This window comes from Stegostoma tigrinum, chromosome 8 (assembly GCF_030684315.1).
Source record: "Stegostoma tigrinum isolate sSteTig4 chromosome 8, sSteTig4.hap1, whole genome shotgun sequence".
In the NCBI taxonomy this organism is placed as follows: Eukaryota; Metazoa; Chordata; class Chondrichthyes; order Orectolobiformes; family Stegostomatidae; genus Stegostoma; species Stegostoma tigrinum.
In genome coordinates this window covers 5469051-5541139 of record NC_081361.1, presented here as the reverse complement: position 1 = coordinate 5541139, position 72089 = coordinate 5469051, and positions in this window count along the sequence as shown.

Below are 72089 nucleotides of genomic sequence, written 5' to 3'. Positions count from 1 at the left end.
TGAGCCTTTCCAACAACTTTGTTTTTGTTCCTGGTTTACGACATCCGCAGGCCTTTTGTTATTTTTTTAATAAGTCGCGTTTGAAAAGGCTTCCTGCAGCTCAAAGCTACATATAGCTCTTGATACCACTCTCTCAGTGAGTAGAGAAATGGCAGTGAAATACGTGTAATAAATACAGGTATAGCAGTCCTCAGCTAAGATGTAAAGAGAATAATTATAAGAACATCACGTGGTTAAATTAGGTGAGGGTTGTTCAAATGAACTGTGATTGGGCAGAGAGGGTGATTAATCAAAAAAGAACAAGCATAAAAGAGATTCTCAAGAAAGGTCTGTGCAATGGAAAGCAATGAGAATCAGAAGATAAAAGCCCAAGACAGAGGAAAAAGTTTGAAGACTGAGGCTGCAAAAACTCCAATAAGTTGTTTCATTGCTCTATTGCCTAGTTATTGACATAAGCAGTATAACCCACATTCAATTGGAAATAGCTGTCTGAGTTTGTCAGTGTAGTTTACTTCATAACAGATAAACTTCTCCACACTTTGTCTCAATAAAGCTGACAGTTGGCTCACAAATTAGTTCTGATGCCAAGTCCGTTTCTGTTTGAAAAGGGGTATAGATCACATTTAAATAGACAATGCTCAATCCAGGCTGGCAGCCAAAATCTACTCCCTTACCACTGACTCCATCCCTGCCCCTGGTAACTGGCTGGTAACACACTGCTCACAGTCATGGTGCAATATTTCACCCCAAGATGAGCTTTCAACCACATTACTCACCCCCACACCCATTATCACAAAGACCACATACAATTTCAACCTCAACAGCACCTCAGTTCATCTGCTGCTGAAACTTTCATCCTTTCCTTTGGTACCTCTCGACTTAACTCCCCAAAAAACACTCCTGGCCAGCTTCTTAATTCTACTTCCCTGAAATCTTGAGATGATCCAAAAATCTGCTGCCAATATGTTTACTCTCACCCATTTCAACATCTTCAAGTTTTGCCATCCTGTGCTCATTAACATGGACATTTTCTGGGTGGCAAAGCACCAAGGTATTGAAATTCATATCCTTATTTTGAAATTTTGTCATCACACTTCCTTCTTTTGATAGTCTCTCCAGTTGCAAAACCCTCTGAGATATATCTGAAGAAGGGTCACTGGACACAAAACAAAATTCTGTTTTCTCTCCGCAGGCACTGCCAGATATGCTGAGTTTTTCATCAATTTCTGCTTGTGTTACTACATTCAAGCATCTACAGTTCTTTTAGTTTTTCCTTTGAGATATTTGTTCTCCTTGATTTGCAACCTCCTGTGGATTTCTGGTTTTAACTCCCACCTTTTTCATGTTTTCAGTTTCCAAGGCCATAGGCTCTTGAATTTACTCCCTAAACATCCCTGGTTTTCAAAGTCCCATTGTTTGTTCAGGATATTCCTTAAAACCTACTTCTTTGGCCAGTTTTTGGTCATTTGTCCTAAGAAGTGCCTGGTATCAAATATTGTTTTATGACAACCTTGTGTAATATGTCTGATCATTGGACTGAATCAAAAATGTGAAAACATTTAAATTGTTCTTTTGGAAAACAACACTAATCCTTCATGATCATTTGGTAACTCCTTACCTAATATCATTGCAAGTGCAACTTCACCACATGGCCTGCAATAGCTCAGAAAGGTCAAACATCAAATTTTCCAGAGGTAACTGAGGATTGGCAATCTGTGGCAAGTGATCCAAAGTTAAAGTATCAGAATATGTTGAATGAATGACATAGTGCAGAACTTGTTGGGTAATATAAGCTCAGAAACAGAACAGATAAGGACTGCATTAAGAATAATTCCTGACTATGAATCGTACTGTGGGAAGACAAAGCTTCTAAATCCATAGGGTTCGATCAAAGAAATGTGGTGGAAACCTCATCTGGACGTAATGTGATAGAGTAACAAAAGCATTAAACAGACAGGTACTCACATTATTAGAGACAGAGGGAAGGCAGAAGTGAAATGGAGCAATATACTGAAATGGATTCAGATCCATACTAAAGGAGACACACCAGCCTGAGAGCTACAGAACCTGTCACAGGTAACAGGCACAACACTAAAATGCAACATTGTTGACGAATGGTCAAAAATACTCAACCACGTCACTGTTGACAATTTGAGATTCTCCTGTTGCACCTGCAGCTGGAAAGATATCAAAAGTACTGGAAGTTGAGAAAAATCTCTCAGTTGAGGAAATCCCTAAGGAACAGGTGATGTCACTGTGCTACTGTTGCTGCATGATAACATCACACACAGGAACACAGGGCATCTGGGTTTGTGCAAACCAGAGATCACCCACACATTGGGAAGGATGGAGGGCCGCTGAGAGGAAGCAGACCTGTTCCTTTGCCAGAAAGGTTAAAAATTGAAAGATTTATGATGTCAGGGATTAACTGAAGCTGAAGGGAAATTTGTTAGAGCTGTACTGTTTACTGTTGGTTTTGGCAATGTGGACAAAATAAGGGATTCACATTAACTGAAAAGAAATGGATCATAGGATACAAAAGTCAGATTTAGATCAACATGGAGGTTATAATAGAAAAATTACATGCAGTGAGTGGTAATGACAGGGACCTCAATTCTTACACTCAAAAGGCTAATAATATCCAGTTTCTGATGAATCGAGTGATCATGCCACATTTTGATTTGATATTTGTTAAGTTTCTTGTCTGTGAATCTTTTCTATATATTCTGCAAAAAAAGTTTAGTAAAGACAGTGTCAGTCCAGGTTAGATATCAGACATACAATACCTATGTCGGTGAATGTGAACCCCCTTGGTCCAGGAACTCCCTATCTACGTCCGTGAACCCCCTTGGCCCAGGAACTCCCTGCCTACGTCCGTGAAACCCCTTGGTCCAGGAACTCCCTACCTATGTCCGTGAACCCCCTTGGTGCAGGAACTTCCTACCTACATTCGTGAACCCCCTTGGTCCAGGAACTCCCTACCTACATCCATGAACCCTCTTGGTCCAGGAACTCCCTACCTACGTCCGTGAACGCCCTTGGTGCAGGAACTCCATACCTCTTTCTTTGAACCCTTTCGGTCTAGGAACTCTCTACTATGTCCATGAACCCCCTTGATCCAGGGACTCCCTACCTACATCCATGAACCATTATCTCCCCAACCATCCATGTCCGTGAACCCCCTTGGTCCAGGAACTCCCTACCTATGTCCATGAACCCCCTTGGTGCAGGAACTCCATACCTCTGTCCGTGAACCCCCTCGGTCTAGGAACTCTCTGCTATGTCCGTGAACCCCCTTGGTCCAGGAACTCCCTACCTACATCCATGAACCATTATCTCCCAAACCATCCACAACCTCATCACCTCAGGTGACCTCCCACCCACAGCCTCTAACCTCATTGTTTCCCCAACCCCGCACCACCCGCTTCTAACTCCTTCCCAAAATCCACAAACCCACCTGCCCTGGTCGACCCATTATCTCCACCTGCTCCTGCCCCACCGAACTCATCTCCACCTATCTGGATTCCATTTTCTCCCCCTTGGTCCAGGAACTCCCTACCTATGTTCATGACATGCTCTCCACCTCCTGCAGAACTTCCAATTCCCCGGTCCCCAACACCTCATTTTCACTCTGGACATCCAGTCCCTATACACCTGCATTCCCCATGCAGATGACCTAAAGTCCCTCAGCTTCTTCCTGTCCCGCATGCCCAACCAGTCCCCCTCCACTGACACCCTCATCAAATTATCCAAACTCGTCCTCACCCTCAGCAACTTCTCCTTTAATTCCTCCCACTTCCTACAGACAAAGGAGGTGGCCACGGGTGCCTGCATGGGCGTAAGCTATGCCTCCGTCTTTGTAGGGTATGTGGAACAATCCCTCTTCCAAAGCTACGCTGGCCCTATCCCCCATCTCTTCCTCCTTACATTGATGAATGTATCAGCGCCACCTCATGTTCCCACGAGGAGCTCGAACAGTTCATCCACTTCTTTACATCTTCTACCCCAACCTTAAGTTTACCTGGACCATCTCTGACACCACTCTCTCCTTCCTAGACCTCTCTTCTCCATCTCTGGCATCCACCTGGAAACCAAAATCCATTTTAAGCCGACTGACTGCCACAACTATCTAGAATATTCCTCCTCTCACCCACCTTCCTAGAAAAAGGCCATCCCCTATTACCAATTCCTTTGCCTCCGCTGCATCTGCTCCTGAAATGAGGCATTCCACTCCTGAACATCCCAGATGTCCTTTTTAAAAAAAAAATCCACAATTCCCCCTCCACGGTGATCAGAAATGTCCTAGACCATGTCTCCCACATTTCCGCAACTCATCCCTCACACCCCCTATTCACAATAATAACCAAAACAGAATCCCCCTCGTCCTCACGTACCACCCAACCAACCTCCAAATCCACCGCATCATCTTCCGACATTTCCGCCATCTACATTCCGACCCTACCACCAAAGACATTTTTTCCCTCCCCACCCTAATGTGCTTACTGGAGGGACCACTCTCTCTATGACTCCCTTGTCCACTCCACACTCCCCTCCAGCCCCACCACCCCCAGCACAGTTCCCAGCAACAGAAGCAAGTGCTACACCTGCCTCTATACCGCGCCCCTCACCCCGATCCCAGGACTAGGAAGACTTTTCACATCAACCAGATGTTCACCTGCACGTCTGTCAATGTTATATAATATATCCATTGTACCCGTTGTGGCTACCTCTACATTGGGGAAACCAAATGGAGGCTTGGGGATCACTTTGTAGAACACCTATGCTCAGTTCACAACAAATAACTGCACCTCCCAGTTGCAAACCATTTCAACTCCACCCCCCCGCCATGAACTCCCTGGACGACATGCCCATCCTGGGCCTCCTGCATTGCCACATTGATGCCATCCGAACGATGCAGGAACAGCATCTTATATTTTCCTTGGGAACCCTTCAACCCAAGGATATCAATGTGGACTTCACAAGTTTCAAAATCTCCCTTCCTCCGACCACATGCCAAAACCATCCCAGCTAGCCCCCGCCTCTCTAGCCATTCCTCCCACCTCAAGCCCCACCCCATGCCAGACCCACTAACCTCATCCCACCCCCTGACCTGTCCCCTCCCTAATTCCCCACCAACATTCAACTTCACTGGCTCTAACCCCGCCTCTTTGACCTGCCTGTCTCCTCTCACCATATCTTCTCCTTTATCCATCTTCTATCCACCTCCCCCATCTCCCTATTTATTTCAGAATCCCCTTCCCCTCCCCCATTTCTGAAGAAGGGTCCCCCGCAGAAATGTCAAGCTTTTGCTCCTCTGATGCTGCTTGACCTGCTGTGCTCATCTCAGTTTCTCCAGCATCGGCAGTTCCTACCATCACTGAAGAAAGCGAGTCAGGTTTGTTTGAAACCAAGAACATTGTGTTTCTTATAATGCAAGTACAGGAATACAGTCAATTACTTGTTTTTTTTCGTTTCCTCACAAGAACACTTTTGGAAAATGCCTGAGCATATCTGTATTGGACCCTATCCCCAATCCCATCCCACAGCCAAATCGATTATTTCTTGTTGTGCCTGATGAAATTTTGAGAGTAATTCCTGGATCCACTTTGTGATACACTGGAATCAACCTCCCCAGTTCAGATCAGAATGTATCAGTGAGAAAGTTAAATGGCAAGAAGAGAGATGCTGAAAGAATGAAGTGGTAAAGGACAGGATGAGGGAGAAAAAGGGACAGACAAACGAGTGGAGAGTGAAATAAAAAACAATTGGAGACACGCAGAGAGACTGGGGAGAAACAATGCAGAATGTGCGCAACCTTTGTGCCTCCGTTTTTCATAATAATGTCTCATTGGGGTATGATCATTTAATTCTGCACAGGAGTTACCTTATCAACTGTGGGCTTGTGGTGCAGTGGTAGTGTGTCTGATTCCAGATCAGAAGATTGTACGTTCACAATCCCATTGGCCTCTGAGCCTCTTGGCTCAATAAAGTGCTTTGCTTTTGTATCAAAGCAGAGCTGGTTGTTTGCAGGTGTTGCTTGAGAGCATTTTGGCCGTGCACAATACGTTCCTCTTTTATATTGGGAACATTGTTGCAGGGATGTTGTTTGCCCAAACACAAAGTGTTCATCGTGGGGTTTAAGCACATAACTGTCTCCCTCTGGGCAGCTGCTTCGTTCAGTCAGTAACAATACTGTGCTGCTAACATTATACAGATATTTTCTCACAATTTGTAAACACACAACTTTACGTTTCAAACTATCAGGAGATTTCAGCTCCTCTTGTTAAAGCAGATGGCAGTGAGTTTAGGAAGAAATGTTTGCAATAAACAACAATTCCTTTTTCAGTTGGAATGATCCTTCTTGAACTGCAGGAGAGGAAACTGCAGCCCCACAGCCCCTCTTCACATTAACAGTGAGGCTGAATTTTATATCGGTATCGGTAAAATCCAATGTCAGGCAATGAGTTCAGTTCCAATGCAGGCTGGTGCTGTCCGCAACCTGATTGTTGTGTGAGTTACAGGCAAAGTCTCCAGGAAATATATATCATGTGGATGTATCGCCAGGACAACAGAACAATGTGTCTAAAGTTACGAACCTGAAAATTGCCTAATTTTTAAATTCAAGAAATAGGACGTTCTGAAAATCTTCACACCCTCCCTGCACTCTCTGTGACAAACAGAATCCAAGTGAGGATGATCTTTTTGCCAGGATTACAGCAGAGAACTGAAAGGACTCCTGCTGAATGTTTTCCAAGACACTGAAGATTTCTTCTTCCGGTGTGACATGTTTTACTTGGATTAAAGAAATGCTTATTCGTGGGTGGGGAGGGACAGGATTGTGCGTATTCCCAGCATTTTCTAAGTGTAAAGGCATGCCTCTGTAAAAACAACAAAAGTGAAAGCCTGTGACAGACTGAGAGACACATTTAATTCACTGACACAAGGAATAAGGAACAAGGCAGAAGAAATGTTGATGAACCAACTTTCACTGTTAAGTTGTAGATTCTTTAATGTTCTCATCATTAGGAAAGAGCTTTCCCCACTTCCCCATTTGGTTTAAAATTCAGACAGAGAATGACTTTGTGTTGCTGTTGTGTGAGTAGTCATAGTGGACAGGGCTTCTTAACAAAACTAAACCAGGCTGTTGAGTGTTTGTGGGGTGTTGGTGGCAGTCAGTTTTACTTAGAATGACTTTCAAAGCAGTTGGAAGAATTCAAAATGCCATCGGTGGAAAAAAAATGCAGAGGGATCGGAGTGAAAGGGCTGTGATTAGCTACAAGGTGTGTGACAGTGTGAAACCAAGACTATAATTTTATCCAAGTCCACCACCCAAACAAGTTTGGGCCTGTTGATTAAATAAGACCATGGACAAAATGATGGAGGAGCAGTAGGAATAAATTAGGAGCAGAAATATTCGACCCAACGAGTCTGCTGCACGTTTCAATGATAATCTTCAACTCCATCCTGCTGCCTGACCTGAATAGCTCTTGACCATCTTACTGATTAGACGTCTGTCTAGCTCAGTTTGACAATACCCAACAATTCAGCCTCAACAGCTGTCTGCAGGAAAGATTTCCACAAGTTCACTGGCCCCTGAGTGAAGAAATTCCTTCTCATTTCCGAATTAAATAGGCTAAACCTTATTCGGATATGATGTCCTATAGTCCTTCTGTCTTGTGCTCGGGGAAACCATTTGTCCATATCTACGCTGTCAAGGCCCCTAAGAATATTGAATGTTAATAAATGCTGTTACATGATTATAAACTCCAATCAGTCTCCTGTGTTTCAAGGAGAACAGTCCTAGCCTCACGAAACATTCTGCAAAGTTTCATCTTATCCAGTCCTGGCAACATTCTCGTAAATCTCTGCTGCAACCTGCAGAGTTCTTGAATATTTTTAAGGCAGATAGAGAGATATTGTGCAAATCAAAGGTGATCAAGTTTTTCAGGAATTGACTGGAATAGGGATTTAGGGTTAGATTCCGATTGACCCTGCATATATAGAATGTTAGGGCACTGAATTTCTCTGATTCCAGGGCTGGGAACTGGGGTTAAAGGGTCTTCTGCAGCAGCGGTTACTTCCTTGTGTGAGGAAATTGCTGACACAGCCGTTGTAAAATTCGATTTCCATTTGAGAAATACACACAAGACCGCAGGCCAGAAGAATTACTTCATTTCCACCCCAATATTAATTACATTTGCCAAGTGAAAAAAAGAAAGCAATGTTTTTATTTTGAAACATAACAAATACAATACTCAGCCCATTGAACCTGCCTCGCTGATCAATGAAATTATGCACGTACTCCTGCTTCACTGCCCTTTTTCTGCACTATCCCACGATTTCTTAACATGTTTAATCTATCAAAATCTATCAATCTCAGTTTTGTATCCTCTGAATGCTGGGCATTGACATCCTGCATGGCCCTTAATTTGATAGATTTTGTCCACTCAATTTCAGTATGCTATTTGATAATTATTTTTGTTTGAAAACAAACGTATAAAAACAGATATTGTGTGTGACAGATAGAGGGACGGCAATAATCATAGAACATAGAACATAGAACAGTACAGCACAGAACAGGCCCTTCAGCCCACAATGTTGTGCCGACCATTGATCCTCATGTATGCACCCTCGATGGATCAAATGGCCTAATTCTACTCTTATGTATTTTCTTTGGATGGGCAGTAGTAGTGCATACAAGCTTAATATAATCATGAAAATAACAAAGAAACTACCAGATTGTCCTAAAGCTGGTGACCAGAAGGTTACCTGGAAGTCTAAAAAAAGGGAAGGTGAGAGTAGGGCTTAAGCCTTAAAATTAATCCGAGTTGAAATTACAAAATGCATTTTTCCCCATGGTGTATTCCATTTCAGGCAGGCTATACTTCAGACATACGCTAAGGAAATTTTACCACATTATCTTTAGCACTGTAGATATTATACAATGCAAACTGCAAACAAAATACAGAGTTTAAATTTTACAATCTAATTGCAATCTTTACTGTTTCAACATACCATTCCTGTTATGAGCATTCCAATAATTTGCTGCTCTACTACAAAAATGATATCACACTTGGATTCACACCAGCTTTGTAAAGCACTAAGAGATGCAATGTCAGATCTGTTTATATATGACCAACTGTATTTAACCTCCTCTTAGCATGGTTCTGAAGATACAGAAGTTAAAACACAAGCTGTCCACCCAAACCTACAGACCAATACTCACTACAGAGTAATGTGACCTTTAAAGGACAAAAACTTGGTCAGCAGTTTTAACATTACTTTCTGTTGTAATGTTTAGTACTAATAAAAAAGTTAAAATCTAGCTTTGTTACCGTTAGTTAAGTTGCAATCAATTACATAGGTTTTGAAAAGATTTTCAGTTTTTGATTAGAAGTGTTTTCACTGGTGATGTTCAGAGTTGACCTTGGACAAAACTGAATACAATTTAGTAATTTCTGCAATGGCTTTTACCTGTTGCAGTGTGTGATGTAAGATGCATGATTTCATATATTGTAATATCATTTTTGAGGCCGGATTTTGAATGAGTAGTATGAAGCTTTTTGGTCTGTATATGAGGGTGTTTAAAAATTAACTTGTCAGTATTTCTGCAGCCTTTTTTAAAAGAAGCAAAAACAGTACGAGAGAAACTTCTTGAAGTGGCCATGGTAAATTGTTTATTTTGGGAGAGTTGTTCAAGCAGACAGGGTAAATACTGAAGAGTATGAGCCTGCTTTCAATTAGAAGAATCTGGATTTTTTTTTGTCAGGAGAAACACCCACAGCTTGTAAAGCTTTTAGTTTCAATTCATAGAATATCTAGTTGAAGTTGGTTTATGCAAGTTTCTTCTAGAGAAAGGAGTTAATTTTGAAAAGTTAGGCAATAGGTTAATGCATTGTAACAATTTTAGTTTCAAAATTCCATATGAGAAGCATTTGTTACAACCCTAAAGGGTTATTCAAAGCTGCGAAAGTCTAAGCTCAGTTGTATGGCTATTCTCAAGGATCATGGTGACCTTAATTTCCCCCTGTCCCACTCCCAGCTCCATTGCAAACAAAATTTACAGAACCGTAAACAATATATCAAATATGTCCCATAGAACAGCACCAGATATATCCTGGCTTTCGATTAATTTACACGTACTGAGTTTCTGTCTTTTCCTCCAAAACCATCTTTTTCATTGTGAGCTTCAGGAAAGGAGGCCGTTTTTTTTGCCAGAAAAAAATAAATATGTCATTCAACTTTGCTTCATGCACAGGAACACTCAGGTTCCTTTGTACCCTATTTTTTGGAAATTTCTCTCAATTGTAATAGTAGCCTACCTTTTGATTCTTCCTACCAAAGTATAAGAACACACACTGCCGACATGAAATTGCATGAGCCAAGTTTTTGTCCACTTTACTCAACCTATTATATCCCTTTACAGATTTGCATGTCCTTACCACAACATGCCCTCCGCCTATTTTCGTATCTTCAGCAAAACTGAACACATTACACTCTGGCACTTCCTCCAAGCCATTAATACAGAGATAAATTATTGCAGCCCTTTGACTGACCATTCTGACACTCCACAAATCATATCTTTCCATCTTGAAAAATACCCATTAATCCTGGTTTTGTATGTTATGTTAATTAAACAATGGGCAGCCCATGTTCATTTATACCTAACAGCATAAATCTCTACCTTGTGTAATGACCTGAGATATGGCTCCTTATCGAATGCTCTTCATCTGCCATTTGCGGTTGTCAACTGTGCGTGTAATATTACCAAAGAAGTCTGGCACAATTATCAAGTGTGATTTGTCTTTTAGCAAACGATGTTGATTGTGTTTGACTGCAATAACCTTTCATAAACGCCCTTTATTTCTTCCTTTACAATTGTCTTGCATTTTTCAAATGACAGATCAGACATTGGGACAGATGGAAGTCTTCTGGCCCATCAGGTCAATTACATGTTTAAATAAGATCATGGTGAATCCTCAACTCCTCTTTTCTGCCTTATCACAGTTGCCCTTGAATCCCTAAATGACTATTTCTCCCAGCCTTGAATACACCCAGCCTTATCAGAACCCTGCTGGAAGAATTCCAAAGATTTGTTACCCTCTGAATGGGAGAACATCCCCTTCATCTCTGTATTAAATGGACAACGCCTTCCCCTGAGATTATGCACCCGGGTGTAAATCAGAGCATAGCAAATCCCCAAAGTCAGTTATGAACTCATTGGCACATCCAGCGGCAATTGTGAGTATTTGAAACAGTTTCATTTTTGACCGATGGTTAAACAAACTGCCCTGGTTTGCATAATTAGATTAGCCAATTAAAAATCTGTTTTACAAATACTTAATTGGTTGTGATTTCGATGGTGGTGGAAGGTGCTTGGAAAATACAAATACATCTTTCTTTCTCAATCCATTGATCTGACTATTAAACTCTCTGCTCATGGAAATGGGTTCTTCCCATTCACTCTATTTCTCAATAATGTAGTTCGATTCAATCTCTGTTCTGATCAAATACAGGATGACAAGAAGTATAAGGAATGTGGCACGGACAAGACAAGCCTGTTGAAACCATTCCATGAGAAGTGTTAAAGCATAGCATGCCCACCAGAGTTGTGGCCGAGTGGTTAAGACAATGGATTAGAATTTCCCTGCGCAAGTTTGGAATCTGCCGACTACGTTTCCTGAACACCTAACTTTTTTTTTCAAATAACTTTCTGAGTTATGAATGAATTATTGCTCAAACTCGAGAAAAACCGTCTCACCAACCCACACGAGAGTCTGGTCATTTATTGACATTCAGGAAATACGACTCCATATTTAATCCACATAAATGGTTTTGCATTAAATACCTTGAATTGCAGTCATCTGGTAACTGACCCTGGTCAGTGGCTACAGTTTCTCCCCACCATCACCCTGCCTATTCCAGCCATTCCCTCCCCCACTGCTGCGAACAGCAATAGGAAATCTCTGGTTCAATCTTTTTGCTCCAAAGGAAACATTTCTGATCTCGGGAATAACTCCACTAAATGGGATTTCTGCATCCCTGGATATGTTGCAAGGCAGAGGATTGTGAAGAGATTTTAGGAAAATATTGACAGTTGGAAGTTTAGGGGTGGGGAGGTGGTGTTGCAGCATTGTTTAGGAAGCAAAACAGAAAACTCAGTCTCCAGCTTTTTGAATCTTTAGAAACTCTTGGAGACTGGAATCACAGGAGAACGAAGAATGAAATTTCCAACTGAGCACAGTCAAGACACCTGTCCCTTCTTTTAAAAGCTGGGACATTGACTCTGATGTTCCTGAGACATGACCTGACTTTAGACATGGAAATTATTCACGTTCCTGAACATCAGGAATTCAAGTCCCATCTCGGCTACAGGAGAATGGGACAAACAAAAACTGCTGAAGAAACTCATCAGGTTTGGCAGTACCTGTGGGATAAAACAAAGTTTTAAAATGCTGACTCTGATTCTCTGCCAGATCTGCTGAGCTTTTCCTGAAATTTATGTTTTTGTTTCTTAATGAATGTTTATCCCATCTGTTGGGATGAAACAACTGGATCTACCATGTACTGAATTTAACCCTTTAGAAATCTGCGAAGTGATTGGATTCAAACAAGTTTCAGGATTTTCATTCAGTGGTGATAAGGTAGTGCTGATATCTGCGTTTGTTACAATCACTTTGTTTTAAGGTCTCACTTTTAACAGAATAGAAACATGGAAAATAGGAACAGAAGTAGGCCATTGTGGCGTTTGATCTACTTCACTATTCTGAATGATCATTGCTGATTTTCAACTAGCAGCCTGTTCCCACTTTAGATACATATCCTTTGATCACTTTAGCCCTCAGAACTATAACAGTTCTTCCTGGAAACATTCAATGTTTTGGCTTGAACTGCTTTCTGCAGCAGCACATTCCATAAGCTCGCTAGTCTCTGAGAAAAGTAATCTTCCCTCATCTCGGTCCGAAACAACAAACCATATATCCTTAAACCATGACCCCCTGGTTCTGGACGTCCTCATCATTGTCAGCCTCCTTCCTGTATTTAACTTCCTAGTCCAGCTGGAATTTTACTGGTTTCTGTGAGATCTTCAGCATTCTTCTAAACCCCAGTGAATTTCATCCTTTCTGATCCTTTCTGTCCTAATACATAAGCCCTGCCATGCCAGAAATCAGTCTGGTAAACCTTAAATGGACAGCCTCCATAGCCAGAACATCCTTAGTCACATATGTATTCCAAAACTGCACACAATGCTCTGAGTATGGTCTAGCAAAGACCCTATACAATTTGAACAAGACATGCCTGTTCCTGTTCTCGAATCCTCTCGCTGTGAAGGCCAACCTATCATTTGCTGCCTTAATTTCTAGCCTCTACCTGCATATTTACTTTGAATGACTTGTGTACAAGGACAAACAGGCCTCCTTTCTCATTTCTCATTTCCCTCTTGTAAATCCATGTTGACTGGCTTTGTCCAATCCTGCCACTGTTTTCCCTTTTTGGCCTAACTGGTCTATAAGCCCACGTTTTCTCTCTAGCTCCTTTTTGTTTTACATCCTAGGCTTAGGTTAGCTCTCCTGTAATCCATGGGAACCATTCCAGAGTCTACAGCATTATGAAATATGACGATTAATTCCCTCAATTTTGATTCAAGCCTCTAGCTTCACAATGCATCCCTTATCTCTCAGGTTACATTGTTAAGTACTCTGGGGTATATGTGACCATGTGCTTGGATTTGTTGGCTTTTAATCCCATCAATTTCCCCAACACCATTTCTGTATTAGTGTTAATTTCCTTTACTTCCTCACTCTCATGTGTTCCCCAGCATTTTAGGGATATTATTTACATCGTCATTATGGCAGAACCAACTCCTCCTGATTGTAAGGGACTTGTTTTCATTTTTATTCCTCTCTTTATCTCCCTTTAGTAACTTTTACAATTAGTCTGTATGCTCCCCATGAACTTACCCTTAGACTTCAACTTCCATTTCTCAACCAATCCCTTAGTCCTCTTTTGCTGAAATCTGAACTGTTCCGAGACTTCATGTCTGCTGTTCTTAGCCAATTTGTATGCCTCTTCCTTGGATCCAGTTCTATCCCTAATATCCCTTGTTAACCATGGCAAGGCCACCCTTCTTGTTTTATTTTGTGCCAGGTTGGAATGCATTACAGTTACATTTCCTCCAAGTGTTCTTTAAATGTTTAACATCTCTTTTTAAGTTGATATTCCCCAAGTTATTGTAGCCTGCGTAACTTCATACCATTGTAATTTCCTCTATTTAGATTTTGACCCCTAGTCACAGAATCAACTCTGTCACTCCCCATCTTAATGACGAGTTCTATCATGAAGAGCTCTTCACATTTCCAGATGGGGCCTTTCACAGCTAGACTGATAATTAATCCATGCTCATTACACAATTAAAATTTTGGAATAAATTGCAGTAGCCCCAGAAGGCCATAGGATTGTTCTCTCACTTCAGAGTCAGAGACCACTAATGGTGCTTAACCTTGGGGTTACCACACCTCAGGCAATGGACAAAGTTAAGATGGTGGGACGTTCATGGTGACCTTAGCTGGTACAGGAAGTGAGTGCGTGCTGCTGGTGCCACTCTGCATCACAAACCAGGTGTCCAGCCAACTGAGCTAACCCAGCCTTGACCATTACACAATACACCACCAAGGATGGCCTGGCCTCTCTTTGGCTACTCAAAATATCAATCTAGAAAACCATCTCATACACACTCCAGGAATTTCCCATGTACAGTACTTTTACTGATTTGATTTGCTCAACCTATGTGCAGATTGAAGTCGCCCATAATAACCATAGGGGCACAAGATTTCAGAGCAGAATTAGGCTATTCGGCCCTTCAAGACTGCTCCACAATTTGATTGTGGATGTTATGTTTCTCAACCCCATTCTCCTGTCTTCTCCCATAAACGTTGATCCCCTTATTAATCAAGAACCTATTTATCTCCATCATAAATACACTCAATGACTTGGTCTCAATAGCACTCTCTGACAATGAGTTCCACAGAATCCCCACCCACTGGCTGAAGAAATCCCTCTTCATCTCAGTTCTAAAGGGTCAGCCTTTCACTCTGATGGTATGCCCTCATGTTCTAGTCTTTCTTGTTAGTTGAAATATCTTCTCCATATCCATCTATACAGGCTTCTCAATATTCTGTAAGTTTCAATCTCACAGAGTCTTACAGCACAGAAGCAGACCCATCAGTCCAACTAGTCCATGCTGACCGTGTTCCAAAACTAATGTAGTCCCATTTGCCTGCACGTGGCTCATGTCTCTCCAAATATTTCTTTCTTACATATTACCTAAGCTTCTTTTAAATGTTGTAAACTCTACCTGTATCCACCACTTTCTCTGGAAGTTCATCCCACACACGAACCACACTCTAGGGGGAGAAATAGTTGCCCCTTATGTCTTTTCTCAATCTTTCACCTTTCACCTTTAAAAATATGCTCCTCGTCTCGAAATCCCCCACTCAGGGTTCATCTTATTTGTACTCATCAAGGGCAGGACTTGAACAATTAATGTTAAGGCCCTATGTAGTGTTGTACCTCTGTACCTTTGTACCTAGGATGGCGCCACAAGTGGTAACTTGTGAACTTTTCACTGGACTCATGTGAGTACATGTGACAATAAAGCTAATTCCAGGTGACTAAAAATATGCTCACTTGTTTTGAATTCCCCACCCCAGGGAAAGAACACCTGCCATTCAACTTATCTATCCCCATCAGGATTTCACAAACCTCTATAAGGTCAACCTCAATGTGCTACACTCCTGTGAAAGGAGTCCTAGCCTGTCCTTATGACTCAATCCTTCCATTCTCAGGAACATTCTGGTAAGTTTCTTCTGAACTCTCTCCAGCTTAATAATATTCTTGCTATAACAAGATGACAAGAACTGGACAAAGTACTCCAGAAGCGGCCTCACCAACCTCCTGTACAACACCAACATGATGTCCCAACTTCTATACACAATAGTCTAGGTAGATTTGTCATGATTAGGGGGGTTATAGGGGGATGTTCGGAGGGTTGGACCAAAGGGCCTATTTCCACACTGTAGGCATTCTATGATTCTGAGCAGATATGGCCCTCAGGGAAGGGGAATGGGCCAAGGCCAAGCTCAGGAGGTGGATTTAAGTCACTGTATCCTTGCTTTTACCTCTGGGTCACCCACTCCAACCTGGCCTCAACAGAAAATTCATCAATCTTCCCAGAAACACAGGCTCAAAGACTCTCAGGAATATAGAGGCACACACCAATTCCTACACTAATCTACATTACCAGACATGTTAACAGCCACAAACACACAGATAATTTGCCAGGAGATCGACATGCACACAGACACAGAGATGCATACTCACACACACACACACACATGTATGCACAGACAGACATAGAAAGACAAATACATTACTCCTTAATACTTCCCCCCACCATCTTCTGCATATAAACTGATATCTTCCTAACTATCATTTATTCTGAGGAAGGGTCACTGGACCTGAAATGTTATCTCTGACAGATGCTGAGCTTTTCCAGCAACTTGTGTTTTTGTGCCCTGTTTTTTCTTGCCTTTCCCCATTTGTCAAGTCAATGTCGGTGCTGTGCTAACATGAAATGGCTGCATTGAACAAACCCAGAATGGTCTCCCTTTGACGTGCTGAAGCCAGAAGCTCCACACCTCCATCAACCAGTCCAAAATGTTCCATCATTTTAAACCATCAAAGCTGCAATGTGACTGGCCAGGTTTACAAAATGACAGAAGTGACAAAATTTCAGAGACAAATGTTTAAATCAGAGAGAATGTGAGAAACACATAGGTGAAGAGAGCGAGGGAAAAGGTTGAAAGGGCAGGGATGGGAGTAGGTTTGGAGAGCTGTAGGGCTGGGGACGGAGGGATGTCAGGGCAGGGAATAGATACAAGGCTGCTGTGGGGGTGGGGAGTGGGTCTCCAGTCATTGAACATTGAAATTGCAGGAGAAATAGTTCACAGCATGAGTGAAGATGACTGCCTGGGGTGGAGAGAATGAGAGAGAGACAAGGCGGAGAGATACACGGACATGAGCAGAGTGGGTGACAGTACCTCAACCTTTACAGCATCTGGCTTCTGACTGTGTGTGCGATGTGCTTCTCTTGGAATTCATTGAGACTGCATGTAGGATTTACTATGTGGTTGTTCTTTCTTTCCCAATGTATCCCCTTCTGAGTGTTGTGTCTGTGTTGAGGGTTGGGTGAAGGTGTGGGCAGGAGGTGATCAGGAGTCCTGAGCCTTTGTGAAGCTTTGTGAATCATCATGCGAGAGTCGTATCTGTATTTCAGACAGGGCCATGAAGCAGCAAGATCTTCAAATCCCTACAGTGTGGAAACAAGCCCTTCTGCCCAGCAAGTTCACACTGACCCTCAAAGCATCCAACCCAGACCAATCCCCCTATAACCAGCCTAATCTTACACAACCCTGAATACCGTGGGCAATTTAGCATTGCCAATCCACCTAAATGGCACATCTTTGCACAGTGGGAGGAAACTGGAGCACCTGGAGGAGAGTTAAATGGAAGGTGCAGGTGCCACTTGAATGTACCTTATTGGCAAGTTGAGGGCAATGGGGCAGAAGAGGGGTAGGGCTGGACTTCCCTGTCTGTACATCCAGCTTTTTTCTTTTCCATATTTTACCTCAGAATATCTGGGTGCTGGGATTTGTCATTTTAATGGTGAGGTTTGTGGGTAGGAGTTGTCAGGATGCAGAAAGGGAGTGAGATCCCACCCTCCCCCATGTTGTACACCCTTCTCTCAACTCCTGTTGCTCTGTCTGCGAGGTTTGGGGGTGAATGGAGGGAATTGTTTGCATTGACTGGGACCTTGTTCTTATCTCTGTGCGGGGAGTGGGGGCGAGGGAATTGGGGGTTAGTACAGGCTCTAGGACTGGGATTCTTACTGGGGTCAGTGGCTCAGCATTTCAAAGGGGAGAAACTGCTGGGTCTGACACCCCCAGTTCCTTTCTGCCAATGTTCAGGATTAGATTAACCCCCCCTCTATCAACGAGTGGACATTTTCATATTTACTGCTTGTGGGATCTGCACAGTGGGAGGTGTGTGTTGGGTGAAGGGGCTCTAGATAGAGGGGCGATGAAGACAGCTGAAAGAGAGAGAGGGGGTGATGGGGGTAGGTACAGGATCGAAGGATGATGGTTCGGGAATAGCTCCAGTGTTCAGTCTGAGACCATTTCCAAGTTGACATGAGGAAATTTTGTATTTGTTGGCAGACTTAGTGAGGTTTGTGCACCATCTCCCAGATGTTTTCACCACCAGCAGCCAAAATTTGCATCCCACACTTTTCCACAGCCAAAAACCTTCAACCCCAACATCACACAATTCTCCTGACAAAGACCAGTGAGCATACACCCACTTTATTCCCCTCCCACCAGCACCACCGCTGCACTCTTACCAAAACAATAGGATTTGTCCGCACCCACACTATGGACCCTCGCGATATCTTGTGGCCCCACACCAAACTCTAACAATAGAAGATGAGAAAGGATTAGATGAAGAGAGGCATATACGGTGTGACAAAACTGAAAGGAGAGAGAGATTGCGCATCAGGGCATGTGTGAAGGAGAATGCAGGAGAAGGGGCAGGGAAAAAGAGGGAGAAGAAAGGATGAAGAGAGAAAAGGCGAAATGGTGAGATTTGGAGGGCGATATGGTGGGAGAGGTAACAAGGGAGAGAGTCGAATTCTGTTGTTGCCAGGCCAGAGTGGGTGACCCCATAGGCGAAAGCAAAGACAGAGCGACTAAAATCCAAAACTTGAGTTTAAGCTGGTCACCTCTCCTTCCCCAAGGACCAGGGCTTGGGGTTGAGTCTGTCTCTGTCCACCTCAGCTTTTCAACACAAAGACAAACCACAATTTACTTCACTCTACTGCTTGACATTTTTTTAAATGAACATTTTTATTGTTTGTAAATTGGAGTTTTAGGTACAGTCAATGGAACAGTGCTTTTTCTCATTATCCTCTGAGTTGAGAGAAACGTTGAAATGTGTTCCTATTACCCTATTGGGAATAAGGATGGTCAAGCCAGCATCACCCTCAGTCTATTACCATAGTGACAGGCTGTTTCATTGCTGAAACATTGAACTGAAATGAGAAAATCCTGGATGGATTGATTAATGAGTGAATTTGATTGATTGATGAATTTGGGTAAAGGGATATTCCAGCACATTCTTCAGCTGCTGCCTGAACTTAGTTTGGGTCACGGTGTAAATCGCGGTGTTTGTGCAGCAACTGAGGAGCTGCAGCATGAAGCCCAATTCCTGCACAAAGGGATCTAGATGCACAAGGGTATACACATAAAACAGCATTCGGTTCCAGATAGAAAACACCATTAACGCTGACCATAACAGGATGAAATTGGCTGAGATCACAAACAGTAAAATGATGGATTTTTTTCGATTTTCCATTTCTGTGTCACCCTGACCATCCCCATTGGTGTGAACCCGGAGTCTCCTGCGGGCTCTGCTGTTCAATAAAATGTGCCTGACGGTGAAAACATTGAGCAGCAGAATCAGGAGAAATGGGAGATTCGGGGTTCCAATGTGGTGGAGGAACTCAATTGTGACCCAGACACGAGAGAAATAAACATTGATTTTTACTTCACAAAACCAGGGGAGATTCATCAGCCGATAGTGAGCCGTGAGCATAAAATACCAGAAAATGTTCTTTAAGCAGCTCAGGACAGTTACTGTTCCCAGAACCATAGCCGCCGTTTTCTCACTGCAATATTTACTTTTCAGCTTCTGGCAACAAATGGCCACAAATCGATCAAAGGTGAAAGTGACGGTGAACCAGACAGAACAGTCAGTGGCTGCGTAAAGAAGGGCAGCGTGGATATTACACACAGGGATGTAGAACAGGAAATAAAACTGCTCCCGATAAACAATGGGAATGTGTCTCAATATCAGGTCGAGGATAATGACCAGTAGATCCGCCACTGCCATGGCCCCCAGGTAACGTCTGACACATGGAGACAATCCACAATCTTTATAAAGCAGGACATAGATCGTCACCATGTTAACTGTGAGGAAGGAAAACAAACAAATTATACACCAGCCTGGCGGCATAGTTACCAGTTTGATTGAGACAGAGAGAGATTTTCAAATGTACCACTGACTTATTTTAAAAAAAATTGAAGCTGAAATAACAAACAGTATTTTTTTTACAAAAATGTAATGTAAAACACAAAAAGCACTCCCTCCTCAAACACACAGGCACACATCCATAAGAACAGATGGCTTTTAGAACATTCCCACAGACTCGAACGCTCGAGATTCGGGCACAGGTCACTTCTTTGCAGTCCCTAATACAGAGGGTGAAGATGTTGCTGTTCTGAAGGATTTTCTTCCAGTTCCTTGAAGACAAACAGAGGTTGGAAGTTTCTGTCTTTTAACCTAAATTGTGTTCGATCCTCTGTCTTGAGGAAATGTAAACACAAGGGAAATGTATTCACCCCTTTACCTGCCTGGCGGGTCTTCAAAACATTCTCCCCTTCTCCCTGGAATGGGTATCTTTTCCCTCAGGATCTTATCTTTTGTTCAATTAACTGAAATGCTTCTGTACACAAAGAATCTCAGTGCTAGAATGTTCCAGGGAATGTCAGTTATAGAATGCTGTACGGAATGTCAGTGATAGATTGTATCAGTTTTGGTGAGCTCCACTCAGCATCGTGATGGAAATCTCTCCCCAAACTCAACTCAACTAGCACTTTGCACACGAGAACACTAAGATTAAGACAACATCTTAAATCACTTGATGTAAGGTCCTCTTTTATGATCGTACTTATATGGAGATCTGCTCCACTTCCTTTCCATTTTTGCAAAAAAGCCCCAAATGAATTTTTTTTCTGGATATTCAGTTCCCAATATTGACCGGTCTGTAGTCATGTTTCTCTAATGTCATTAAATCATTTTAATTTACCTCAATGGATGCAGAGAATTCCTCAATATTTCCTGAGAATACAACACACATTCAGAGAGAGTGCCTTTCATTCAGCTTTTTAAGCCATTATTTCTTGTTCCATCGTAGCCTTAATTCCTCATTTTGACTGGTCAGGAAACAGTCTGACATCATCATACTCACAGAATCAGACCTGATGGATAATGTTACATGCAGTTCAATCTCCATCCTTGGGTATATCCTGTCCTACTGGCAGGACAGACCCATCAGGGGTGGTGATACCATAGTATAGGGCCAGGAAAAGAGTTATCCTGCAATTCCCCAACATTGATTCCAGAACCCAAGAACATGGTAACAGTTCAAATATGGTCAAGGAAATTACCTGATGATGGCCGTCTGCTGGCTTCCACACCATACCTCATTGATAAAACAGTTCTCCTCGATATTCTCCACAAATCAGAGAAAACACTGAGAGTGACAAGGCCACAGAACATACTCTGAGTGTGGTACTTCAATGTCCGTCACCAAGAATGTCTCCGCAGGCCCTCCACCGACTGAGCAGGGTGAGGCCTAAAATACACAGCAGTTACTCTGTGGGAAGTGGTGGATGAACCAACAAGGGGGAAACATTCTCACCACGCAACTTGTCACAGATGTATCTGTCACTAACAGTATCTGTAGGAACACCCAGCACACAGTCCTGCGGAGGGAAAGTGTCAGTCTCCTACTGAAGATACCATTCACTGTGCTATGTGGCAGTACTTCCTGCGAAGTCAGGCATACTTCTGAAGGACTCGGCAAATTGAAACTGGGCATCCATGAGGCACAGTGGGCCATCAGCAAATGCGGCATCAATGGCCTTCCCTCCATCATAAAGTCAGAAATGAGCTGTTCACTGATGATTCTAAAATGGTCAGCACAATTTCACAACTGCACTGATACTGAAGCAGTCTATTCACCCCATCAAGCATTTTAAACAAGAACAGAATGAAGCCATACATCCATTCAATCTTGTTACTCAGCAATTAGAGCATATCTTTTACTTTTCAATGCCTTTCAAAGCTGCTCTGAGGAGTGTGGGAAGGATCAGTTAATGAGCCGGAATCAGGGATCAATTAGGGATAAGTCAATCTTTATCAGTTTGAAAGATAAATGACCGCTTTGACACAGTACATGTTGGTCCTTGGCTATTTGCAACCTGTGTCAACGATATGGATAAATGGATCAAATGTATACTAACTAAATTTGTCAATGACTTCAAGATGGACAGGAAATGAAGTTAGAAAAAGGAGGTAGAGAATTTCTAAATGGATACTTAATGTACAACAATACGGCAATGGAATACAATTGTGAATAACTGTGAACCTGTGAATTTTTCAGGAAGAATAAAGGCTGTGTATTACATAAATGGAGATAGATTACAGGGCATAGCGGTACAGTGTGTACTGGAGGTTTTACCATGATCAGTTCAAACATCAGACGTGTTGTTCCATCTCCCTGATGGAAATTCTTTATACGCTTCTCTCACCCTCCAACTCCTCCAAGACTTCCAGATTCCCTGGCCCCAAAAACCTCACCTTCATTATGGACATCCAATCCCTGTACATTTGTGCCCCTGATGCAGATGGCCTAAAAGCCTTCCATTTCTCCCTCTTTTGCAGGCCCAACTAGTCCCCCTCCACTGACACTATCATCCACTTATCTGAACTTTTCCTTACCCTTAACTTGTCCTTTAAGTCGTCCCACTTCCTGAAGACCATGAGCACCCACATGGGCCCAAGCTATGCCTGCCTCTTTGTAGGATAAGTGGAACAGTCTCTCATCCGCTGCTACACTGGCACTATCCGCCACCTCATCCTCCATTACATTGATGACTGCATCAACGCTGCCTCGTCCTCCTTAGATGAGCTTCATCAGTTCATCAACTTTACTAACACCTTCCGGCCCAACCTCAAGTTCACCTGGACCATCTCTGATACCTCTCTCTCCTTCCTGGTCCTCTCCATCTCCGCCTCTGGTGACCACATCAAAATTGATGTCTATTTCAAGCCCACTGACTCCCACAGGTACCTGGACTACACCTCGTCTCACCTACCTTCCTGCAAGAATGCAATCCCATACTTCTAATTCCTCCATCTCTGTCATTTCTGCTCCCAAGGTGGTGTGTTCTACTCTTGTACATCCCAGAAGTCCTCCTAGTTCAAAGACCATAACTACCCCTTCTGGTAAATGAAAATGCACTCAACCACATCTCTTGCATTTCCCGCCTTTCTTCGCTCACATGCCATCCCTGCAACAAAAATAAAGACAGAATCACCCTTATCATTACATATCACCCCACCAACCTCTGCATCCAATTTATCATTCTCCACCACTTCCACCACCTACAATCTGACCCCCAAAAGCAACGATATATTTCCATACAACCCCTATCTGCCTTTTGTATGGACCGTGCTCTTCCTCATCTTCTCCACACTCCTCACTAACCCCACCACCCCTGACACCTTTCCCTGCAACCACAGGGAGTACGACACTTTCCCCTAGACACCCACCTTCACCTCCATTCAAGGCACCAAACAAACCTTCCACATTAGATGGAGGTTTACCTATACATTTGACAACGTAGTCTAGTGTATCCACTGCTCCCGATGTGGCCTCCTCTACATCGGTGAGACCAAGCGTAGACTCAGAGACCACTTTGTAGCGTGCCTGTGATCTGTACACAAAAAACGACAACACCTTCTGGTCGCCAACCATTTTAGCTCTCCCTGCAAACCCCCTCCTACCCCCGCTCATCCCCACTTCCGGTGTGATATGTCCATCCTGGGCCTCCTGTATGTTACAATGACCACCCGCAAACTAGAGGAGCCTACAGCCAGATGGCCAAAGCATGGCATTCACCAGTTTTAAAATCTTCCCACCCCCAGCCTCATCCCATGTCCAACCCTGCCTGTCATCCCCTCCCCCTTGATCTGACACAACCTGTCTGTCTTCCCTCCCACCTCTCCGCTCTCCCCATCTCACTGACCAATGCCATCACTGTCTACCTGTCCTCACCTATTACAATCCACCTACATTACCCAGCCCCACCCTCCGCTATCTATTTATTTCTGAGCTCCCTTCCCCATCCCCATTTCTGAAGAAGGGTCCCAACCCAAAAAGTCAACTTTCCTGCTCCTCTAATGCTGCCTGGCCTGCCATGTTCCTCCAGCTCCATTTTGTGTGATCACAGATACAGATGCACATGCATGTGACCATAAACAATAGACATGTGCACACACGTACACAGTCACACAGGGTCTGCAGTGTCTTTAACCTAAAGATATATGTTGCTTTCTAAGCAGGGTCAAGGGCTATGGGAAGAAGACCGGAAAATGGTGTTGAAAAACAGATTAGTTATGATTGAACAGCAAAGCAGACCTGATGGGCCAAATGGTGGAATTCTGCCCCAAGGTTTAAAACTCTTGTGGTGTTATGGTATTTTTAAATGTGTCCCGTGAGTCCAATGTGGGCTGAGGTTGATGAATATTTGATTAGTGAGTACATGGTAATGTGGAATAGGTTTGAGGGCCTGAATGGTTCTGTTCCTGATTGTTTTGTCCTTGAGTTTAAAATGAGGTGGTGACTTGGTACGAACACTTCAAAAGTTAAACACTTCAAAAATAATGAATCCTGCATTGCGATGAAGATGTCCCTTTCTCATTTATATGGGTTGTGCGATCTGTGCTGTTCTCATTTCCAGGGAGCAGTGAAGACTCAGTTATGGAAGATATTCAAGGCTGAACTCGAATGAGCTTTGATGGACAACAGATTCAATGATTATTTGGAATAGATGGGAAGGTGTGTTCAGCCACAGTCACATCAACAATGAGCATTCTGAATGGTACAGCAGGCTCCAGGGGCCGGATGGCAAACTGTTTATCTAAATCGACATATTCTTCACTAACACAACCCCTCAACACTTTTACAGAGATAGAGGAAAATTCCATTCATTCAGTCAGGACCATTACAATGTGACAGGAGGAGGCCATTCCACCAGTCTAAGGATTTATACAGGTTTGGAAATAAGTCATTTAGCCCACAATACACAGTAGAGGAAAACGCCATGTAACCTGACTTGGCTGCCACCCAAGAACAGGGGAGCCCTGGTTAGCTAACAAGAAATAGTGAATACAGGTGAATATTGAGACTATAAAGTTGGAACTAATGGAGTACTTCTGGAGTGTGAGGTCATCAATGATTTACAATTGATGTTAATAATTTAGAAGAGGGAATTGGATTTGATTAGAGCTTAGATAACTCATACACCAAGACAGATATTCAATACATTATCAAGAGGAGGCAGAGAGTCTGCAATGGGATTTAGACAGGGGAGGTTAGTGTTCATCCATAATTGTAGAATGTGGGTTATGGGTAGTTTGTGCTTTGACAGAATGGCAAAATAACAGCAAACTTGAAGAGTGATTGCAGAATTTGGAGGTACAGAGGGATTTGAGTGTCCTGGCAAATGACTCAAATAAAGTTAGTCTGCAGTTGCAGCAGGTCATTCCGAAGATACATGGAGATTGTTTTTGGTTTATCAGTTGTAACAATGGAAACACATTCATACAACTATGCAGGGTATTACTGAGACCTCACCTAATGAACTGTGTTCAGTTTTGACTCCTAAATTGAACAATGAAAGATACAATTGTTTTCAAACCTTTTCAAAGTTGCTTCACTTTATTTGTTGCAAACATCAAGGACATAAATTATGAAGGATTAACAGTTTCAATCTGAGAATGAGAGATGCTCCTATTGAGCCATATAAGATCTTGAGGAAAGTGTATCAGGAGCATACCTGCTAGTGTGAAGGGCAAGGCTGGCATGGATAAAGAACACTGGATTGCTGAAGATATTGGGGCTCTAGTCAAGAAAAGAGTAAGGAGGCATGTATCAGGTATAGGCAGTAGGACCAGTCAACCCCTCAAGGAGTACGGGGTGTATGGGAGTTTACTTATGGGGGAAATCAGGCAGGCAAAAATGAAACATGAGATAGCTTTGGCAAATAAAAGAGAATCCAATGAGTTTCTACAAGTGTATTAAGGACAAGAGAGTAACTCTGGAGAGAATAGGCCCCCTTAATCTATCTATGTCTGTGGAGATATTGAGATCATAAATCAATTTATAGCATCAGTATTTACTGTGGAAAAAGGCATGGAAGCTCGGCAACTTTGGCAAATAGACAATGATGTCTTGAAAAGACTCCATACCAGACATATTTGCATCATTGACAGCCACAGGTGAGGTGATAGAATACTAGGGTGCGGTTAATGTTGTGCCATTATTTACAAAAGGCTGCAAGTGAAAACGAGTAAAACTACAGACTGATGAGTGTGACATCAGTGATGGGTAAGTTATCAGAAGGATTTCTAGATGGATAGGAAATAGATGCAAATCAAATGGGAAGGATTGATTTTGGATAGTCAGCGTGACGTTGTGTGGGAGATCAATTTTTGCAAACCTGATTGAGGTTTTGACGAGGTGATCAAGATACAAATGAAGGCAGAGTGGTATACATTGTCGACATGGACTTTAGCAAAGCACCACACCATAGACTGGTTAGTAAGTATAGATCATACAGGATCAGGAAGAGCTAATCAATTGGATTCAAATTTTCTTGACATTAGGAGACAGAAGATAGTGGTAGAGGATTGTTGTTCCAACTGGAGACCTGTCACAAGCAGTGTGCCACAAGGACCTGTGCTGGGTCCACTTGTTTGCTATTGCTATAAATGATTTGGATGCGAATATGGGAAGCATGGATCATCAGATATCAACAACATTGGTAGTATAGTTGACAGTGAAGAATGTTATTTTAGAGTACAACAAGGTCTTGACCAACTGGGCCAATGGGTTGAAGAATGGCAAATGGAGTTTGATGTAGATAAATGTGAGGTGCTGCAATTTGTTAGACAAACTAGGGCAGCTTTAAACCACTTGTAGTAGGGAACTGGGGAGTTTTGTCAAACAGAGATACCCAGGAGCGCAGGTATATACTTCCTTGAAAGTAGGATCACAGGTAGACAGGACAATGCAGAAGGTGTGTTTGACATGCTTATCTTCACCGGTCAAAGCATTAAATGCAGGGATTGAGGCATTGTGTTACAACTGTAAAAGACAATGGTAATGCCACATTTGGAGTATTGTGTCATCCTGTTTTGGGAAGGATGTTATTCAATTGGAAATGGTGCAAAAATATTGAAAACAATATTACTAAATTAGATGGAGATTTTAAGTTACAGGAACCAAAAGAATGCGGATGCTGCAAATCAGAAACAAAAACAAAGTTGCTGGAAGAGCTCAGCAGGTCTTGCAGCATCTGTGGAGGAGAAAACAGAGTTAACGTTTCGGGTCTGGTGACCCTTCCTCAGGAGTTATAAATTATAAGGATAGGATGGGATTTTATTCTCTCTTGCATTGGAGGCCGATGGATGACCTTACAAAGGTTTCTGAAACCCTGAGGAGCATGGATAAGATGAATAGCCAAAATCTTTTTCCCCCAGATAGGGGAATTCAAAACAAGAGTCCATAGTTTTAAGGTGAGAGGGGAAATATTTCAAAAAGATCTGGGCAGCAAGTCGTTCACAATGAGGCTGTGTAGAACAAGCTGCCAGCAGAAGTAGTTGAGGTGAGTACAATTACAACATTTAAAAGACATTTGGACAGATATGTGGGTAAGAAGAGTTGAGAGGGGCATGGATCAAAACCAGACACATGGGACTAGTTCACTTTATAAACCTGTTTGGCATGGGCCATAAGGTAAGTTTCTATAGGGTCTGTCTCTAAGACTCTATGACCTTCTCTCTTCTTTTATGGCCAATTATTTATAGCTCTCAACTCATTTCCAAATCAAACATTTTCTTTAAATACTTGCAGTGAACTAGTTGTCTGAACTTTCTTGAAAAGAGAATTCCTGATTTTGGTGTGGTGCTGCAGTCAAAGGCAGCAGCAGAAGCAGATTTGTTTTCAGCCACAATGCTTAACTGTTTGCCCGATATAATCCCTCAGTCTCCCATTACCGTCAAACCAATCTATGGTTCGGTGAAGAATGCAGGTGGACATGCCAGGGTCAGAACTACGTGCACCTAAAATTGATGACATTCTCTTAGAGCTACTGCACCAGACTGCTCGCATTCCAAACGGCAGAACTAATATCTGATAGAGAGGGCAAAATGGACCCAAGACTAATAGACCAGATTTAACCGCTGCAGTCCTGCCACATCCAGCCATAAATGGTGATGGACTGTTAAGCAACTCACTGGAGGAGAAGGATCCACAAATATCCCCATCCTAAATAATGGAACAACCCTGCACACCTGTGCAAAAGACAAGGCTGTAGTATCTGCACCGCCCTCAGCCAGAAGTGTTGAGTTGATGATCCACTTCACCCTCATCATGATGTCCACAGAATCACAGATACCAGTTTTCAACCAACTTGATTTGCTGCACTGGAAATCAACAAATAGCTGAACACAGTAGACATGACAAAGACAATGGACCCTGACACCATTCTTGCAATAGGCCTGAAGGCTTGGACTGCACAATAAGTTGGGCCCCTTGGGAAGTTTTTTCATTCCAACTTCACCTCTGACATTTACCTGGCAATCTGGTAAAATACTCAGCTATGTCCAGTTCTCTAAAAAGAAAATAATTATAACCTGACCAATTGCCATGCCCTCAGTCTTATCACAATTGTCAAACTGCTGGAAGTTGTTATCAACAGAGCTGTCAAACAGCACAGAAATAACCTGCTCAGTGTGGTTTCTGATGGGCCGCCATGTGGAAGTGGTGTTGTTGTAGATATGTTGTAGATAGTAATAATCCAGACAGGGCTAAAGCTCTGACAGCTGGGGGAAGTTAAAATAATTGATAAAACATCAAGATCTATACTCTGGTGTAAGTATTAGAAACCTTGAAGCCAATGTCATTTGTAAACACAAATTTGTTTCACCAATGTACTTTCAGATAGCAAACGTATCGAGCATTCCTGGTCTGGCCTAAAAGTGACTCCAGACACACAGACATGTGATGCACTCTTCAATGGTGTCTAAAACGCCCAAGGAAGACACTCAATTGTATCAAAATGGCCCCAGGTCTTAAGGGATGAAACTGGAGAAAATGTCAAATCCCATCCTTGGTGTTGAAAGGGAGGTGTATACCAGTCCTGTCAAAACTGCAGGGGCTTCCTTCCTAACATCTGAGAGATTGTGATAATATTTACAGACCTTTCCCACAGACTGCATAGAAATATTGGGAAAGGAGCAGTCCATTCAACACATTGAGCCTCCAGCCATTCTAGTTCATGGGGGAATATCACTTTAGTGCACTTTTTCCACATAATGTATATGTCCCTTAATGTGATTAACCATCAGAACAATATAAAAGAGGAATTGCAGCAGTCTCTTCAGTCCATCAATTTTTCCTCCATTCAATATAATGATAGCTGATCATCCCACCTGTAGACATTACTCCTGTCCTGTCCCCATCCCTTAGTGTCTAGAAATCCATATTTATTTTTAAGGTCTTGGCGTCCACAACTTTATGTGGCAGCGTATTCGCCGGATTCACCATCCTTGAATGCAAACATTTTTTCTAGTATCAATGTTGAATTGCCAGCCTGTACCAAATACTGTGGTCCTTTGTTATAGACATACCAGCCAGTTGCATTGTTATCCCTGCTTCCAATCTGTCTCGCCCTGTCAGAGTTTTATGTGCTTCACAGAGATCTCCACTCATTTTCCTCAACCTCTTGGAATACAGGCCCAATCAAATCAAACTCTGCTCACACAACAAGCTTGTCATGCCAGAGATCATTCTGGTCAACCATCGCTGCACTCCCCCAATGTCAGTTTTGTCCTTTATTAGACAAGTAGACCAAAACTGCACACAATACTGCACAATTCTCGAGTTGAAGTCACACCAAGGCCCTCTACAGCTTACATCTGTCCTCAAACTCACTTGACATGAAGGCTAACAGAACATTTATATTCCGACCTGCCTTCTGCTCCTGCAATATTGCTTTCAGTGACTCATGTAGAAAGAGATCCAGATCCTTTTCAATGTTATCACTACTCAATCGGTGGGGTCTACATCCCAGCATGCCAAAGCCATTTCCAGGAATGGCTTCTGGCTTCAGAATGCCTTGCCCTGCATATACATTGGAGGTCTGCGCAGGAGAAAAATAAATAAAAGGAGTATAAGTCCCTTTTTAGATAAACATTTTTCGATCAATCCATGTTTAAATAGTAAGATGCCGTTCTATTTTTCCCACCAAAGTGTACAATGTAACATCTATCCACATTGATCTTCATCTCGCACATATTTGCCCATTTGCTCCATTTGCCTCAATCACCTTGGGGCATTTTTACCTGACCACTCACAATCCGATATAGTTTAGTGCACTTGGAGAGCTTGTAAATATGACATTCAATTCCCTCAGTCAATTTTTTAACGTGTTGTGAACAACTGATGCCCAAGAACCAGTCCTTCCCACATCCCACAAACCTTTCACTCCAAAAATAAATTCATTCCTACTCACTGTTTCCTGTCCCTTTCTAAAACCATGTCCATATAACAGCCATAAATCCCGTAGGTTGATTTTGCACACTAGGCTTGGAACTTTATCAAACATCTTTCTCAAAATACAAATGTATTGCACCCATGCCTTCTACATAACTTTTCTGCCAGTTAGTTTCTCAAATATGATTCCCATTTCGTAAATCTAAGTTGACTTTGTCTGTGCCCATTACGTTCAGTGCCAATAATTCTTCCAAAACCATTTCTTTACTAATTTCATTCTATCACCCTTTCCTCACCAGCATTAGTTGTCCTGGTACTTCTGGGAAGATTTTGATTGGTTTTGCTTTTTTCTGTGAAGAAAGAACTTAAGTAGTTGCATAATAATTCTACTTTTTCCCCATTCTCCATTCTCCATTCTCTAGTTTCAGGCCATAAGGATGTTGCACTGTTTTTTTCTCTAACTCAGCCCATTGGCATAATTTTAGAAGCTATTGCAGTTTACTCTTATAACCTATGTAATGTACTACTGGAAACCCATCATTTCTTCTCTTAAGCTGCTCAATGATTGATCATATAACAACAGAAGCATGGCCTAGAAATCATGTGTGAATTGTTTGCTCAAGTTCTTCAAAAATGGAACAAGTACAGTAGATAGTGAGGGTTCTGGAGATGTAATATGTCTGGACTTGCAGAAGGTGGAGAAAAAGGTGCTGTACAAAAAATCAATCTGTAAAATAAGAGCACATGCAGTTAGGAGTAATTTGTTAGGTTGGCTAACCAAAACAAGTTGCAGCAAGGTGGAGTAAATGCCTTGTTTTCTGGTTGCCATTATGCAACATTTGGGGTGCCACAGAGTTCGTTTACCATGACCCAAATATTTACAAGCTACATTAATATTTGGATGAGGAAACAGAAAATACTATAGCCAAATTGTTAATTGACACTAAAATGAAGATGTAAGATATTTACAAATGGATGTGAGAGGCTAGGTGAATGGACCACCATTTGGTAGTAAAATTTAACGTGGATAATTATAAGGTTATTCATTTGGTCAGAGGAATAGGAAGGTAACTTATTATCTAAATGGAGAGAAACTTCAGAGCACTTAAGTGCAGAGGGATCTGGGTATCCTTGTGTATATCATAGAAAACACATACAGATACAACAAATAATCAGAAAGGCAACTGAAATTTTGGCATCAATTTCTAAAATATAAAAGTGTAAAGGTAGGGAAAATTTTGTGCTACTGGGCAAGGCATGAAGGAGTCCACAACTGGAGTTCTATGTACAGATTTTGTGACCTGGCTGGAGAAAGAATGGAGCTGTATTGGAAACAGTCCCAAAGAGTTTCTCGAGATTGATTCCACAGATGAAGAGTTTGTCTTATGGAGACAGATTGAGCAATTCAAGCCTATATTCCTTGACATTTTGAATAATGAGAGGAAATCTCATTGAGGTATGAAGCTGCTGAAGGTGATTGATAATTTATTTTCAAACTTTTCACTGTACTCAATTGAGTTCATTTCACAATAAAGTTAATTCAGTTCAATTATCTTTACCTTTTAGACTGCAGCATTCAGCTCATAATGCTATTTTGGGAAACTGCAAGATTCCCAGTTACCCAACAATGCAATCCTTGCAAACTGGAAAAGCTCCCAATTTTGATTGTAGACTTCAATATTAAAATTCTTGATGGTTTCCCTCTCACTGTCATTTCCTACAGCCATTATAATTATTACACAGCCCTCCATCCACACCAACCTTTCTATCACAGAATTTTACATTTCCCCAGGGCTTTGACATTTTGTAGATAATTAACTTCAGTACTTGGGCAACTACTTGCCACTTACATTTACTTTAAAGCACCCTTTAACTTTTTATATTACCCTCCTAATGTTTGACTGGGTGAGATTTTGTTTTGCAGAAATAAAGGCTATATACAAATGCAAGTAATTAAGATATACCAATTGAAATAACCGGTGAATCATAGTCAAAACATTTCTTATAACATTTTAAGTGATTGTTAAAATAAGAATGCTTTGGTTGTCCCACAACCATCCAGGAGAAAGACAGTAGATACATGCAACACCATTTGATATTTCACCTGGGGAGCTGGGCAGCATGGCAGCTCACTGGTTAGCCCTACTACCTCACAGTGCTAGGGAACCTGGCTCAATTCCACCATCATGTCACTGTCTGTATGGAGATTGCACATTTTCCCCCATGTCTGAGTGGGTTTCCTCCATGTACTCAGGTTTTCTCCCATGGTCCAAGGATGTGTAGGCTAGGTGGATTGGCCATGCTAAATTGCCCATCGTGTTCAGAGAATGTATGGATTAGGTGGGTCTGGGTGGGATGCTCTGAGGGTTACTGTGAACTTGTTGGATCAAAGGGCTTGTTTCCACACTGTAGGGATTCAATGAATTCTTACAACCTGATGGCCTGAATGTTTTCTTCAATAATGTAAATGCAAAGTGGATATATGCTCATGTGGGCCAATCAAGAACAAGAGGTATTAGTTTTAGCGTAAATTGGAGTAGATTAAAACTGGGGTGAGGAGAAATTACTTCTCTCAAGGGGTTGTGAATCTGTGTTCATCACCCCAGAGTGCAGTGGATGCTGGGACATTAAGTAAATGAAGGGTTATGGACCTCGGGCAGGAAAGTGGTACTGAGGCTCAGATGACATTAGCTATGATTGTACTAAATGGCGGAGCAGGCTCAAGGGGCTGAATTGCTGTCTGATGCTCCTTATTCTTACTCAGCCCTTCAAATGTGCTACACAGGAATGGGGAAAGACTGGTTATCACATAGGGAGCAGACACTCGGGATAAATCAGTCAATCATTTTGACAGAACGTAACCAGTGGACTCATACAGTGACCAATGCTGGGTCCTCAACGATTTACAAGGTATGTCAATGAAACGGAGGTGTGGAAAAGATGTACTCTAAGTTTGGTGATGACACCAATGTTAAATTTAGCAGAAAATTAAACTATCAAGAGAAAGTGGAGAGACTGCAAACACATATACTCAGGAAAAGACAATGGATAATACTTGGAAGGTGGTATATCTTTTCTGACATATCACATGTCATTTTGCTTACCAGAAGAATGAAAGGTAGTACGTTAGTGAAGTGGAGACAGATTCCAGGAATTAATGGTGCAGTGTGTACTGGACGATTCACTCTGACCTGTTCAGACATCGGAATTTTTGCTACATTTCCCTGATGGTCTTCTTTCTGAGGTTCCAGTTGGCCCCACTACTCTTGGTATACATTGATGTGGTTGGCTGGCAGTGGGGAGGGGGATGGTGTTTTGAATTATGTATCGAGGATACAGCCTTTATCTGAGATGCCATCCTTTCGTTCCATGTGGAGGCATGAAGACAAAAGGAATGGCTGCCTGCTTCTGTATGCAGAGACTGTGGCTGCTGCCAGTACAGGGGGCATTCACCACCATGATGTACTGTGCATGGTCACACTGTAACATTAATGGAATAAGAGTTCCTTCAGTTCCTCTACCTCTTCCCATTGACAAGGAGGCCTGGCAGTGTGATGTACACCATCAGGAACACTGCTATACTGGGAAAACAAGGATACTCCCAGCAGCTCCCTGCTGAGGAAAGAACACAGTATTCACATCATCCACCATGTATACCCTTCATCGGCGAATGTTGACACTGATGTTGACATACGGGAAGATGAGGGATATGTCACCAACACCTGACTGGAAAGTTTTGGATCATAGAAGCTGAATGAAACTGACCCTAATAGTCATTCATAGCACCATGCTCCCCCTGGTATGAAGCTGTAGGCCATGTTGAAGGAGGTAACACTGCTCTGTGACCAGTTCCTTGCTCAAACAGGTTCCCCTCACACTCTGCCCCTGCATTAGATGTTGCTTGGGAAGCTGTTCTTGGAAAACCCAAGGTAGATACAGCTGATCCGTTTCCCCACCCACTCCTCACATACACTCACCCCGTGGTTTCAGAGCTTCTCTGCAACCCCTACTCCATTGGTTGTTAATGCTGCAGATCCAAATGCTGTAAGTACAGTCTCCATGCTCCGTCCAGAGTTGGGTCACCAATCTTCAGGTGTTCGTGAATGTCTGAGGCAGCTAATAGTACAACTTCCAGCAAACCATCCCCAGCACCTCCACTATCTTTTCAATAACAGGACTCAGTCAGAAACCCCTCAAATACAAGTTATAAGCCTGGTCTTTTTAAAAAATATTTGAGGGGCTTCCTCCTGATTGCATGATTATCTGAGAGAGACACACAGAGGGTTTCAGTGGTCAGGCAAATACCAAGTTTCAAATATGTCAGCCAAAACTGCTGAAACCTCCTGTCCCACATGGAGCACCAGATGGGACACACCGAGAAGCAAACAACAACACAACACACATCATTTCGTCGTTTCCAAGCTTTATGGTGCTAGCACTTGGCAAAAAGCAAGGTCAGCGAAAGACACTGGGTTACAGAAAGATTCACTCTAAAATTTGAAGTAGAAAATTCATTAGCTGGGAACATGTGGAAATATGGACATGAAGACAGGGGAATGTGAATAACTGAAAGAGCGAAACTTTGGAAGTTCTAATAACAAACATAGAAAATAGGTGCAGGACTAAGCTATTTCCTTCTCAGACCTGTGCCACCATTTGACATGACCATGGCTGATCATGAAATCTCAGTATTCCATTCCCATTTTCTCTCCATACCCCTTGATCCCCAAGGGCCATGTCCAGGCCCCTCTTCAATATATATAACGCACTGACACCAACAACTTCCTTTGGAAGAGAATTCCACAGGTTCACAACTCTCTGTAGGAAGAAATTCTTCCGGATCTCAGTCTTGAATGGCTTACCCCTTATTTTTAGACTGCCACACCTTGTTCTGGACTTCTTCACTAAGAAAGCTCTTCCCGCATCTAGCCTGTCCAGACGCATCAGAATTTTATATGTTTCTGTGAGATTCTTCTTCATTCTTCTAAATTCCAGTGAGTACCAGCTCAGTTGATCCAGTATTTCTTCATATGTCAGTCCTGCCATCCCTGGAATCAGTCTGGTGAACCTATGCCAGGCATCTCCAATAGCAAGAGTGTCCTTTCTCAGACTTGGAGACTGAAGCTGGGCACAATACTCAAGGTGTGGCCTCACTAAGGTCCTGTATAATTGCAGCAGATGTCTTTACTCGATGCTCAAATCTTCTTGCTATGAAGGCCAGCATGCCATGAACTTTCCTCACTATCTGCTGCATCTGTGTGCCAGCCTTCAGCAACATTCCCACCATGACACCCAGATCTTTTTACGCCTCACATTTTCATAACCTGCCCTCATTCAGATGATAATCTGCCTTCCTGTTTTTGTGAGCAAAGTGGATCATCTCACATTATTCCACATTATATTGCATTTGCCAAGTTTTGTCCACTCAGCAAATCTATCCAAGTCATCCTGCAACCTCTTAGCATTCTTCTCATAACACACACTGTTACCCAGCTTAGTGTCATCTGCAAATGTGGACATATTGCAGTCAATTCCTTCATACAACCTATTAAGATATTATAGGAACAGTTAAGATCCCAGCACCAAACCCTGTGGTACTATACTCGTCACTGCCTGTAATTCTGAAAAGGACCCATTTATTCCAATTCTCTGCTCCCTGTCTGCCAACTAGTTCTCTATCCACATTAATATATTACCTCTTATACCATGAGCTTTAATTTTCCTTACTAGTCTCTTGTGTGTAACCTTGTCAAAAACCTCTTTGAAGTCCAGATGCACAACATCTACTTGTCCACTCTACTGATCACATCCTCAAAAACACACAGAAGATTTGTCAAGCATGATCTCCCCTTAGTGAATCCAAGTTTACTAGGCCTGATTCTGTCACAGCTTTCAAATGTTCTGTTATTACATCCTTAGTGACTGACTCCAGTGTTTCTGCATCCCCCTCCCCCAACCGACTGATACCAGGTTAATCAGCCTATAATTCCCATTTTCTCTCTTGCTGCTTTTTTAAAGTGTGGGATTATATTAGCCACCCTCATGCCATTGAAACTCTTCTAGAGTCTGTAGAATGCTAGAAAATGATCACCAATGCATCCAATATTTTGAGGGCCTCTGCCTTAAGTACTCTGGAATGCAGTGCATCAGGTCTTGGGACTTATTGGGTTTTAATCCCATCAATTTCCCCAAACCACTTCCTGATGAATAAGGATTTCCTTCAGTTCCTCCTTCATGCTTGACTGTATGTCTCCTAACATTTCCAGCAGGCTATTTGTGTCCTCCTTGGTGAAAACAGAAACAAACTATTTGCTCAACTGATCTACCATGTCTCTGCTGTCCATTACGAATTCATGTGATTCTAACCCTAAGGAACCAACATTTGTCTTCACCAGCCATTTTCTCTTTGCATAACCAGAATAGCTTTTGCAGTCAGTTTTTATGTTTTCCACAAGCTTACTTTCATGTTCTGTTGTCCCCTTCCAAAAAAAAACCTTTTGTCTTCCTCTGCTGAATTTAAAATTTTGTCCAGTCTTCAGGTTTTCTGCCTTCTCTGGCCGATTTATGTGCCTCCTCTTTGGCTTCAAAACTATTTCAGATTTCCCTTGTTAGTGATGGTTGAGCCATCTTCACTGTGCCGAACAGGAATGTACAGTTGTTGAATTTCCTTCATGCGTTCTTCAAATGTCTGTCATTGCCTAACTCCTGTCAATGCCTTCAGTACCCATGGCCAGCTTATTCTAGTCATAGTATGCCTCACACTCTCACAGTTAGCTTTAAGTTCATGACCCTAGTGTCAGATTTAACTGTTGACTTGTTATGGACCAGATCAGACACCAAAAAAAAATTAAGAAGGTAGAATTGACACTAACTTTTCTTATTTTAAAGACAAATGTAAAATGTCTCAGATGCAATATGACTGGTTAACCTCGACGTTACGCAAAGTACAATCCATATAAACACTGTAGATAAAATACAAGCAAATAAAGACAAATTTAAAATAACTTAACCAAAAAATATCGACAGTATCTATTAATAATTAACTGTGCCAATAGAGTAACATACTGTGTCCAATTGTGGGCCCCACACCTCAGGAAGATCATACTGGCGCTGGGGCGTGTCCAGCGGAGATTCACACAGATGATCCCTGGAATGGTAGGTTTAATGTATGATGAATGGCTAAGGAACCTGGGATTGTATTGATTAGAGTTTAGAAGGTTGAGGGGAGATCTAATAGAAACTTACAAGATAATGTATGGCTTAGAAAGAGTGGATGCTAGGAAGTTGTTTCCGTTAGGCGGGGAGTCTAGGGCCCATGGGCACAGCCTTAGAATTAGAGGGGGTAAATTTGAAATGGAAATGAGATGACATTTCTTCAGCTAGAGAGTGGTGGGCCTGTGGAATTCATTGGCACAGAGTGTGGTGGAGGCTGGGATGTTAAATGCCTTCAAGGCAGAGATCAATAAATTGTTGATCTCACAAGGAATCAAGGGCTACGCGGAGAGTGCAGGCAAGTGGTGTTGAAATGCCCATCAGCCATGATTTAAATGGCAGAGTGGTATCGATGGGCCAAATGGCCTTACTTCCACTCGTATGTCTTATGGTCTTATCGTCTTATATCACAAATAGGCCTCTTGGTAAAAAGGAAGGTTCAGACACAGATTCTCATATGCAATTCTCCAATCTAGGAGAAAAAAGGTAAAATAAAAGAAAATTCAGAGAGATTAGCAGCCAAGAGAAATTCACCAAAGCATCAACTCTTTTGAGGCCCCAATATCTTTTGATGTCACTAAAAAAAACAAAAGCACAAAAATCTGTATCTCTGAGAGATGGCTGCATCCATTCAGCTGGTTTAAAAAAGCCAAGGCCTCCGAAGCTTTTTATGCACGTCATCTTTAGAACCCAGTTCTTCACCTCTGCCTTACAAAGTCTCTTCAAGAAAGAAGACAGAGCAAAATAATACCTTAAAGTGACAACATTGTCACACACTCTCCACCTTAATGAAGAATTCTGCCGTATTATGGTCATTCTTCCCCAAAGGATGTCACACTACAAAATTGCTAATAAATCCTCTCTCATTACAAAATACCTAGTCTAGCATGGCTTGTTCCTTGACACACTGTTCGAGGAAACCATCACCCATATATTCCTGGAAATCGTCCTCCATCATATTGTTTCCAATTTGGTTAGTCCAATGAATATGCAGGTTGAAGTCACCCACAATAACTGCTGTACCATTACTGCTTGCGTCTCTAATTTCCTGTTTGATACAGTTCCCAACATCACAACTACTGTTTCATGATCTGTACACAGTTTTCACAACTCCACCCATACAGACTCCAATCATCCAGGCTAACATCCCCCCTCAGTATTGTGTTAATCTCCTCCTTAAACAGCAACAGTATGCTAATATGCTAACTCTCTTTCATTTCAGTCTATCTTTCCTGAAAATTGAAAATCCTTGGACATTGAGTTCCTAGCCTTGGCCTCCCTGGAGACAGGTTTCCATGATTCTAATTATACCATATACATTAATAACTGTCTGTGCATTTAATTCATCCACCTGATTACAAATGCTCCTTGAATTGAGAAACAGACACTTCAGGATCATTTTTTGACATTTATTTCCCTTTTTGAATTTTGATATCCTACACCACTTTTTAGTTTTTGTCTTAAGTTTTTCTGCTGTTTGGCTATTACCAAAATGTTCCCCTCTAGCTAGCCTCCTTTTTAATCATTGTTAAGTGGTTGATGGTGACTGCGCTGACTCCTCCCAGAATCCATGTCAGTCACAACTCAACAGTGCCCTCTGAGAATGAAGGCATTGCCAAATCAACTGAAATAGTTCATTACATTGAATTATGAATCTGCCTCACAGAGCCAGCCAAGACCAATAAACTGGGACAAGAAGACAGCCCAAGCAGTAAGAGCTATGCCGACCATGCCAGTGTATTGCACAGTAAACTGAACTACCTGCCCAGCATTGGGAGCATTGTAAGCCTTTGCCAGTATAATGCTGCTATACTTGCGCTAGATAATGGACTAGCACAGGGAAATTTGCAGCATATGCTGTAAATTGTGTTTCCATAACTTTGTTTCCATTGCACCAGAACAAGTCTACAAGACTTGTGTGTGTGTGTGTGTGTGTGTGTGTGTGTGTGTGTGTGTGTGTGTTGGCAGGGATGTTGGGGATGGTTACATGCGAAAATTATTGCTTGAGAGAGAACACACATGGAGGAAATCACTTTAAATATGAACAAGTTGCGGATATATGGGTAATCGATAGAGAGACTGAGGGACATTTCGTGGATAGACATGATGATACACTTGAGAATATTAAAATAAGGCATTACCAGACCCAACATAACATAAATCAGTGCACATAGAAACAATGGGGATGGGATTTTGATCTGAATTTGGATACAAGCCATGGAGTATTGACTCACATTTGCTTCTGCAGGTTTGAAGATGGGATTGTCAGCAGCAGATTACTGGCATCAATAAGAAAATATTTCATATCTCAAGGTTCAAATAGTGGATAGGATGAGCCAGTGAAGCATATTCTGGAAGTTGCAGTAGTTAAAAATGGGAACGGTCAGGGCACAGTGATAGGAATCAGCTTGTGGCCAATGAGATGACCATTGTTGCAACTTGTCTGTTTAAGCCTCGGATGTTGGCCAGGGATGGGATGCAATCGGAGGAAGGAAGTGAAGTTTGCAAACAGAACATAATTTAATGGCTTTTATGCTCCCAATATTAAGATAACAATGCAGTGATACAAAAAATCATGATTCACAACTGAAACTGAGTCAGTCAACATAAATTTACGAGAGGGACACCACTAGAGATAAAGAAGGAAAGAGTGAATGAACAAGTTCACTAACACAGCTCATATTATCCTGAAGAGTGGTTATCTGGAATTTGATTCTTAGCAGGAACAAAAACAGTTGGAAGGAATATAGGGTAAATGGAAAGAATTGCAATACAATTACACATAGTTTGTAGAAATAATAACAGGAGAGTGAGACTTACCAGGAACACCAACAAAAGCCAGTATAGGATAATAAAAGTATTGAATGATGTAAAGTACATAACGTATCCACAATGATAATGACAATTGATTATAATAAGTAGAGAGATGCCAGACAACTGAAGATAAAGTCCTGTCAATTGCTGGAACATTCCAATCCGTTGTTCTCAGATACTGATATGTTGTTGGAACATTCCAATCCATTGTTCTCAGATTCTGATCCATTATTGGAACATTCCAGTCTAACGTTCTCAGTTTCTGATCTCTTATCCCAATTTTCTTTCTGGAGCTGCGGATCCCTATTAGCGTTATAGGTGACCCTCCTGCTCATACTGTGGGATAACACATTGAATGGAGCCTATTTATTATTAAAAGATGGAAAACTTTCACTGGGATAATTAGAATCCACAGAGACTGAAATTAATCACAGTCACTGAACAAACAGATTCAGTTAACACCTTCCTGATATCACTTTTCATATCACAATAGAAGGAAACGTTTACTCAGTCTGGATGGAATACATAATGGTCGCTGAGGCATGGACAGTTAATCTTTCAATCTTTTTAATCTTTCTTCCTTGTGCTTGGGAACAGTGCCAGAACACTGCAAGGTCGTGTATGTCCCACTCTGTTTATAAAAGGAGGCAAGGTTAACTTATTTGACTAGCTACATACAATGACTGGTGGGGAAATTTCTAGAGACCATAAACCAGGATGACACTGTTTAATGCTCATTGACTTTGTGCAAAGTTTTATAAGTTATCTTTCATAAAACTTCTTTCATAACCTTGGGACATCAGTCAGAGCATTGAGACTGCTGCTCAGCAACAGGGGGAAGTAATTCTGTCTACAAGTGCCTGTTACAGAGGGTTAAGTGGGGCCATTCAACCCACAAGAACCTATTACCTCATAGTGAAGTTCAAACACACAGAAGTGTTACTAGGTGTTCCTGCAAGGATACCTGGAGTACATTGTGTTGTTTGTATTTCTGTAACTGAGAAGGAAGAGTCATCCATCAGATACAGGCAAACATTTGCTCATCATCCATGAGTTGCTGTGTTGTTTACTGTTTTGTTCCTGTTACAGCAGGACAGGAAGATTTCATTCAGCCTCTCAAGTTTTTTCATTGGAACAGAAGGAGGCCTTTCTGTTGTTATAATGGGACAGAATGAGGCCATTCCACCTCTCAAGTCTGTTATACAGAAACAGGATGAGGCCATTCAGCCTGTCAATTCTGTTACATATGAACAGGAAGAGTCTTTTTGTCCCCTCTAGTCTGTAACACAGGAACAGTAGGAGACTATTTAGCCTCTCAAGTCTGTTACATAGGAACAGGAGGAGGCCTTTCAGCCTGAACTTGCTAGAGAGGAGCATGGGGAAGACAATTCAAAATCTCGAGCCTGTTATGGAGAACAGGATGATGAGGCTATTCAGTCTCAAAATCCAAAAATAGGAACATGCGAATAACAGGCACGAGTACATCATTCCACTCATTGGATTTGATCTGCTGCTCAATAAGATAATAGGGAATCCAACTGTGGTTTCAGTTCGACTTTTCTCCACTATCACACAGATCATCTGGTGTTTGTCATGAAACTCTCTGCCTCTGCCTCAGGAGTATTCTGTTTAAACTGCTCTCTAGGAGAAGTGTTCTGAACAATCATGATCTTCTGAGAGGAGAAGAAATCCTCAACTCCAACCTAAATGGAAATGCCATAGTTTTTTTTTAAAGTGCCACATAGTTCCAGTCTCAATATTGGTAAAATTGCAAGTGGGATCAAGACCATAAGACCATAAGACATAGGAGTGGAAGTAAGGACACTTGGCCCATTCGGCATTTCAACTCCACTTCCCTGCACACTCCCTGTAGTCCTTGATTCCTTGTGAGATCAAGAATTTATCAATCTCTGCCTTGAAGACATTTAATGTCCCGGGCTCCACTGCGCTCCGTGGCAATGAATTCCACAGGCCCACTACTCTCTGGTTGAAGAAATGTCTCCTCATTTCTGTTTCAAATTTAGCCCCTCTAATTCTAAGGCTGTGCCCATGGGTCCTAGTCTGCCTGCCTAACAGAAACAACTTCCCAGTGCCCACCCTTTCTAAGCCATACATTAACTTGTCATTTTCTATTAGATCTCCCCTCAGCCTTCTAAACTCTAATGAATACAATCCCAGGATTCTTAGCCATTCATCGTACACGAAACCCACTATTCCAGGGAACATCCGTGTGAATCTCTGCTGGGCACGCTCCAGCGCTGGTATGCCCTTCCTGAAGTGTGGGGCCAAAATTGGACACAGTATTCTAAATGGGGCCTAACTAGAGCGTTATAAATTCTCAGAAGCACATCACTGCTTTTATATTCCAACCCTCTTAAGATAAACAACAACGTTACATTCGCTTTCTTAATCACGGACTCTACCTGCAAGTTAACCTTTAAAGAATCCTGGACCAACACTCCCTGATCCCTTTGCACTTCAGCTTTACGAACTTTTTCACCATTTAGAAAATAGCCCATGCCTGTATTCTTTTGTCCAAAGTGCAAACCTCACATTTGCTCACGTTGAATTCCATCAGCCAATTTCCGGACCACTCTCCTAAACTGTCTAAATCTTTCTGCAGCTTCCCCATCTCCTCAGTACTACCTGCCTGTCCACCCATCTTCGTGTCATCAGCAAACTTCGCCAGAATGCCCCCAATCCTTTCAATCAGATCATTAATATATAAGGTGAACAGCTGTGGCCCCAACACTGAACCCTGCAGGACACCACTTGTCACTGGTTGCCATTCCAGAAAAGAGCCTTTTATCCCAACTCTCTGCCTTTTGTCAGACAGTCAATCCTCAATCCAAGCCAGTAGCTCACCTCGAACACCATGGACCCTCACCTTGCTGAGCAGCCTCCCGTGAGGCACCTTATCAAAGGCCTTTTGGAAGACTAGATAGATAACATCCACTGGGTTTCCCTGGTCTAACATACTTGTTACGTCTTCAAAGAATTCTAACAGGTTTGTCAGGCATGCCCTCCCCTTACTAAATCTATGCGGGCTTGTTCTAACCCGACCCTGCACTGCCAAGAATTTAGAAATCTCACCTTAATGATGGATTCTAGAATTTTACCAAGAACCGAGGTTAGGCCAAACGGCCCATAATTTTCCATCTTTTGTCTTGATCCTTTCTTAAACAACGGGGTTACAACAACAATTTTCCAATCACCTGGGACTTTCCTTGACTCCAGTGACTTTTGAAAGATCACAGCCAAAGCGTCCGCTATTTTCTCAGCCACCTCCTTCAGATCTCGAGGATGTAGCCCATCGGGGCCAGGAGATTTATCAATTTTTAGAACTTGTAGCTTTTCTCGCACTTTCACTTTTGTAATGCATACCATACTCAACTCTGCCCCCTGACTCTCCTTAATTGTTGGGACACTACTCATGTCTTCCACTGTGAAGACTGACGGAAAATACTTATTAAGTTCTTCAGCTATTTCCTTATCTCCCATCACTAGCCTTCTAGCATCAATTTGGAGTGGCCCAATGTCTACTTTTGCCTCTCACTTGCTTCTTATGTATTGAAAGAAACTTTTACTATCATTTCTAATATTACTAGCTAGCCTACATTCACATTTGATCCTCTCCTTCCTTATTTCTATCTTTGTTATCATCTGTTTTTGTAGCCTTCCCAATCTTCTGATTTCCCAGTGCTCTTGGCCACTTTATAGGCTGTCTCTTTTTCTTTGATACATTTCCTGACTTCCTTTGTCAGCCACGGCTGTCTAATCCCACCCCGGATAATCTTTCTTTTCTTTGGGGTGAACCTCTGTACTGTGTCCTCAATTTCACCCAGAAACTCCTGCCATTGTTGCTCTAATGTCTTCCCTGCTAAGCTCTGCTTCCAGTCAATTTTCGTCGATTCCTCTCTCATGCCCCTGTAATTACTCTCAACCCTCAAGCATCTTACACAGCAACGGGAAGACGGTATTCGGATTTTTGAGCCTCTTACTCAGGAACAAGAGCAAGACATTCAGGTGCTAGAGCCTATGACCGAGGAAAATGAGGAGGGCATTCAGCCCATCAAGTTTGTAAAACAGGAAAAGAATGAGGCCGTTCATACAGAACAACGCTGTTACACGGCAATCAGAGCAGAACCTTTAACCTTTTGTGTCTGTTACACAGGAATTGGAAATTAATCTAGAGGTTATAGAAAGGGAGTAAATAAAACTATTCATGATCATTAGGGAATGAAACACAAATGACAAACTACTGGGATTGAAGGCAAATTGTTAGAATCTATTTCTAAGGAATTAACGACAGGACATTTGCAAATCAAACTGCAATCCTTCAGTGTTAGCAAGGTATTTTTTGAAGGGTAAATCATGTTTGAGTAAGTTGCTTGAGCTCTTTAGGGATGTGCCCATCAAGCTGGGTAATGGGGATCCTGTATGTGCATTATATCTGGACTTCCAGAAAGCATTGGGTGAGATGCTACACTAAAGGCCAACATGCAAGATAAGATCACATGGCTTCATGAGTAATTTATTAGCTTGAAAAGAGGATTGGCTAATCAACAAAATGCAGAGAGACAGGATAAATAGGTCTTCAGCTTGGCAAGATGTAACTGGTGGGGTGCCAGAGGGATTGGCTCTCGGGCCCCAACTATTTTTAGTCTATTTTAATGAATTGGATGAGGGTCGAGAAAATGACACTAAAATAGCTGGGAAAGTAAGTTGTGAGGAAGCAATAAGAAAATCACAAATGGACATCGATAATTTAGGAGAAGGGGATAATATGTCCCAGATAAAAAAGGTGGATAGGTATGCGCATATGCATTTTGGTCAGAGGAGTAGAAAGGCAAGTTATTAAATAGAGAAACTTCAGTGTGCTTTGGTGCAGAGGAGCTGGAGCCTTCCTCTTTGAATTGTAGAAAGCTAGCATGCATATACAACAGGTGATAAGGAAGGCAAATAGAATTTCCAAATTTATACTAAAAGGAAAATAACATAACTGGGGAAGTGGCTGTACTCATGCAAGGCATTAGTCAGACTGCAACTGGAGCAATACGTATAGTTTGGTAATGGGAGATGTAGTTTCATTGTAAGCAGTTCAGAAGAGGTTCACCAGACTGATTTTAGAGATAAGGGGTTTATGTATGAAGAGAGATGGAACATTTTAGTCCTATAATCTTTGAAATTTAGAAGAATGAAAGAAGATCTAATTGAGGTATTTAAAATGTGAAAGGCGACTGATTATGTAGATTAAGAGAGGTGTTCCTTCAAGAGGAGCCATCTAGAACAAGAGGTCATCTGCAGCAGAGTTAATATGGAGCGTGTACAAATTGTGTCTGTCAAGTGGTTATGAATCTGTGGAATTCACTACCTGAGGGATCAGGGGATGCTGGGACAATAAATAAATGAAGGTTCTGGATAACTAGCAGGAATATGGAAAAACAAAGACAAAGAAACAAAGAAACCTACAGCACAGGAACAGTTCCTTTGGCCCTCCAAGCCTGCGCCGATCAAGATCCTCTGTCTAACCTGTCATCTATTTTCTAACGGTCTGTGTCCATTTGCTCCCTGCCCATCCATGTACCTGTCCAAATATATCTTAAAAGACGCTATCGTGTCTGCGTCTACCACCTCAGCTGGCAACGCGTTCCAGGCGCCCACCACCCTCTGTGTAAAGAACTTTCCACGCATATCTCCCTTAAACTTTCCTCCTCTCACTTTGAACTCATGACCCCTAGTAATTGAGTCCCCCACTCTGGGAAAAAGCTTTTTGCTATCCACCCTGTCTATACCCCTCATGATTTTGTAGACCTCAATCAGGTCCCCCCTCAATCTCCGTCTTTCTAATGAAAATAATCCTAATCTACTCAACCTCTCTTCATAGCTAGCACCCTCCATATCAGGCAACATCCTGGTGAACCTCCTCTGCACTCTCTCCAAAGCATCCACATCCTTTTGGTAATGTGGCGCCAGAACTGTACACAGTACTCCAAATGTGGCTGAATGGAGACAAGACGAGAGCAGGCTTGAGGTGCCGAATTGCTACTTGCGAATTGAAGGGGGTGCGAGGGCTGAGGGGCAGGGAATGTGGAGGGGAAATTGTGGTTGTTGAAAAATGAAGACATCTGGGATGTCCGGGAATGGAACACCTCATTTTGGGAGCAGATGCGGCGGAGGTGAAGGAATTGGGATTTTGGGAGGGCACTCTTGCAGGAAGGTGTATTCTAGGTAGCTGTGGGAGTCAATGGGCTTAAAATAGATCTCAGTTTCTAGCTTGTGCTCACATATCACCCCATCAATGCCCTTGTCCTCACATATCACCCCATCAACCTCCAAATTCAACGCATCATTCTCCGCCATTTCCGTCACCTGCAATCTGACCCTGCTACCAACCATACATTTCCTGCCCCACCCTTATCTGCTTTCCGGAGGGAAAACTCTCTCAGTGACTCCCTTGTCTGCTCCACACTCCCCTCCAGCCCCACCACCCTGGCACTTTTCCCTGCAACCACAGGAAGTGCTGAACCTGCCCTTACACCTCTCCCCTCACCCCCATCCCAGGCCCCAAGAAAACCTTCCACAATAAACAGATGTTCGCCTGCTCATCTGCTAACGTGGTCTATTGTATCCGCTGTTCCCAATGTGGCCTCCTCTGCATCGGGGAAACCAAGCAGAGGCTGGAGACTGCTTTGTGGAACACCTATGCTTGGTTCGTGGCAAACGACAACATGCCTCAGTCGTGAACCACTTCAACTCTCTCTCCCATTCCTTGGATGACATGCCCATCCTGGGCCTTCTCTGGTGCTACAACGATGCCACCCGAAGGCTGGAGAAACAGCACCTCATATTCCACTTGGGAACACTTCAGCCTAATGGCCTCTACAAGCTTCAAAACCTCCCCACATCCAACCTCATTCCAAAACCAGCCCACCTCATCCCTGTCTCTTTGACCTGTTTGACTTTTCTCCCATATATTCGATCCTCCAACCTCACTTACCCACCCCCAGATGCACTTCTTACCTAATAGCCTCATCCCTAAATCAGATCATAGGAAGGGCTGACTACTTCTGTATGCAAAGACTGTGTCTGCTGCCAGGACAGGGGGGCATTCACCACCATGATGTACTGTATATGGTCACACTGCAATATTAATGGAATGAGAGGTCCTCCAGTTCCTCTGCCTCTGCACATTGACGGGGGACATTGCATAGCCTGGTACACAAGAAAAAAGAAATGGAAAAGAAACAGTGTGAATTCTGATTAAAAGCAGTGGAAATAAAAGGTGAGAGGGGTTTTTTTCAGAATTGAAAGAGAAAGAGAAAGAAGAAATGGAAAAAGAGAGAGAAAAATAAAACAGAAAGAGGGAGAGTTTGAACTTCAGATGTTGGCAATTAGAGATGGAAGTCGACTTAAAAGGACGGAGTTGAACGGTAAAGGTCGGCTTAGTGAGGAAGATAGTGATGACAGGCAAAATCACTGTAGCCAAAGGCCTGATGGGAATTTGTTTAAACATGTTCAATATGCAAAGTACTGGGCTAATGGGAAGATTCTCGGCAGTGTAGATGAGCAGAGAGATCTCAGTGTCCATGTACACAGATCCTTGAAAGTTGCCACCCAGGTTGACAGGGCTGTTAAGAAGGCAGACAGTGTTTTAGCTTTTATTAATAGAGGGATCGAGTTCTGGAACCAAGAGGTTATGCTGCAGCTGTACAAAACTCTGGTGCGGCCGCACTTGGAGTATTGTGTACAGTTCTGGTCACTGCATTATAAGAAGGGTGTGGAAGCTTTGGAAAGGGTGCAGAGGAGATTTACTAGGATGTTGCCTGGTATGGAGGGAAGGTCTTACGAGGAAAGGCTGAGGGACTTGAGGTTGTTTTCGTTGGAGAGAAGAAGGTTGAGAGGTGACTTAATTGAAACATACAAAATAATCAGAGGGTTAGATAGGATGGATAGGGAGAGCGTTTTTCCTAGGATGGTGATGGCGAGCACGAGGGTGCAAGCTTTAAATTGAGGGGTGAAAGATATAGGAGAGATGTCAGAGGTAGTTTCTTTACTCAGAGTGTAGTAAGGAAATGGAATGTTTTACCTGCAATGGTGGTAGATTCGCCAACTTTAGTTACATTTAAGTCATCATTGGACAAGCATATGGACGTACATGGAACAGTGTAGGTTAGATAGGCTTCAGATTGGTGTGACAGGTTGGCACAACATTGAGGGCTGAAGGGCCTGTACTGTGCTGTAATGTTCTATGTTCGATGTTTTGCCTGAGTTCGATGAGAAAGATGCTAAAGCCTTTTTCATTTAATGTCAGAAAGTGGCTAATGACATGTTATCGCCAGTGTCCATGTGGGTATTGTTGATCCAAACAAAGTTGACAGGTAGAGCTGGTGAGGTATTTGCATCATTATCAGCGGAGTTATCTGGAGAGTATGAAGAGGTGAAGGAAACTATGTTAAGCATATGAACTAGTGCCAGAAGCCTGCAGACATTTCAGGAATCTATTGAGGGAACCTGTTCAAATGTATATTGTGTGTGAAAGGATCAAACAAAGTCATTTTGATCAGTGCATAAGATCACTGAAAACACATCAAACACATGAGGCTTTTAGAGGGATGATTATGTTGGAGGAGTTCAAAAATTCACTTCCTGAGTTAGAGAGAAATGTGTAGAAAACCAGAGATTTAAAACAGCAAGATTAGCAGCTGAAATGGCTGATGATTATGAGTTGGGTTAAAAAAGAAGTCGGAAGGCTGGGTGTTTAGGAAAAGCACTGGGAAAATGGATTTGGGAAAACAGGATGAGTCAACGATCTTTGTTGATGTGGTAATGAAAAGCACCGTAGAAGCTAAAAAAGCTGCACCAGAATGCATCACGTGGCTAGGGGATGGTTGAGAAGAAAGAGCCAGAACTCTTTAAAAAATTTACTTGAGCGTAAGATTTACTCATTCTGAGGAAGAGTCACCGGGCCCAAAAAGTTAACTCCGATTGTGTTCTTCTGCTGCCAGACCTGCTGAGCTTTTCTAGCAACTTCTGTTTTGTTCCGCATTTACAGCATCCACAGACCTTTCGGTTTTTAACAGGGTTACTCACATATGCCAGGAAGAGCTACATTTTTAAAAAATACTATTTTAAGAGATACAGGAGCACGTCAATCTTTGATGGTGCGAGATGAGGAGATGTAATTCAGAAGGACTATTGCCAGAAAAACGAAACTGGTAACATGGTAAACTTATGGTGAGAAGAGCAGTGTTGCATTATGTAAAGTGAGATTGGAGTTTCCAGTGAAATTTGGAGAAGTGATGGTCAGAGTACGAGAGGGACTTTGAGCTCCAGGAATAAAATTTGTCCTTGGGAGCAGTATAGCTGGATCACAGGTAGGAATTCTACTTCTTTGCTTGAAAAGCCAGTGGAAAATCAGGCAACTGAGTTATTACAGGAAGTGTGTGCTGGTTTTGTTTTCCTTACCGTGTGCTAACAAGGTCATAAAACCACAAAGTGAAGCAGGAGGAGAAATCAAAGAATAAAGATAAGGAAGTTGAAGTAGAACTATTAGTGGCTGTGTTTGATCAAATATTTAAGAGAAAACAAGAACAGGCATGGGATAAAGCAGGTATTTTTAGTGAGAATAATTATTGATTTAAAACAGGAAGATGAAAAATAATGTAGTTGTATCAAAAAGTATACACAGAAGAAGAATCTGAGTGTATCCCAGAATGTCACTATCTTAAAAATGACATCTTGCTGAAGAAATGGAAACTATCACATGTTCAGGCAAATGAGAAATGACCCGTGAGAAATAGTTCATCAAGTTGGTGGGTTGGTGGGTTACAGAAAACAAGTGTTGGTAGCACATGAATTACTAATTGGAGGTGATAGATTAACTCAAAGTGCAAAAACACATTCATTGGTTTTGGTACTGTCTTTCATTCTTTCATGTCACTGTATGTGAACTAAAGATATCTTTAGGCTCCGATTACTCTGTACTACCACATTCAGGCCAGTTGGGCAGAGTCCATAAGACCTTAAGCAATAAGAGAAGAGGTAGGCTCATTGAATCTGCTCCACTGTTTGATCATGGCTGATTTTGCAAAGCATGTCATAGCATCAGCTGATTGGAGAACCCCAGGCAGCAAAGTAACCAGTACCTTTAATATCCATTCCTGCATTTGAGGAACACTTTACAAAGGTCATAAATGATTACCTAAAACAAAAAAAAATCAGCATCAGTATTTATTAACCATAATGGATGTGTCCGCTAGGTTTCCAGAGGTCATTCCATTATGCAGTTTCATGGCTAAAAGAATTGCAGAAGAGTTACTTAAATTTTTCACCAGATACCAACTACCCACAGAAATGCAATCAGATCAAAGGTCATTTTTTACAGGAATAATTCAAGGAGTTTATGGAATAAAACAATTGAAATCCACTGCATACCATGCAGAATCACAGGGGGCATGTGAACTGTGGCATCAAACTTTAGAGACCATTTTGAGGGCTTACAGTCAAAAATATCCAGAGGACTGGGATAAAAGCATTCTGTTTGCACTTTTGCAATTTGCGATGCATGAAATGAATCTGCTAAATTCAGTCTATTTGAGTTTTTTTTAGGCACAAGGTAAGAGGAACATTGAAATGAATTAAAAATGTGTGAGTGAGCTAGATAGCATGTAAAAGTAGCACAGCATGCTACATGAAGCAGACAAGAAATCAAAGGTTTGCAATTTTGCCAGTGGGGATAGAGAGTTAGTGTTACTCCCAGAGGTAGGTGAACCTTTAAAATGAGGGTTAGTCGGATTTATTAAATTGAAGGGAAATGCAGTGAGGTGAATTATTTGTTTAAAATGCCAGATAAAAAAGAAATCTTACATTTTGTGTCATGCAAATATTTCATGTGGGAAAATGCACTCGGCCACCTATCTTGCATTTCCCACATCTCTGCCCTGACATCCCCTCACTGCAACAAAAACAAATGCAGAGACCCCTAGTCTTCAACTATCATCCCACGGGAACCTTCGGATCCAACGTATCATTCTCTGCCACTTCCGCCACCTGCAATCTGACCCCACAAACAAGGATATATTTCCCTCCCCACCCTTATCTGCCTTTCGTAGGGACTGCACTCTCGACAATTCCCTCATCCACTCCACACTCACGCCTAGCCCCACGCCTCTGGCACCTTTCCCTGCAACTGCAGGAAGTGCTAAACCTCCCCTGACACCTCGCCCCTCACTTCCATCCTAGGGCCCAAATAAACATTCCACATTAGACAGATGTTCTCCTGCACATCTGCCACTGTGGCCTACTGCATCTGTTGCTTGCGATGTGGCATCCTTTATGTCGGTGAGACAAAGCAGATGCTCAGAGGCCGCTTTGTGGAATACCTGCGCTTTGTTTACGACAAATGACAACACCTTCCAGTCCCAAACCACTTCAGCTCCCCCCCGCCACACCCTGGATGACATGTCCATCTTGGGCCTCTCCAGTGTCACAAAGACGCCACCCAGAAACTGGAGGACGAGCACCTCATATTCTGCAAAAGGAGCCTACAACCAAATGGTCTCAATGTGGGCTTTACCAATTTCAAAATCTCCTCAACCTATGACCAATCCTACCTGACCTCTTTGACCTGACACAACCTGTCTATCTTCCCTCCCACCAATCTATTCCCCCTGCATCACTGACCAACCCCTACTAGTGCCTACCTGCACTCAGTTATAATTATCCCACCTACCTTCCCCAGCCCCAACCTGCTCTCTCTATTTATTTGATAGCTCTCTTGTCCCTCCCTGATTTCTGAAGTCGGGTGCAGGCCCAAATCTTCAGCTTTCCTGCTCCTCTGATTCCCGCCTGCTGTGTTCATCCAGCTCCACCCTGTTTTAATTTTATTTATGTCCTAGTTTTTCTTTGAAGAAGGTTGCAAATGCAGAAGTGATGAAGAGTTTATGGGGTAACAGTTTAACAATGGAAGGGGAGTGGCCAGTTCACCCAGTTCAGGTTTTTGTATTTTTTAGCAGCAACAGTCACAAGATGTTTGAGACCAGAAGAGTTGCAAGCCTCAGTAAAGGATTCCTCTGACTTTCCCTGAAATCTCTCTCTGGATGTTGTTCCCACCTGCCTGTTAGAATCTCTGCTTGAATTTACCTGTTTGTTGAGGGGTGTGTTTATGGGATGTTATTTCATTGGAACAGTTAATTAGTAATAGCTACAGCATCAGGTCAACTAAGTTTTCCAACAGTTAATTTATTTTGAATCCTGTTTTCTTTTGTTCATGTTTCAGCTGTAGTATTTATATAAATTCTATTTTGCTCAAAACTGAGTGGTTTGAACAGTTATGTCATATCTGGGCTACCCACTTTGCATCTGTCTTTAAAATAAGAAATGAGGGTCTAACCTACCATCTTGAAACCAGGCCCTTGCAGCGCCCTCTGCCGGATTCTCAAGCAGCAGCTGCTGCGTGTGGGCCTCTCGGAACGATGAAGCAGGTCATGTGGTGTACATTGCAGGATTACTCGCAAAACCTGGGAGAAAGGCATAAACAGGGCTGGCCAATTGTCCTTTGTCTCTCTTGAGGCCATTCCCTGATTGTAGAACTGTACCAGAAATTTGGGTGCGTATAAATGCCGGGCGTCATGCCGAGGTGATAAAATGATTATTGGAGATCTCATGTGATTTCTCAGCAGACGTTTCAGAACCAAAGAATTCCTATGGTGCAGATGGAAACCATTCAGCCCAACTTAACTATACAAGATTTCTGATAGTACAGTGCATAACTTTGCAACCATTCATTCTTTAAACTATATTTTAATTAAGTGGATGGATTTTGGCCAGGGTAATTGGCAGATGTGAAAATCTAACAGAGAAAACAAAGTGACTAACTGCCTGCGCAAGGGGATTTTGCCTATTGGCTGCATGCTACTTATGTGACACAATTAACCAGCACATTGGGCTGTTAACTAGAATGCTGAATGTTTCGGGCACACCCAGGGACGAAGCCAGGGGATGTTATTATCCAGCCAACGATCTCTGTCACTTGCTTTGCAGGTTTTGGATGTGTGAAGATGTCTCCCGAATGATGCTTCCCAGATCTGCTGTCAGTTCACATGCCATGATCAAACAGCAAGATAGCCATCACCAGAGTTAATATCATAACTTGGAGAAAAACTGTGCACATCATATTCTCATGGATTGAGCAGCTTCTCTTAGGTGAAGATTAGATGATCAGAGCAGTTGTACTTCACCAAATGAGTATTTAAGAATCATAAGAATGCACAGATTGCGATTTTACGTGGGGAATATTGATATGACTGATAAGTGGAATTGTTTTATTACAGGTTGATTGAGAAAATATTCTCTCACATTTTGTAAACTCACTTTATTTTGTTTTGCGATCTACTTGTGGAAAGTGAAGGAATACCAGTTGTCAGATTATACTGAATTCCTCTGTCTTCATTTCGAGATGCACAAAAGACACTTTCTGAACACATTGAAAATACATTAACGGGTGATCAGAAATGTCAAAAGATGCAAAATGTGTGGTTGCATTTAGAACAAAATGTGAAAATCTCTTGTGCCTGACTAACCACCACGTCTGTTGTTGCAAACTGGACACTCTGGGTATTACTCCAGTGCTGCTTTTGCCTCGGTTTCATCGACTCCATGTTTATACTCCCTGTTCCTCTACCCTAAAAAGAAGAAAAATACATGATAATCTGATCAGCTCACCGGTGCCTGAAGAAGGGGCTTGACCAAAACGTCAACCTTCCTGCTCTGCTGATGCTGTTTGGCCTGCTGTGTTTCTCTAGCTCTACTCTGTGTTGTCTCTGATTCCAGCATCTTACTTCTTCTCTGTGAATTCATTCCTGTTTTTAACTGAATGAACTGATGGTGAGTGCTGTACAACTCATCTGATACACAGAACTGGAGAGGGGGATAAATCTGATAAAGTTATAAGTCACAAGTAATTGAAATTGCATCATTTTTCTTCCCTGCATCACAGCAAATATTGCCAAGAAGACTTGATGCAAGATTTGGTAATTAGAACAGCAGCGAAATCATAAATTCCATCCACATTTATATACAAGAGAGGACAGCACACCTTGCCTAGATTTTAAGGTAGCATCACTGATTCTGTGTTTGTCTGAACTGGAAACTTTTCCGCATGTGTGTTGACAGTCACAGACCCTACACTGCTGAAACACATTGGAATAGCAGCTGAGTCAAACTCCCAGAAATCTTCCCCCTCCCCCAGTGTTCAAGAATGCCATCGACCGTGTCTCCCGTATTTCCTGCAACTCATCCCTCACAACCCCTCCCCGCAATAACAACCAAAATAGAAACCCCCTCATCCTCATGTACCACCCCACCAACCTCCGGACCCAACACATCATCCTCTGACACTTCCATCATTTGCAATCTGACCCCACCACCAAAGACATTTTTCCCCTCCCACCTTATCCGCTTTCTGGAGGGACCACTGTCTCTGTAACTCCCTTGTCCACTCCACACTCCCCTCCAGCCCCACCATACCCAGCACTTTTCCCTGCAACTGCAGGAAGTGCTACACCTTCCCCCACACCACCTCCCTCTCCCTCACCCCCATCCCAGGCCCCAAAAAGACTTTCCACACCAAGCAGATGTTCACCTGCACATCTGCTAGCATGGTATGCTGTATCTGCGGTTCCCGTTGTGGCATCTCTACTTCGGGGAAACCAAGCGGAGGCTTGGGCACCGCTTTGTGGACACCTACGATCAATGGTATCAATGTGGATTGCACAAGCTTCAAAATCTCCCTGCCCTGACCTCATTCCAAAACCAACCCAGTTTGTCTCCGCACCCCTGACCTGCCCGTCTTTTCTGTCACCTATCCAGTCCTCCTACCTCAACCCCCGCTGCCACCTCTTACCTACCAGCCTCAACCCCGCCTCTTTGACCTGTCCGTCTTCCCTTGACTGACCAAACCCCATCCTAACTCCCCACCTGCACTGACCTTCATGCATTCCATCCCTACCTCCTTGATCTGTCCATCTCCTCTCCACCTACCTGTTCCTTCGTCCATCTTCCATCCGCAACCCCCTCTCTCTATCTATTTCAGAATCCCCTTTCTCTCCCCCATTTATGAAGATGGGTCCAGACCTGAAACATGTAGACATTGGCCACTCCAAATTGATGCTGGAAGGCTAGTGATGGGAGATAAGAAAATAGCTGAAGAACTTAATAAGTACTTTGCGTCAGTCTTCACAGTGGAAGTCATGAGTAGTATGCCAACAGTTAGGGAGAGTCAGGGGCAGAGTTGAGTTTGCCTGCAACGGTAGTAGATTTGCCAACTTTAAGTACATTTAAGTCATCATTGGACAAGCATATGGACGTACATGGAATAGTGTAAGTTAGATGGGCTTCAGATTGGTATGACAGGTCAGCACAACATCGAGGGCCAAAGGGTCTGTACTGTGCTGTAATGTTCTATCTGTCTATCTATCCATCAGCTTTCCTACTCCTCTTGCTGCTTGGCCTACTGTGTTCATCCAGCTCTATACCTTGTGGTCGACAAATAAGTGTGACTTCCAAATAGGTGGGTATCACTGAAACATGGTTCAAGGAAGATTGAGGTTGTGAGTTAAATGCCCATGGATACTCAGTGTTGTGAAATGACAGACAAAAAGGAGCAGGAGGTGGAGTTGCTCTGTTGCTTAAGGATGATATCAAGGCTGTATATTGGCATCAGGGGTCAAATGGATGACATTGAAAGGTAAGGGAAGAAACACCTTGGCAGGAATAGTTTTCAGCTCCACCCCACAGTGATTCTAAAGTATAAGGCATACTATAATCCCAGAAATAATGAGGGAATGAGGGAAAGACACAATAGTAATAATGGGTGGTTTAGACATGCATATTGACTGGACTAATCAACTTGGCAAGGCCTGCCTCGAAGAACATTTCATAGAGTGTTTCAGGGACTGATTCTCACAGCAACATTTCATGGGACCAAGCAGAGGACTAGTTACAAATAGCAGAAGTTGCAGGAAAAGCTCAACAGGTCTGGCAGCATCTGTGAAGAAAAAATCAGAGTTAACGTTTTGGGTCCAGTAACCCCATCTGAAGTTTTTCACTCCGCCTTCTCTTCCTTCCTTACACTTCTGCATCCCTTGCACTGCTCCTTCTGCTGCTACATAACCTTCCACTGACCATCTCCCTTCACACTCCACTGCTGCCACCCCCACTGTATGTCACACCACTTCCCTAGTATCTCCCACTTTATCATCCCTCCCTTTCCCTTTTTGTCCTCCAACCAGGATGATGGAAGCTGCTGATTTCCATGTTGCTATTGGTTATCAGTCAATGATGAGGTTGAAACGATCAATGCCCAGTAGGAGCAGACAACAGTATGTGTTTGCCACTGTCTGACGCATTGGAAATGGGATTGTTCTGTTCCCCTTGGTACAGAGTGAAGCTTCTTTCTGTCCCTCTGAGAGGGCATTTAACCAAACTGCCTCATCATGACTAGGACAATCGTCGCCTGATAAAAGAATTGGAAGTCCATACCTAAAATTGCTTTGGAATATTGTGAGCTCAGTGAGCACATTGGTCAAACAAACTGTGTTCTGCACTTTTGCTGTTTATTGTTTCAGCTGATGTTCCAAATTTATTTAAAGTGAGATCAGAGTAACTTCCCATGCCACCGGTTATACTTGACTCATTGCGGCATCTAGGACCCTGAACAAAAATGTGATCAATGGGAATCGAAGAGGATCCTGCACTGGTAATGTCCACGACTGAACAATGGGAAACCCAATCTCTGCAATTATCATTCATGTCACATGTCATCCTGGATAGGGAGGAAATTGCTGTTGCTTCACTCTAATATGTTGGAAAAAAAATCTTGGAAACCTCATAGAAAGAGCTCTGTGCATGCATTCTGCACCACTTAAATTAGAACAGTTTCAGGAAAACAATTCTATGTCACCTTATCGAGAGCGGTTTGTGATGACAAATAAACTCTACCCTTGCTAGTGTTTGCCAGAACCCATGGATGAATGTCTCCTTTTAAAAATATCAAGATAATTAATATTTTCACAGCTTAGTATAAAGTCTCAGAAAGGTAAGGCTTTGCCAGATGACTATTACCCCAGGGACATCAGGAGCACGGCATGCCATTGAGGTAACGATCCCCCTGTTTTCAATCAGTTACTTTCAGAGGACTAATTGTGCAATATCAGTGCCACTGAGTTCAAACTTTTCACGGTAATCTATCTCAATGCAACACATTGTCGATATTAGGGATCTTTAATATAGAAACTTTGCACTTTCTCATGTAAGGACCATTACCAAAGTCTCGACAGTCAGACAGTTCTGTTTCAGATCAGACAAATTGGGTCCAAAAGAGAAATAAAAAATAAATGCTGGAATAAAAGTTATCATGTCTGGCAGCATCTGAGCAGGGAGAAACAGAATTACCTTTGAGTCAGAATAGGTTCATATCAGACTCGGTATGTTAATTCTGAATCTGTCTCTAGATGCTGTCTCATCTATAGTGTTTCTCCACTAATTTCTGTTTGTATTTCAGATTTAATTTCTAATATTTTGTTTTTCTTGTTGGGTCCAGTCGTTGAAAGTGGTTACATTTGCGACAATATAGCCCATTCCTGTTTCCATTAGAGCTGTTGTGCTGTTTACACTTGTATTACACTAGAGTCTATTTCTTCTTTACATTCCAGAAAAATTGCAAATATCCTCCTAAATGTATGAATTTTGAGAAATCAATTTTGATTGAAAAGATATTTTAGAGGCAGCTACACTTCATAAGACACCAGAAATAGATTAGTCATGACGGCACAGTGACAAAGCTTGTCCCCTCAGGGTCTGAAAACTTTTCATACACATCTCAGAATAAATACAGCAAACGTGGTGGTCACTCAGCATATCATTTCTGTACCTGCTGGGAATGAGCAACATCCCTACCAACATAGCCCTTTAATCTCCCTACACCCCTAACATTTTGAAATCTATATCTTATTTTATTTCTGACTACCCTGTGCAGATATGAACAATCTTATCAATCTGCATTCCTTGTGATTAAACAGTGTATACATAATATATAATTCGCTACATCACATTTAAATTATCATGTTGTGCTCACACGGTTGTTTAGCATTCTATCTCCCAAATATAACCTGTTTCTTTGCTCTGTATTACATTTCATTCTGTCTGCCAGAATAAGTGTTGGTTGAACACTGGTGACATTGAGAGATCACTGTACTCCCCTCCAGTCTCCACTGCCACTGCCCCCATTCCGCTCTGTCTTACAGCCAATGTCACACTCATGTCCCTAACTCATTAATCCATGGGTTTTAAAGAACAATGCCATTTTACACGTCATGTTTGGGTTTAAAGTAAATCAAAAAATGTAAATGTTACTGCTTTCAAGCACAAAAACTGCAATGAACATAGAACATAGAACATAGAACAGTACAGCACAGAACAGGCCCTTCAGCCCACAATGTTGTGCCGACCATTGATCCTCATGTATGCACCCTCAAATTTCTGTGACCATATACATGTCCAGCAGTCTCTTAAATGACCCCAATGACCTTGCTTCCACAACTGCTGCTGGCAACGCATTCCATGCTCTCACACATGCTCAATGAAGAACATTGAGTGTTGAAGATACAAAGTTACTTTATTACAGCAGTGAGAGGAACATCCAGACAATCCACACTTCCTCTGCATGGTCAGGAAACTGTGTCCACCAACAATCTTTTGGTTGTGGAGGACTGATCAGCACAGTCGCAACATTTTGCTTGTGTACTTCTTTTTCAGGGGGTTGGGGCAGTTATACAGGTGGTTAGAACATTGTACATGGAGAACACAGCAGTACGAAGAAACCATCAACCATTTTCCTTCACCAAAGACTTTGTTAGAGCAATTGCTGATGAGACATAAGACCAATAGCCAATGATGTTAACATCTAATCCAGCCCAGTTGTTATTGCGAACTGAAGGTGCTGTATTGAAAGGGGTTAACTGAAACTGTTTATTCAGTGACTGTGAATGATGTCAGTCTCCATGGATTCTAATTGTGTCACAGGACGCTTTCCCTCTTCTATGACTAAGGGGCTCCATTCAGCATGTTATCCCATAGTATAAGCGGGAGCATCAACGACAGCACGAACAGGGATCATCACCTGCAGAGAGAGGGGGAGGAAAGATCAGAATCGGAGAACAATGGACTGGAATATTCCAACAATGGACTGGGGTTTATCCTGGGGTCTTCTCTATCTTACCACATCTTGGTCGACATTACCAGCTTGGATAATAGGTGTACAGATGATTATTCCGGCTGGTTACTATTCCATTCTTGCTATTGTTGGTGTTCCTGGTAAGTCTCTCTATCTTTGCACATTTATTAATTCCATTATGTATATTCAACTCCATTGCTATTTCTGTTACTTATATTTGGCAAAGGTAGAAACTATTACCTTCAATTTTAATTAAAACATCGTATCAGTATCCAAGAATTTTAGACTTGTCCCTCACACACATCTGAGAACAAGATGGTTCACAACATTGAGGGCCTTTTTTGACTTAAATCTCACTACTGTCTCTGTCACCAAACCTGTCCAATGCGAGCTCCATAACATCCCCACACTCTCACTCAGCCTTTGTGCTTTTGCTGAATAAACCATTATCTACGCCGAGGTAAAATTCAGACTTTATAATTCCAGCTCTTTTCTGGCCTGTCTTCCATTTGCAAATATTTCGATCATACCCTTGTTCTTTTCTTTAAAGTTACTTCACAATAGTGACACCAGGTCAGAGTAGTTACATCGCTGGGCAGGTAATTCAGAGGTACAGGTTATTACAAGGAAGATACTGTTTCAATTCCTACCAGAGTTGAAACAAAAACAAATTTCACACATAGCAACCATAAAACCAGAAGCATTTTATTTCATTACACAGATGTCCTTCAGGAAAGAAATCTAGCATTATTACCCGGTTTGGATTAAGTGTGAATTCAGACCAAAAACAACGTATTTGGCTATTTACTGCCTTGTGGAATGGTCACAGTCAAGGGCAATTAATGACAGTGAACATATGCTGCCCTTGCCAGCAATGTTAACATCCCATAAAATAACAAAATTAATGGTTAAATTAAACAAAGAAAGATGCTAGCGATCTAAATCAAAAAGAAACAAAGTCCTGACAAAACTGAACAGATTTGGCAGGTTCTGCTAAAATAAAAACAGAGTCCGCATTTCGAATCTACTGACCATACATCAAAACTGAAATCAGCTGGCAAATATTATGTTTTATGTTGGTGACAGTGATGTGTGCTTTGACGGGGAGAAGGAATGGGTTGAAGAGACGGAGAAAGAGAGAACTAGGCAAAAAAGAAGGAAACAAAGGGATTGTTAATGATCAGCTGGGATGGAAATAAAATGTGAGATTAATTACATTTATTTTTAGCCTTTTCCCTTATTCCTGAATATCATGCCCATGTAGATATATATCCAAGTCCCTGCTTAAACTGAGTTAGGACCTCTCAGTCTGCCTTCCCTCAGTGTTGTCATCTTCATTCATTCATTAGTGGGATGTGGGTGTGACTGGCTGGGCCAGCATTTATTCCCCTTTCAAGTTGCCCTTGAGAAAGTGTTTGTGAGCTGCTTTCTTGAACCACTGGAGCCCACATGCTGTGAATTACTGGTACTGAGTTATGATCTGTTTCATTTCTTTGAGACTTTGTAGTGATTGCTATAACTGAGTGGCTGGCTTGGTCATTTCAAAAGGCAGTTGAGAGTTGACCACATTGCATCTGTGTCTGGAGTCACATGTAGGCCAGACCAGGTGACAATGGCAGATTTCCTTCCTGAAAGGATATTAGTGAGCCTGGTGGGTTTTTTTTTCCTGACGATCAACGATGGTTTCATCATGTCATCATTCCAGATATTTTATTGAATTCAAATTCCACCATCCACCTTGGCAGATTTTGAATTGGAGTGTTGGTCATTACCTGGGCCCCTTGATTAAGAGTACAGAAGTAATACTTAGAGGCCATCTATCTCATTCTTAGCATCACCAATCAACTCCACCAGCAACAGTGGAGTTGCTGTTATTGTGGCTGTGATACAGAAAATTGTGCAGGTACATTGTCAACTGCTTCTATGAAGAGCGGACCCGTTAATATTTCTGGTCGCTTGCACTGTGCAGACATGTGATGGTTTATCGGGCAGGAAAATAAACTGAGGAGAGGAAGGCTTTTACAACACTGAGTGGATGCGTCATGCAAACATGGATTTGACTTGCTCCTGTCATTGGAAATTCAGAGGAGGTTCAGTATATAGAGATAATGGGAACTGCAAATGCTGGAGAATCTGAGATAACAAAGTGTGGAGCTGGATGAACACAGCAGACCAAGCAGAGCTTTTGTGTTCCTAAGATGCTGCGAGGTCCAGTATATAGTTTTCTCGAGCTTTATTGTGCTCATTCATACTTCCTATGTTCTTACCTAATTTTATATGTTCCATCCTCGGAACCCCATCCATTTCTCATCCTGCATTGTTACTTCTAACGTGTAAAACAACCTGCTGTTGGTCTTTCTAACCGTTAAGAATATTCTATACCATTCAAAGACATCTTGGACCCTGGCAACCTTTAAGCAACACATTATTCTGTTGTCTCGCAGTCAGCTGCAGAAACGTCTGTCTGTGTCACTGACTTGACAGTTCCCTATCACAAACAATTATTTGGAACCTGACATAATCCTCATTACAGTAGAGCCAACGTTGCTACCAGAAACATGGCTGTGAGTGCTATTCCCCCAAGGGTCCAGCACACCCTACATTGTCCAAATCAGCGAACTTGTTTGAAATGACGATAACCACAGGAGACCTCTGCGCTACCTCTCCATCCCTCCTACATTTCCGAGAAGGACCCCATTGATCTGACTGTATCTGCAGTTTTTCTACCTCATGAAACAGCCATCAATCACATCCCCTACCTCCTGTAAATTCCCCATTGCCTTTAGCTGCCACTCTAACCGATCCATGAGATCTGTTAAGATTCATGACCAAAAGCTGCTCCAGCATACATATTCTTCAGGGAAGTTAAAATTCTCCCTAATCTCCCACATCTGACTGGAAGACCACATCACTCTACTCAAAGCTATCATTTCACCTTTAACAATCTACTGACCAAGAAAAATAGCACAATCTTACTGCTCTAAAGGCCCTACGCTCGGCTAACTTGGTGCTTATGTGTTTTTTTTTAAGTTTAATCTGAAGACAGATATCAATAAAACATAATAAGAAAAACACACTACTCATTATTTAGATTTACAGAATGTGCTTAATCAAAAATAACAATTAGTTGGGAGGGGATGACATAATGGCATTGTCACACGATTACTGTTTGAGGTAACATGTTCAAATCCTGCCATAGTAGGTGGTCAATTTTTTGGGGATGGCACGGAGGGTCAGTGGTTCACACTGTTACCTCACAGCACCGGGGTCCCAGGTGGGATTTCAGCTGCAGCTGATTGTCTGTGTGGAGTTTGCACATTCTCCCCATATCTGTGTGGGTTTCAAAGATGCACAGCTTAGGTCGATTAGCCATCTCAATTGCCCATAGTTTTCTGGGATGTGTAGATTAGTTGGGTTAGGGATATGGGCCTGGGTAAAATGTTCCAAGGGTCGTTGTGGACTTGTTGGGCTGAAGGGCCTGTTTTCACACTGTAGGGATTCTATGATTCTTCCCCTGCGGTGAACTCCCACAGGTTTCTCCACTGTCAGCTGTGAATTTCACTTTGTTTATTTTTCTTAGACCCAACTCCGATGCCTAGATATACTTGAATTGAAACAATACAGGCAGTCAGCTGCAAAATTTGACTGCCTGGTTAGCCAGCTGTGCAGGTTCACTGATCCTTTTTCACCTCCCATGTGGTACCTGCTCTCTCAATTCCTCCTATTTTCGAGGTACGTTTGTTTAAATATCTTTATTTCAAAGTTCCGACGAAATGCAACAGTTTATAATACAGTAATTACTTCTCCAAGAAATTGAGGAAATCAGCTTCATCAGTGAATATACCTCAAAAAGGATCAGCTCTAACAGCCGCAATTGTCTCCCATCCACCATATTGGGTTACACAGAATCCTTTGTGGAAAAAACAAACAGCTACATAGGAGACAACTTGATGTCAATTGTGAGGAAAGTGTTTTTTTTTTGTAAAGAATGTGGTAATTAGATTGCTCGAGAATAATGATATGATTTGAAGGAGTCAGCCTTGATTCAGGAAAGAGAAATCGCTTTTGATAAGCCTGCCGGGGTTTGTGGAGGCTGTTGGTTGTGAGATCAACAAATGAGAACCAGTGGGTGCATTTGCATTTTCAGAGGGCCTTTGACATGGTTACACAGAGGTGAGTGGAAAAAAAATGAGTCCATGGGTACGGGGGTGGGGGTGAGCAGGGGTAAAGATACCACATGGATTGAGAATTGGACACTGGAGAGAATACTAAGAGTAGGCACTGCTGTAGACCACGGGTCATTACTCAACGTGTATCACATGTATCAGTGTTTGGAGAACAGCCATTTACAAGGGAAATAATTGCTTAGACATGGACAACAAATACCAACCTTCTCATTTATATTTATTAGAAGGTGAGAGGTTGGGAAGTGCCATTGTTGAAAATGACCTGGATGTCATTGTTCATGAGTCACTAATAGAATACATAGAGAGGAATAAATATTCAGGGGAGCAGATGGTATGTTTACTTCATTGTAAAATTATTCAAGTATAGTAGTAAAAACATTTTCCCGCAGTTGTGGAGTATTGCTGAGGCAGTATTTGCAGCATTGTGTACAGATTTTCTTTCCTTAATACAAAATGATCTTCTAGCCACTGAGACAGTGCAAAGGAGTTTCACCAGCCTGATCCCTGGGATGATAGGACCTTGCGGAGAGTGTGAAGGAAATGAATGTTTAATCTGTTGTGCTATGATAGAATAAGACGCGATTGCATTTAAAATTCAGTGTTATGGACTAATGCTTATTATGTCCAAAAATACATTGATCGTGAGACAAATTATTCTTTTTTCCCCATGAGACACATTTCCTGATAGTTTATGGGCCTCTGTGGAGCACCGTGTTGGCTGAGAGAGAGCTCCAGGCTCTAAATAAACTCTCACCACATTACGTTGCAGTTGGTGTGTGACTCTGCACTGTATGTCATGTTGGTCACAAATGTGTCAGCAGCCATAATGCCTTGTGTCCGAAAGAGTTAGCCATTTCCACCAGCTTCTGACCACCAGTGAGGACACCAGTCTGTCTTCTGGGAGGTGGAAGATGCCTCCGTGAGACTTGGCACAAACCAACCACTGTCCCTCCTCACTGTCAGCAAACTATGTTAAAGTAACATGTGTGTACCATTTGCAATGGAGCCGGGAGGAACAACAAGGAGCAGTCGACCTGTGCATTCTCTGCTTCATTGATTTCTCACGTTGGAGCATCAATGACATCCTCCTGTTTCTGTTTATGTGGCTTGAGGGTCTGAATGGCCTACTCCTGGTCCCAGGGAAGAGGCTCAAGGACCTGATTGGGTGACCCTGGTGCCTGTTTAACAGCTCAATATGCTGACTGGACTCCTTGTCTTCCTGTGTAAAAGGCAGGGCAGAGTGAATGGCCTGTGCCTCTTATTATCCAATAACTTTGATGGGCTGAATGGCTTCCTCTTATTCCTGTGAAACCAGTTTGAGGGGCTGGATGAATTCTTTTTTTAAATTACTGTGAAATGAGCAATGTATAGCAATACTTTTGCATGAATATTACTTCAACAGCATAAGATTGAATGCTGTTCAGGTCTTGCTGCACATGCACACAGACTGCTTCAGGGACTGAGGGATGACAAATTGTTCTGAACATTGTGTGATTATCACCGCTTCTGATCTTCCAATGGGGGAAAGACTTTGATGAAGCAGCTGAAGATGTTTATGCTGGGGAAGCTACATTGAGGATCTCCTGCAGAGATATCCCAGGACCGAGAAGATTGATGTCCACCAATCACAAGCATCTTCCTTTGTGCTATAGATATTTCCAACCAGTGGCGAGTTTAAAACACATTCCCATTAATTTCAAGAGGTAACAAGGTGTCGAGGTGGATGAACACAGCAGGCCAAGCAGCATCGGGGAGCTGGAAATCTGACTTTTCAGGTCTCGACCTTCTTCCATAAGTTAATTTTTTTCGGTTTCCATGACACCATTCTCAGTCAAATACTGTGTCACTATCAGTGCCAGTCACTGTTACCTTGTGATAGTAACTTTTGTTCACACCAACAGGTCACAGCGTATGTGTAGGGAGTGTTTCTATCTTACAGAGGGTGGTGACATTGAGGATTTCTCTGTTCCAAAGTGTTGGGGGAGCTAGATCACTGAAGTGTTCGGTGATGGAGGGAGGGATTGTTGATGGATTTTGATGCATCAGAGAGTTCAGGGCTACAAGCAATTGGGCATGAAAAAGGAGATGAGGCCCAGTGCAGGTCAGACCTGATCTTTTGAAGGGAAGGGTAGGATTGAGGGGCTGAATAACCAACTCCTGTTTCTCATGTTCTCATATTTTGTTATCGGAAAGTTAGCACCTGTTATTTTCCTGGAAGTTCTGTTCAGGAATGTTGCAGTCAGGGAGACCAGAGGGTTTTGTGAGCAATCTCTGGGTGCAGTATGGTGGGGTAGGGGACTGTGGCGGTGCTGCTGTATTCACAGTGAATATGGATCTACAACATAATACATGGATATAGGGGAATCTCTGTAAATAAAGATGAGGGGTTGGTGTCAGACCAGCGCCCACTCTATTTTTTCCCCAAGAGTATTTTCCATCTCACACTGAACCATATGTGATGGTCTTCAGAAGGTGAATTGTCTCTGTTTCAATTCATTGAGTACCAAGAGCAAGTCGACTCCAACTGCTCCTGAGTGACAGCTTTGTGGGGTGGAATGGAATGTAGCGACATAGGGCTGAGGAGTAAGACTGGGAGATTAGACACTTTGACGTTGCTCCATTAGGCACTAAGATCGTGGCCCAAGTGTTCTCAGCCGCACTTTCCTATCTGTAGTTCATTATCCTTGACTCACTTTTCTGACAAATACCAAACTAACAGAGCTTTGAATAAATGCAAACACACAGGTACCACAGGCTCCTGAGGAAAAAGAATTCCAACTTAAACAACCCTTTGAGAATTTCTCCTCACCCATGTTCAGGCCGAGTCTGGATGGTCACTGTTATCATTTCTAGTCCTGTTCCTTCATTGATCATGACAAATTTTAAATGTAACCAGCTTGGTGAAATGGCCAATTATATGGATCTCAGACTGGGTTAATTTCAGCGTTCAGGACAACTCAGGCAGATGTCTTAAATTTGCAAAAATAACTGGTATATAATCAAAGCAAAGTTACTCAAGCCATGATGGAAAGATAAATGATAAACAGTTTAGTCACTGAAATATATATACATCAATGTTTATGTGCCTATAAATGCTGAGACACACAGAAATACACAAACACAGCGACTCACACATTTATGAACTCACAAACAGTCACGCACACAGATACACATATACATACATGTCTGTGACAAACAGAAATAATTAAATCTCTGCAGAATATCAGTTTGAAAGTGTTCTGCCCAAACAACAGCTAAACTTATGGCAAAAGAAAAAATGTGATTGTTCCAAATGTTATTCTGACTCTGAAGTTATTTGCTCACACAAGCCACCAACAATGAGGTTTCTTCATGGAACAGTTGGATTTGGCTGAAATTCATTTGCTTTAGGTAGCGGAGAGATTCCAGTGAATCCTCAACAGGAATACTCCACGAGTGATAAAGATGACTGATGGGTTTTCTGCTCTCGTACATTGCTGTGAGGAGGAATAATGAAAGAGAGACTGCAATTAGTTGCTGCTTCTCTGGCAGGTTACATTTTCTCCTTCTCTGAACTAAAACATACAATAATGTTTTCTGACCACAATACTGGATCATGTGATATCTGCTTCAACATTCTCTGGACTGTATGTCTCCATGACAGTTCCCTTCTGCTTGTCCAAACAACTTATCTCAATTTGAAGATATGCTCATACATGTCTGACGAATGTTCGTACAATAAATACATGTCTTTACAATATCTGTGTTAAAATGAATACATTGCTTTCATTAAACTGAATCCTTAGCTTCAGTCTCCGATACAAGAGGAAACATCCATCAGGTATGCACCTGATACGCTTTCCTTAAGATCTTATATGGTACAATATGAACATCTCTCATTCTCAGGCCCAAAGTGTCATGACCTTGTAGAGGTTGGTAAAATTTTGAGGGACAGTGAATACAGTGAATAGCCAAGGTCATTTTTCTCAGGTGATTGTGTCCAAAACAAAAGCATATAGAGCTAATGAGAAAGGGGGAAGATTTTAAAGAGACCTGATGGGTAACTGTTTCACGCACAGGGTGTTGTGTGTAAGGAATGAGCTGCCAGAGGAAGTGGCGGAGATTGGTACAGTTACAGCATTGAAAAGCGCCACGATGGCTACATGAATAGAGGTAATATAAGCAGCATCTGTGAAGGAAAAAAAAACAAGTGAATGCTTCAGGTCCAGTGACCCTTCCTCAGGAGTTCTGAGGAAGGGTCACCGGATGCAAAATGTTAACTCAGCTTTTTGCCTTCACAGATGCTGCCAGACCTGCTGATCTTTTCCAGTAACTTTGTTTTTGAACACTGGTAGATTGTTACATGAGCATTTTGCATCTGTTTTACTTGGGAGAAGGAGGATTTGGGGACAGAATTCGAGAAGATGGAATGTGAAGCCCTTGAGCAGATGGATATAAAATGCGAGCAGAGATTGAGGGTTTTGGCTGATATAAAATGGACAAAATCCCTTGGCTCGGTATTTTTCCATCCCCACCCTTGTCTGCTTTCTGGAGAGACCACTCTCTCCGTGACTCTCTTGTTCGCTCCACACTGCCCTCCAACCCCACCACACCTGGCACCAACCCCTGCAACTGCACCTCCTCCCTCACCCCTATCCCAGGCCCCAACATGACTTTCCATATTAAGCAGAGGTTCACCTGCACATCTGCCAATGTGGTATACTGTATCCATTGTACCCGGTGTGGCTTCCTCTACATTGGGGAAACCAAGCGGAGGCTTGGGGACCGCTTCACAGAACACCTCTGCTCGGTTTGCAATAAACAACTGCACCTCCCAGTCGCAAACCATTTCCACTCCCCCTCCCATTCTTTAGATGACATGTCCATCATGCGCCTCCTGCAGTGCCACAATGATGCCACCCGAAGGTTGCAGGAACAGCAACTCATATTCCGCTTGGGAGCCCTGCAGCCCAATGGTATCAATGTGGACTTAACCAGCTTCAAAATCTCCCCTTCCCCCACCGCATCCCAAAACCAGCCCAGTTCATCCCCTCCCCCCACTGCACCACACAGCCAGCCCAGTTCTTCCCCTCCACCCACTGCATCCCAAAACCAGTCCAGCCTGTCTCTGCCTCCCTAACTGGTTCTTCCTCTCACCCATCCCTTCCTCCCGCCCCAAGCCGCACCTCCATCTCCTACCTACTAACCCCATCCCGCCTCCTTGACCTGTCCGTCTTCCCTGGACTGACCTATCCCGTCCCTACCTCCCCACCTATACTCTCCTCTCCACCTATCTTCTTTTCTCTCCATCTTCGGTCCGCCTCCCCCTCTCTCCCTATTTATTCCAGAACCCTCACCCCATCCCCCTCTTTGATGAAGTGTCTAGGCCCGAAACATCAGCTTTTGTGCTCTTGGGATGCTGCTGGGCCTGCTGTGTTCATCCAGCCTCACATTTTGTTATCTAAAATCCCTTGGCTAGCTGGTTAGTATCACAGGATGCTGTAGCAGATAAGAGAGGGACGACGCTGATCCAACTTTTTTCGGAATTGCCACAGGGGAGGTGCCAGAGGACTGGAAAACAGCTAATGTGGTTCTGTTTTACAGGAAGAATGGCAGAGATAGACCAGGAAACTGTAGGCCAGTGTGTACCAGATCAGAGTTAGGGAAAATGGGAGAAAATAGGAAAGGAAAAAATTGATCTGCATTTAGAGAGGCAAGGTTTGATCAGGGATAATTAGGATGACTGCATCAAAAGGAAATCATGTTTAACAAATGTGATTGATCTTTTTCAAGGTGGTCATTTCAATGGTTTTCCAGTGAGGCCTTTTGACAAAAATTCACAGGGAAAACTCATAAAGAAAGTAAAATCTAATGGTATCAAGGGTAACTTGGCAAGTCACACTCAAAATTGCCTTAGTGGTAGGAGACAGAGGGTGTTGATAGAAGGCTGTTTGTGTTGCTGGAGACCAGGTCCTTGATGAGGCCTTATCTCGAACATTATGCAGTATTGTGTGCAGATGTGGTCTACTTACCTCCTAAAGGATGAACCTGACACTGAGGGAGTGCAGTGAAGGATGACCCAGAATGATCTCTGAGATCACAGGCCTGTTGTTTGAGCAGAGTTCAAATCAACCAGGCCGAAATTTTATGAGGTTTAGGAAAATGAGTGAAGATTTCAGTGAAATATCTAATACTCACGCAGATGAGACAGTTTGGAAACAGGGATGATAATGACCCTGGCTGGGACATCTAAAATAAGGGACGTCTAAAATAAGGGGCCACAATATTAGGTACAGGCAGGCCACTGTGCATTGAGATGAGAATAAATGTCTGCACTCAGAGACTGGTGAACCTGGGGCATTCTCTACCATGCAAGGCTAAGGACGCATGGCACTGAATATAAATAAGGATTTCTAGACACTAAATTGATGCAGAGAGTACACGGGTATAGGATGGCGACAGAAGATCAGCCATCATTACGTTCAATGGGGGAGAAAAATCATTGGATTGAAAGGACTGCTGAATTTCGTATTTTATATTTTTCAGACGATTAGTCTCGTTAGGGGATATGTATATTGTGTGGGAGAAGTGCGTTGAGGAGGTGTTTGGCCATGAATGACAATGGGACGACTAAATGGATGCCTCCTCCTTTCCCAATGTTTCTGTACAGTCTGTGGGAAAGCTCTGTACATGTTCTCACAAGCTCTCAGATGCCAAGAAGGAGGCCTCTGCAGGTTTGACAGGACAGGGTTTCATTTTCCCTTTCCCAATACCGAGGCCGAGGCAGGGTATTCTATCCAGGTTTATCCTTTAAGATATCGGAATAGTTTGATATGAGTGACTGCCTTGTGTTGCTGTTTCAGAGACCATTGAAGAGTTCATCATGGGTCTGGAGTCGCTTTTAGGACACACCAGGAAAGCATGGTAGATTTGCATCCTGAAAGTACATTATTGAAGCACTTTGGTTTTTACAATTGATATTGAATTCAAGGCTCACTTTTACTGACACCAGATTTGAAATTTTGATGTTTTGTTGTTTGTTCTGAACATCCCTCGGCTGCCAAAGCATTCACCTGGTTTGTATTGGTAATCCAGTGATATTTCCACAACAGCACCATCTCCACTTGGGGACCCATCAGAAACCACACTGTGCAGGTTATTTCTGTGCTGCTTGACAGCTCTGTCCAAAACAACTTCCAACAATTCAACTATTTTAATGAGCCTGAAGGTGTGGCAGTTGGTCAGATTGTAATTATTCTCCTCTTAGGGGACGAGGCACAGCTGAGTAAATTTCCACATTACCAGGTAGATGTTAGAGTTGGGGCATGGCTGGTTGTGCAGCACAAGCCTTCAGTCCCATTGCAGGAATGGCATCAGGGTCAGTTATCTTCTTCGTATCTTTAGTTTATCATCTTTTTCTTGCTATCACGTGCAATGAATTGAATTGGTTGAAGACTTAGCATCTATGATTTTGTGGACATGATGATGAGGGTGAGCAAGATACTTGATACTTCTGGCTGACGATGGTGCAGAGATTACATCCTTGACTTTTGTACTGATGTGCAGGGCTGTTCCATTGTTTAGCAATGGGGATGTTTGAGGAACCCTCTCCTCCAGGGAGTTGTTTAACTGTCAATCGCCATTTATGACTGGTTGTGGCAGGACTTTTGGTCTGTTGGTCTTGCAATCATCTTGCCCTCTCTGTAATGCATTAGTTCTGCTGTTTGGAATGCAAGCAATCTATGTGGTATCTATAATGGGTTAGCATCAGTTTTAGGTTCAGGTGGCTCTGGCCCCGGCATGTTTGCCTGCACTCGTCACTGAACCATTGACCGGCTTCATGGTAATCATAGACTGAGGGATTGTCTTGGACAAAAAAGTTACACATTGTGGTTGAATACAGTTCTGCCTCTGCTGCTGCTGCTGTGGTTTACATCACCACATAACTGCCCAGCTTTGAGTTGCAATACATGTAATGTAATTGTGCTGCCAGTCCCCAAGATCAGACTGAGTCCCCATCGCTCCTGTACTCAGTGACCCACTCTGGGTTCTGATGTGATAACACTTCTATTTTAATGTTCTTATTCTTCTGAGAGTCTCTCCATGATGTCACGCCTCCATTTGTCACATTTGTCAAAACACC